Raw genomic sequence first — 70,291 nt, forward strand, 5'->3', positions numbered from 1 at the left:
TTGTTAGTGTCCTTTTGTTGTTTCTTCACCAAATGACTGATATCTGTAATAAATTTTCGTATGTTTCGTATGTTTCTTAAGTGTCGTATGTTAATGATCCTGATGAAGCTTTCCTACAGAGTTAACATTATGAATACAAGCTAATCATGTGAAGATTTTGTAGCAAATATGGGTGGATGGATGAAAGCCCTTTTTATTATTATTATTGTTATATCTGGACCAATAATAAAACTGAATTGACGCTACATAAACAAGCCAATAGCAATAAACATGAGATGTTTAAAAGATACTGGTTTTCTAAATCACAATCCATCACTTGGAAGAAAGGCCAATGCTCTCAATAAACGTTACAAAGTATTCTGCATAACACGACAGCGGCTGAAGCCTATCTGATCAGCTGACTAACTGAGCTACTGGTGAAAAAAAATAGGGTCAAAAAAACCCCAGGTGAAAATGAACATGCCAGTACTTTGTGATAAGTCAATAAGCTTACACATAAAACAACAACAAAGGTGAGAATGAGATTCATCGGTTGTACTTTGATTGCGAGTGCTGTCAGTATCAAGCCTTATACTGCATGATAAGGAAATTTGGATTAGCTTCCAGGCAAAGATACATTAATGTCAGTGGGCTTATTCCTTGAATCTGACGGCAACGAAGACCAACTATCGCCGCGGAAGGATGAGTAGATGTTTAGTTTTGGTTCGGCACTAGAAACGGGAATGACAGCCATTGGTGTTGTAGTTGACATAGACTCGTGCTTCTGTTTCTTAGGCTTTTGCTCATGCTGGTTCCCTGCCAGAAAACTGCCCACTACAACCTGGTTCAAAACAACAGAAAGTAAGAAATTTAGAAGCTTTGTCTTCACCAGGGTTTGAGGTAATCATTTGATTGAAGGGAAGCTGTGAAAACCCAGTAAGAGAGAGAAACAACAGAGGGAGATAGGGAGAAGAAAAACAGGGAAGAGGATGGCACTGACAAAACAGAAGCCAAACCTGCACAGGGCCAGCAGCTACTAGCAGACCAGCAACTCCACCACCTAACACGCGCCCATCTGGACTTGCCAATGAAACACTCATCCCACCAGATCTGCTTCTTGTTCCTCCACTGTCATTGGGCATGAATGAACCAGACAAGGACAGTATCTCAAAACGACCCTGCAAGAAATTTGAGAAGAGATGGGATGTCTGCTGATGAAGGATAAAATAAACAAAGTAAAACTTCACCCCAGAAATAGGCAGATTAAGGAAAGTCTATAAACGCTATAGGATCAACGATATATTCCAGTCAACATGCATTTTCTTCAGGCTGCCACTAACTCCAAATACCTCGTTTAGCCACAGTCATTGGTCAATAGTTACTTTACTCCTAATTCTTCTCATTTTTAATGGCTAAGACTCTCACAGTTGAAGAAAACTGTACTAATAAAGCCTAAGTAGAAGCAGAACAACCCTATCATTGCTTCCTACAACTCGCACTAAAACATTTCACACTGTTTACCAGAAAAGGATTACTTTGTCCTTTGATTTTAAGCCAAATATCTTGAACCAATTATTCTAATATTCTAACTAACAGTTATAGAGCATCATATTTGCCGAAAAATAAAAAAGTTGTCATTTCAATGGTCATTGCAAGAAACACAGGTCAGCTCCAAAGTTATCTTAAATAGAAGTAGCGAATATATATAATTTTTACTTGCACAGATCACAATGCCAAGTATAATATCAACATCTAATAGAGCAGGAAATGGTTTCTTGATCTCTCATTATGCAGTGTTTTTCTCTAGCAAAAAGAAAAAGATCAAGCAATTTATTTTCAAGCTGTATATAGACAAAAATATCAATTGTTGCTTCAACATGTTGCTACTTTTTATTTCTGTTAATTCCACATTTCTAGGTAACAACCAAAAATTCAAATACCAATTTCATGTTCCCTATGTAGATAAGACAGTTCTAATTTAAAAAAATAGGATTGATGAACATTAGAGTTGAAAATCTAGAATTATTATGAAGAGGAGGCCATATTGCAACTTCAAAAGGATATCATATTTTAAATACATTCAATATCTAAAAAGGGAATGCTCAGATGACCATTTAACTCCAAAAATAATATATATGGAAAAGAAAAAGTGCATGCCATAACTACAACAAATTACTTATGCGCACAGTGCACATCACACGCGGGTCAGTACAATGTTCATGCAACAGCTCACAACTGTTGATCGAGTAAATTTTTAGAAACACAAGAAATTCAGTCTTCATGCTTTAAAGTGTTAAGGATTAAACTATGAAAAAATTTTACGTTTTCATAGAGAATTAAACTTTCAAAAGGAATGAACTGTAAAGGCACAAGTATAGAATGAGTATCCATGCTAATACCCATATAATTCAAAAGTTTCATCATAAGCAGTCTATAATTAAACCGAAATGGAACATTACCTCATATGTCAATGTACCCCCAGAAGAATCAGGTTGCCTAAGGGTGACACTTGAGATCAACCCATTTGCAGAGAGAATGCATATAGCTCGAGGCCCTTGTTGAGAAAATGATATAATCTTCATCGTTACGTCCTAAAACACCAAAAAGAAAGCCACCGATGTACTAAATTAACAAGTTTGTTCTTATATTGTCTAAACATCAGAATGAAACTCACAGTATCCTCAAACCATATAATTTCGGCAATGAAATTATGAAGCTTTTGCATTCATGCCAAATATAATAATACCCCATAACCTTGCTAGAATGTAAGTACACTTCAAAATAGCAGTTATGTTTTCAACATACCTCACCAGCATTAACAGTGATGATATGCGGCGTAAAATTAGCACCAACAGAGCATGCAACCCATTCACCTGCAAGGAGATAGTCTTACAAAATCAGCAACTGGATATAGGAGTTTTCTCTCTGCAAGAGATTTTCCACAACATAGAGACAATTGCAAAAACAGCATAAAGCAAACTGGAATATTATTCAACCCAAATGGTAGAAAGAATCACACAACTGACATATAGCCACAAAATATCAAAAGCATACGAGTTATTATTCCAAGAAACCAAGAACGTAAATCAAAACTCAATAACACAAAGCACATAAAAGCAACTTCCTTCTCCTCCATATGGTAATAAGATCAGACAGCAAATGGCAGACAGGTTTCATATCCAGGTCTCTTCACCATCACTTGGCAGACTTGAGCAGGTGCCACAAAGCAGGTAACTTCCAAAAAATTTTCTTCCAATAAAGCATGCCAAGTGGCAAAGCCAAAGGACAATCAACAATAAGATTCCATCATTCCTACATTACCAACCCATAAAAACTCTCACCATCCTTCCAAAACTACCACACACACTTATCAAGAGATCTCTCAACTAGGGGCATCTAGTCACAGCTCTCAGGTCCCACATCTACCCAACACTATCACACGCTTAAAACTCAACACCCCCCCCCCCCTCAACCCTTTTCTCCCTATAAACTAAAACACTTTAAAACAACCATCACCATGAACACAAAAGAATCCGACTTTTAACATGGAAACAACCACCAAATCACTTGAAACTCAAAAGGGGTATTCACCAAAATGGTTAATTGTTTCTCACCTAAATTCTCCAACTCGTACTTAGCCTTGGAAACCGACGTCGGCGACTTCACTTTCCCTCTCTTCCCGACGGAGAAGTCGATCACCGGAGGCGGCGCAGCCGTCGATATAGGCTTTGGAGAGAGCGCCATAGTGAGTGAACCATCCGGTCCATATTTTCTAGGCCTTCCCCTCTTCTTCTTCACCGGCATCCCCGCCACCAAAACCGGCGGAGGTACTGGTTGCGCCACCGTTTGCGGAGGAGGCTGCTGCGGCTGACCAGATCCCGGAGTCGGGTTCGGGTTCTGGGTCGAGTTTTCGGACCTTGGAGCTATGTGGTAGTCCGACGGAGCATCGGATCCTACCACCGTAACCCCACCAGTGGCAGTGGCAGTAGTAGTACCAGCAACAGCGGCAGTAGTAGTACCGGTAACAGCTTCTCTTGACTCCATAGTTAACACTTAAACCTTTATAAAGAAAAAAAAAAAATTTTTTGAGGTTTTATCAAAAACTCATTTGGGTTTTAAGCTCAAACAACTAAAAAACAAGTTTAAAATTTTTAAGGAAAAAAACAAAGTAGAAAGAACAGAGCTTTTAAGTTCAAACCAGGAAAAGATTAAGTTTTTGGTACAAGTTTTGGAGTTGATTTCGTAACTAAAAGATTTTTTTTTTTCAGTTAAATTGAAACAGAGATTATGGAAGGTGTCTAATTTTTTAAAAAAAATTTTGTAAATTATTTTTGGAAGATAGAATGAGATTTGAGAAGAAAAAAAATAAAAAGATTTTGATTTTAAGCTGTCTGTGAAAAAAAATTTTATTTTGAAAAAAGAAAAATGATGAGAATAAAGAGGGGTTTTGTTTTTGTTGTTGAACAGGCTAATTTAGGTTCCTAACTTTTCTTTAATCTTGTCTAAATTTAAGATTAATATAATAAAATACTGGAAAAGAAAATTATTCAAAAATGGGGGCTTTAATGAAATATTATTATTTTGTATTAATTAATTATTTTATTATATAAAGATATTGATATTTGTGTTTGATTGGAATCTGATAAATTAAAAATTAAAAGAAATTATAAAAAAGTGGGTCGATGATTTTTTCTTTTCTCTTTTTTTTTTTCTTTTTAAAGCGATAATGAAAGTGGGGTATATTTTATTTAAAATATACTAAAAAAATAGTTAATTATTTTCTTTTTATTTTGAGTGAATGCCAAGTAAAATTAGGTTGCCAAGGCTTGAAGAAATTGTCTAGAAAATGAAAAAAAAAAATTGGAGGGGTGGGCTAAGGCAAAGCTATAATGTGTTGCCTTACGTAAAAGAAGGGAAAAAAAATATACAAACACATTAAAAATTTTGAAATTAAAAAAAAAAAAAAACATATTTCCAATTTCAAATTATTTTCTTTCCATTACATTTTTTATGTATATAAAAAAAAAAAGAAGCAAAAGTCATTGTAATATAAACTTTTGCCACTTAGCGAATGATAAAATCATTGGAAAAATAAAACTGAGTGACTACCAGCAAAAAAAAAATAACGATAAGAAATAGAGCGTTCCATTAATTGAGTAAAAAGCGATCGTTTTTTTTTTTTTTTTGGATACATATGAATGAATTTTGATAAAATTGAGATTAATTATTATAATAATAAAATTAAAATTAATAAAAAAATTATATTTTAATAAATAATAATAATAAAAATAATAATAAATTATCAAAGATATTAGATTAATGTCTAATGTTTATTAGATTAAAATTATTTATTTATATTAAATTAAAATTTGATAATATTTATTTTATTATTTATGTAATTATTTATTTAATTACAAAATATTTTTATTTATTAGTTTATTATAATAATAAATTTTCATTATTTTGAATTAATAAAATTTTTTAAATAAAAAAAAAAACTAAGTATCAAAGATGTTTTTGTCCTTCCATTATACCTTCAAAAGTAATAAAAAAAAAAAAAAAAGTAAGGATATACTTGGAATAAATGAGCAACGATGAGATTGAAAATCCCCACTAGACCTAAAACTTTTCTTACTTCCTTCAATAAATATATATATATATATTTATAATAAATTTATAATAAATTTTTTTTTACAATTTCTCAAACAAATTTAAACTCAAAAAAAAAAAAAAAAACTTTCTAATAACTTGAGCTAACATCCAAAAATAAAAACATGAGACCCAAAAATTGCAGTGCTAAACTCCTCTGTTTCATTCATATTTCATAAAATAAGTATATTTAATTATTAATTGTCTCACCAAACCAACATCACCCTAGCCCCATGTGAAATCTGTAAAGTGACTCTCGAAGGCATGATAATATCAATATATTAGCTGATATCATGTTCCCGCTTGCCTGATGTAAATAATTTTACTCATGGGCTGTAATATTATATAATAATAACAATATTGTTATCATATTAAATTACATATATAATTTAATTTTGTATTTTTGTTTGGTCAATTTGAAAGGAAAGAGACAAAGAAATTGAAGAATTATCAACAATCACGTGAACTAAACATAAAATATTAAAATTTTAATTTTAATCATTTTAAATATAAAAAATAGAGAATTTGTGATAAAAATTTTAAAATAAATCTAAAACATATTCATTTTTTTTTAAATTAAAATTATCAATTTTAAATATGATATAATAACAGATAAAAAAATAAAAATAATATAATTTAAAATTTTAATAAAAATTATAAAAAATTTTAACAAAATTAAAAAATATGTATTTCATGCTTATTTTTATATAAAATATAATATAAAATATAATATTTTAATATTTTATATGATACGAATACATAAATTATTAATTATATTTAGAATAAATTTAACTCGTAAAAAATATATCGAGACAAATATACATATTTATATATATATATATAATATTTGATATTTTTCAGCAATATGGGTCTCTTATTTTTTTCCCCTCATATTTAAGGGAATTTTTTTTAATTTTAATATTTTGTGGTAGGTTTAACAAATAAATATTAAAAATTTATTATAAAACCTATCAAGGATATAAACTTTATAAATAAAATAATATTTTTACCGAATAAAAAAATCATTAACACGTTATGCCCAACAAATATGTGAGGTGTAACGGCTAGGCCAAATATCTCTTTTCAAAAAGAAAACCATTAAAAAAAAAAAGGCAGAACTTTCTTGTGAAACATTCAAATCAAATCCAACAGCTCTAATAAAAGAAGATGAGAGAGAAAATAATAATAATAATAAAAATTTTCCCAATAAAATATTTTTAAAAAAGTTTATGGAAAATGGAAGCAATCATAATTCAATAAAAAATTTATTTTAATATTGTGATTATGGATGGACCACAAGCATTGACCAAAAAAAAATTGCAATTAATTTCAGTTTTAAATATTAACAAATTTGAAAGGTAAGTTACCAAAAACAAGAAAATAATATTAAAGAAATTAGATTAAGATAAGAACAAACTTACTATTAATATTTAATTAATTTCAAAAATTTTATAAATATTGGCGATGAGCTCGATGAACATTAACATCCACACCTTTTATTTTTTAATTTATTAATAATGACAATTATTATTATTATTTGAATACAATTGTGGAATTCACAAACATCTTAAATTTGTTTAATTTTTATGGTCGGTAATCAAACCTAACTCTTTTTTTTTTTTTTTAATTTCAATATCATTGAAAGGGGAAAATGAGAATAATTAATTGAGAATTTTTCATTAAAAAAATTAACACTTGTTGAGGTTAAAGATAAGTGGTGTTCATATTGCATGTCTATGTCAGGGAGTGGAAAATTGGAATCTCATGGGCAAGGCTGAAAATTAATATTAGAATATTTTATTATTATATTTTTTATTTTATTTTATTTGTTAATATTTGCTAGCTTTGCTTAATATTTTTCTAATCAAGAAATGTTAATTGCCGGCGTTCCCATAAAGTTTAGTTGAGAACATGGCTACTTGATAGCCCCTTTTTTTTTTTCTTTTCATATGATTCTTCAATTTAACTTAATTGAATATCATTTGATAATGACTTTTTTTTTCTTATCTTCAAAACATTTTTAAAATTTTGTTATTGTTGAATCAAAAGAGCAAAATTGACCATACATCTAGAGTTTTTTTATAAAATTATTTTTTTTAATTTAAAAACCTTCAATGTTTGAAATTTACTTTGCATTCAAATTAATTTAAAATCAAATTAAATTAAATTTATAAGAGAGTAAATTCTTTTAAATTTATTTTTTTATTTATAAAATTTAAAATTAAAATTTCACTTAAAAAGAATCAAATTCTTTATCATATTTTTTAAGGAATCATTTTTTTGAACATTTTAGAGTAAATTATAGCAAGTTGTAATCATACCATAAGTTTGTAAAACTTTAAAATAAAAGAAATTTATGCCAATATATTTAAATATTTAAAAAATTGAGTTGGAATTTTTCATTAACAAAAAAAAAAAGAAACTCATACAAAGTGCTAATATGAACACAACAATCTTGCGTACAGAACGGAACATGGATGTTTTACTTAAGCCAGGTTCCAAATGAAACGGCAGTTAAGTTGGAATGGAAGAGCAGTCAAGATAAGTGGAAAATGAGTCAAAGTGACAGATGAACAGATGGGTCCTTGTACCCTGTTAGATTCTTAATTGGGTTTGGAGTTTATGTTGTCCGACCCCAGTTTATAAGTAAGTAATAGAAAATTTTTTTTTCTTTCAATAGAGGTTTGGTGTAAATAGTTAAGATTTTAAGTTTTGATATAAAACATCAAATTTAAAATTTTTACGATTTTTTTTATTAGAATATGATTTATAAATTCAAAAAATTAAAAAAAATTTGTAAATTATTTTATTGATAAATATTTAAAAAAAAAGGAATAAAAAAAAAAAAAAACTAGAATCTATTTTAGCCATGCAGAACTAAAAACACAAAATCTAGGTGCGTTGGTATTTCTGGTAAGCGTCAAAATCAATAAAGGGTCAAACATAGGAGGTGAGCGTTCTAAATTCCAAGGGTTCCTTCCTTCCCTTCTACGTTTCAGTTTCTTGATCCGGGAAATGTTTACACTAGCCCCAAGTTCCCATTTTAAACGGCCAATTCTAAAACCCGACACGTTTCATCTATTGGAGGAATTAAATCTGAACAACACATGATAAAAATGTCTTAAGATGTTACAAATTAAATAGACAAGAATGTTTAGTTTACTAGAAAAGATCCCCTTGGAATTTCGGTGATGAAGCAAATAATTTTGGTTATGGCAGCCGCGATGGATTGATGGTCGATAAGTCGTGGCTCGATATCACTTACTATTATCTAACAAAATCCGAAGCATTTATACCGGCAGGCCCTGTGTAAAAGTGGCCTAACCAGCTTAGTTATGGGCTATGGCTTTCTAAATCTGACATGTTCTTGCCCCTTTTCCAACCTCGGAGAGATACCCAGATTTCAGAACTGGGATATGCTTGTGGATCATGACAGGTGTTTTCATTTCTCAACATAGACAACAGTGCTGCATTAATCTCGTATATTCAGATTGAAATTTCAGGCCTAATCTCAGACCAACCAACAGAATTTCAAATGGGTTGATTTGTTGCCAGTTATAGCCCAATTGCCCCAGAAGCAACCTTGCCAAGAACCCCATAAAATAGGTTCAGGCCGAAGAAAAGATCCTTGAGCTTTGGTACTTTGTTGTACAGTGTAATTAGGGGCTCCATTTCTTCCTCTTTTCAACAATTAGAATTCCATCTCCTAAGAGTTTTCCTGTATAAAATAAAACGCATTCTTTCAATAGAAATTAAACGAACAAATAGTACCATTTTTAGCAATATGATTAGAATTCATAAGAACTAAGAAATGATAATGAGCGGAAAGAGGATTGGTTTTGGCCCAAAGACATGGATCATGTTGCATGTACATTTGGAATGACAAGTAGTTCTAAATTTGATAAGACCAGACACGAAGAATGTAACATTGGGGGAACCAACTTGTCCGATCATTTTCACGAGTCCTGTTTTTATATAAAAGACATTGCAAGACAATCCATTTGACAAGTAGCAAATTTAATAGCATAATCCAAAGCTTTGGTCCGAATCTTCTTTCTCCAAAATCTACGTATCTGATTAATCATCTGCGGGAAATATTCGATTAATTAAATCTTGCTGTATTGGAATTTGTTTCAGTTGGAAAATTCAACTATGCCCGAACTAATATTTCAACTGGAAAAGGCCAAATGCAAGCATCCTGCAGATGTTGATTACAATCAGAATAGAGATAGCAAGTTTGCTGTTAACAGCCACGATTCCCTCCTTGGACCTTGTGTCCCCAGTTCCATTCTTTGGTCAAAATCCGGTAGAAAAATGTTAAAAATTAACATAGAATTTATGGTTGTCATTGTGGTTATATTGAGACATCCAATAAAATGGGAACTATGTGAATACACTTGTCTTGTCTATGTGATGCGTGTAATCACAGTTAGGGAATTAACAAGAAAAAAAACATTGATCCTTCAGAGTCTAACATTGTCATTAACCCTAAATGTCTTGTCCTCGTGGCTCATTATCTTGTTCATATTTGTAAGCTTTAAGGGGTCAACTAATGCTAATCAACTTTATTTTCAAAGGTAACCACCTGCCAAGACTGTGAGCAGTTATCATACGCAGTAACTTTCAAGCACTTTAACAGATAATTAACAATGTGATTTGACTTCCAGAATTTCTCAGCAAATTATAATTTAGCTGATATTGTTGTTGACCTTAATTTGTTATTTTTTCTTTTCCTGACAAAGAAATCTTAGTTTGTAAAATTTTAAAAAATCTTAATCCACTTGGAATTCAAAAACCCTAATTGAATTCGTATCGGAAGAATAATTAGGATAAGCAGGCTTATATCTCATCTCTAGTTAGCATATTTTCACAATATTAAACTTGCTTTGTCATATAAATTTATGGTGTTGAATTCGGATTATTTCATTTAATTTATCTAATTAACTTTAAGAGTGACATCTAGTAATTCGGACAACATATTTCTTTATTTCCAAGTTATGATCTCTTTTATTAAAAATAAATAAATTTATTGTGTTAATTAAGTGTTGCTCGTAATCAAATACCAGTAAAATTCCCCAAATGAAGAGAAGTCTTCCTTTTGCAATATTTAATGTAGAAAAACCCGCCCCTGCCTATAAACTATCTAGCATCCATACTTTAAGAACTGCCATTGAAACTAATATTGAACTAGCTTCTGTTCCATATTTATTTTAGAAACAACTATTCCATTTATCTTTATCAGTATTACCCAATGATATGTGCAGACGAGCTCTCTGCCATTGAAGTAGTTAGAATTATTTTAGGCTGTAGTGTCTCTTTTACTGGATATTATTGCTGAAATGGTGTGGAACTGTCCCAATTGGTTACGTTAGGAGGGTTAGAAACATAGACCAATGGAGTTGTAAGTGTTGAGATTCTTACCTGGTGGCAATAAATCACTCCGGGACATAAAGCATGAAGAGCATTTACACGAACAGGCAAGGGGAAATAAATGCCACCCTGCCACCATAAATGTGATATTAACAAAACAAGCTATATAGTAAATATCCAAGGACTCAAGGCACCCAATTTGATGATGAAATAAACTATAAATGTAGGCTGGTTAATATTGTTATGAGGGCATCCTAGCTAACTGTGTACTTGATTCTGCATGACATCAAAAGAAATATTATTGCAAAACAAAGTTTCAACCACTTACTAATAAATATTATCCAATGGTGGCTGGCTAAATGCTGTTTGAGATGTGGCATTACATTATAGAATTTTGAGGTAGTTAACAAAGGCCAAGAATCTCCTTTATTGAAAATACTTTCTTCCATACATTGTGGGATAAACAAGAACTCTTCAAAGCCATATACGTGAACACGATCTAAAGAAAAGCCATAGGCAAATTAAAGCACAAAATTATGGAGAATATTGTTACAAAAGAAAATGGCTAATCTTATCCAGTCAAGTCTCTCTAAAATATTCTTGGATAAAGGATACTGCAGCAATTTGAAGTGAATGATTGAAAAAGAGGAAAAACAACATAAACTACATTAAAGAAATTAGTTTATTTTATCAATTGATCTGTTGTTAAAATACTGATTTTTTAATTTCAGTGATTAGGGTTTAAATCCGGATAAACTCAAAATTAAAAAAAAAAAATTTATTAGGTGATTTTTTGGAACGTTAATATAGTATACTATATTCTTTTGGATTTCTTCCTGTCTTTTTTCTAGGTAGTAAAAGGATACAAATATGCAGTTATTCTAACTAGACACCAACCGAAGGAGATATGAGCGGGTTTAGCTGGATCCTTGTCGTTGTAATAAATGATGAAAAGAACAGTACAAACAGTATAAAGATGACATAAAAGACTTTGGTTAGCACACTTAATTTCTAGTACTATTTATAGTTGCCATAGTTAATATTGTGAAAACTTAGTTGGGGATCTTGGCACACTGTATGATTAATGTGAAATTTTCAATTATTTTTTCTTTTAACGTTAGGACATTAGCTAGAGAAACCAGATTCTATTGTGTACGTGTGGTTTTTACAGTTTTGAGATGCGGAAGTTTTTAATGCTATATACTTGATGATGAACAGTACTTTTTTAGAATTTCCATAATTGAAAGAAACCATACGGAGGAATTCACAATAATTCTTGAGCAAAATTCTCCGTGGGAAAAAAAATGATTGATGTAAGGGATTGGATTGGACAAATTAAAGCAACAAAAAGAATGGGTTATGTGCAAATTTCATAAAATATTGAAAGGGAGACCAACAGAACAGAAGAACAAGTCTATGAAAGGCAGGGCCATATTGGGGAGACAGCTGCAGGCCATCACATGTGACTCCAACAGTGTCAATGTCTCTTTCCCTTTCTTTCTTCCCTGAGCCAAAAGGGCCAGCTAAGCTACACCACCTTAACCGGCACATTTGCCGGCATGTGAGCCAAACGGGGCTCTAACTTCTAAACCCCAAAGCTCACGCGTTTAACTGTTAACCCCGAAAATCTATGTAAATTCCCATTGTGGACCACAAGGGATTCTGATTTCTGTACGAAAGACATATCTTGTAGTTGGGGTGAAGAAAATAAAGAAATTTGTCTCTTCTAATTTCTTCCTTTGACAACAAAAAAGGAGGAGAGGGACAATTCACACGCCATACATTAATGGGTCGATGACAAAAGATTTGATTTGGTTTTGAAATTGTGAAACTGACAAATTCTTCACAGCTGTTTCAGGCGATGGTTTCCCTTTCTAGTTTCTACCACTTGCGTGTGTTGAATGAATATGGTAACAATGCATATTCTTTTTGTGGTTAATCATGGGATATATTTTGCACAGCCAAAGAAGAAAATCTATTTACTTATCACATTCATGTTTAAAATTAAACCGAGATAATGAGATAGGGTGGCCTCTTTCGATTTGCTGACAAAACCAAAGCTGACCAATTAACAAGCTAAATGGCATCTTCAAATCATGTAGTGAGGGGAGAGGACGAGGGCAATATTTTGGAATTTTAGATTAAAAAAAGAGGAGTTGAATCCAAAGCTACAACCAAGAAACCTTCCACTGCCCCCTTGTTTTTTGGCCATGGACAGATGAAAACATGGAAAAGACAAGCAGCCAACTTTCCCCTTGTGTTGTTGCCTTTTTGGACCGCTGGCTACTGCTTTCTTTTCCATGTCAATTTGATTCAAATTAACGAATTTCTTCAATTAAATTGGTGCATAGGTTAGCTAGTACTATTACAGTAGGCCATAAGTTCCAATTTTTGGATGAATTATCAAAGTTCAATTATCCAACTGATTAATTTGGATTTTTCAGAAGTTATTAGACAAATATATCATCTAAATTTCAAAAGTGTGGTATGGGACCACTAATCTACTCAACCATTGGCATTTGGCTACCCTGTCTGTCCAGTTATCAGGGCAGCAGCGGGTGCAAGCCGTTATGATATTCATAATTAACCATCCACCAAAATTTCTTCCATGACTGCAGAGGATCTTCACTGTTGAAGACTTTGTAATAACTCTACCACATTTAAAAAGTTAGGCTAATAGATTATTCTAATCACCTAACCTTCCCTACCCTTTTTATGGCTGCCCAACACCTCTGTACCAGCTTAAATCTAGTTAAATTTATGTTCGATTTGGAATTTTAGGCCACTTGACTTGGTTTAAAGTAGTTAGTTGGATACAGACCTAAAGAAAAAGGTAGTTGCTTGGGTGGATAGGCAATCCTCCCTCATAGTCTATATTAAAAATTTTAGGGAAAAATTCGAACTTAATACAAACTTAAAACTTGTGAATATCAGCAAAATCCAGCTGAGATAAAACATTTTTTTGTCTCATCTTGAAAATCAACCATTGTTACAATTTGTGTTCCCTTTTGATTGGTTCCAGCTTGTTTATATGTGGTGATTACAGAAGAAGCATCTTGATGGATTAATCAAGAAAACACTAGATTCATGGACCAAAGCAGAAAATAGTAGACAAAAGAATACAAAAAAAAAATCAAGTCAACCATTATAATTAATACTTAAATGTCGTTATTTACAAATGTTGTGTATAATAAACCATATTTTTCTTCTACCTAATCTTCTTTTTCTCTCTGCCAGCAACAAATCTATGGCACAATTCACAAACCCCACCAACATCTCTTTAACTTTTCTTCTGTTTTTCCTCTTCCCATTCAAATTCTTCCCGCAAAATAAGCATTGGGGGAGAGTCAATAAAAAAATTCGGTGGAGCTACCACCCAATCTTCTCTATGTGATCTGTCTATTCAACCAACCAAATCCAACTATGACAACAACTATAACCAAATTCCACCTTTTTCATATGTACAAAAACGCCAAAGCCCAAACCTGAAGCAAACAATATGCATGTTTCTCCTACCAAATGGCTGCCCCCGAGTGTCCACTTCAAGAATAGGATTTAATCAACCCCAAATTGTACAGATTCCTTCTCACTAGGCTCCCAAGTGATAACAACACCGCACCACCAACCCCAACTGCTTCCTCTTCTCTTTCTGCCTTTTGATGATAAATAAATGGCAATTCCTTCACCTTTAAGTTCCCTAAACCAATCTTTTGTCTTACTGCTTCAATGATTTTGGGATCCGCTGGGTTCCCAATTGCATCTGTTACATAAAAAACATTTACAGCCATGTCCATTGTGGTTGATATTTCAGCTCTTGTCACGTTAAGACCATTTTCTCTAAATGTTCGGGTCACATCTGCTAATAGACCCTGCCTATCTGATGTGCATAACTCCAGCCTGACACCCTGAAATCACACAACTAGTGCATCAGAATTTGGAATATTTGACAAACGATAAAAATATAAAGATTCAACTGTCAATTAGAGAAATGAATTGGAATTGAAATATACCTCAGATGCTCTCCTTTCAATTGCAGCTTGTAAGCATTGGATTACACGATGTCTTTCAGGTTCCGAGCTAATTGGGGTTCCATCTGTGTGCCTAATATAGAATTCCTGTAACAAGAATAAACAAATTTAAGTCAACAAGCTGAAGTCATGTAATCAAAATCTTAAAGAAGATTGGTAATGAAGCAATTTAGTACCAGATATGCTTCATCCCCAGCTGTGTTGATGGTGGCATGAAACACAACATATTGCATATCTGTTAATGTGCAAACAACATCAAACAGAAGCTTGGTTCGATCCTTGCACTGAACATTCACAACCGAATAACTCCTTTCCACCCAATTTTGCACGGTGACCACAGGGGAATCCTCCCTATGTTGCAAAGTAGGCTTTCTTTCATAGTCACGATCTGCAAACATCATTTGATGTAACCTTCTCTCAGTGTGGGTTACAGCCATAGAAACTGAAGTTTTTGCACTGCGAATATCATTGTCTCCTTTCAAAACATTCCTTAAACGTGCTTCTATTGTGTCAATTTGCTGCAAATCCTCAATTGGGGACCCCGAGTTGCAGTCTTTTACATAAATTAAAGACGCAATTCGACCATTATGTGTCCATACTTTAGCATCTACCACATCGCATTGCAGGTCAGCTAAAACTGCAAATACTTCTGATAAAAGACCAACTCTATCTGTTCCCGTCAATTCCAACGCTGTTAAGCCATCAAATCCGTGGCTTCTATCGGGATAAGTGGTCTCAAGGGACTGTAACCAGACAAAAATAAAACAAAACATAAATAAAAAATTCAGCTAATATAAAGGACATTGATTAAAGAAAGTAAAACCAAGTGTAATAACTACCTGTTCAATGTAACTAATAACGCTCTCATCAGTTAATTTGTTTCCGTTTAGATCAGTCACATGGAAAACTGCAAAACCCAAAAGGAAAATGTCAGTAACAGAAATTCCAAGTACCACCCAGAAATAGTAACATGCCAAAAGAACAAACTTTATCTCAAAAATCATGTTTTTTTAAAGTAAATTTAGCTTACCATCCATGAACCACTGGCCATCAGATGAAATGTAAGCCTTCTTAATTGAAAGATTCAGATCTGTTAAAACCTGAACAGCATCTAACAAAATTCCGTGTCTTCTAGCACTATCAACCTAAGAAATAAAAGCAAGAGGAACGAATGAGTCAAAGGCTTTGAACAATCAGGGGAAAACAAGAGACACATAAGTCAAAATTTTGGGAGGTTCCGTGGAAGCTAACCTTAACAAGAGTCGCTGTAGGGCAAACGGCATTGTCGATCACGACCCTGTAAAAACGATAAAAAGCAAGGAATGGTCAAGCCAGGGAAATTCATTTTTTAGTTTTTTTTTTTTTTCAAATTTCAAATATTACAAGGACGAAAATTTTTTTGAAAGAGATCTTTGAAAAGTCTAAGGAAGACTTCGAGACCTTCTGGAAAATATGAAGGATAAAAAAGGGGCATTGCCAGAATTATTATAAAATTGAAAATGAAAATTATATAAGTGGTAATAATTATAATTATAAATAAAATTTTGTGACAATTCATTGAGGTTTAGAAATGATTTTGTTAACTAGTTTCCATAAGTATGGAGAGATTTTTCCAAATTAATAGGGAAGAGAAACATGAAAACCAGAACAAAGCAGAGATCTTGAAGCCAGGAATGAGAAGAAAATTGAAAGCAAAAGGAAACATTTTAAAAAGGAATTGTTGACTCTTAAAACATATGATCAAAACACAAGGAGAAAATCAAAAGCTCATAAAAGAGTTGGAACTCAAAATCCCATGAAGCTCAAGGCATAAGGCAGAATCAACAGGAAAACCCACAACCTTATTTTGTTGCAAACCCACTGACTTACAACAAAAAATTCAGTTAATTTTTGTTTGATTTGAAGAGGAAGAAAGGAAGAGTAGTACAAACCTGGGAGTACTCATCCTTATGACAAGCTTCTCATATTCATCAAGACAAGCCTGCCACTCCATTTTTCTCTTCTCTTTCTTCTTCTTCTTTGAAGAACACAAAAAGGATAGAAAACTTCAGCAATCACTGAAGAAACAAGTTCAAAAACAACCCCTTTTATATCTAGAAGGACATAGGGAACCAACAAGGGTCTTGGCTGAATCAAACAAGGCCAAATGCCAGATACTCTAGAAACTCTTCCACTTTGTATTCCTTCGACTAAATCGCTTCTAACAACCCCCCCGCTCGCTATTCGCATCGGCTTTTTATGTTTCACTTTTTTTGGTCCGGTTTTCTGGTACTTCTCCGTGTAATGTAATATTTTATCTTTACTTTGGCCTATAATTCCACTCAATATCCCGTTTTACCCTCTGACGTTTCCTTATTTGCGGACCATGAATGGCCACGTCCGTCTTTCTCGTTTTCCCTCCTTTTAGTACGGTCGAGATCTATAAGAGGGTAGATTAGTCCATTAAAGAAAAATAAAGGCCAATTTCACGTGGTTGCATTTAATTGGTTAGACGGCAAAAAAACTGCGCGCATGAGTTTAGTGGTGGAGAGGCACGCTTTCAGAATTATTGTGTCATGCTCCTTAAACAGAGGCATTTTTATTTTTTATTAATTATTAATTAATCAATAAAAAATTGATTCTGTTGAATTGCTGAATTGAAATGTGTTCAGCGTACAAGTGATGTCCAACACCATGCTGTCATAACCAAAGACCCCCAACCCACGCACGGCCCCACTGTCTGTTGCAGAAAACACGTTCACCGGTTTAGCTAGACCGTGCCTTGCACTGCTTCCGACGTGGCCGTCTCTACAATAAGAGTTTACTATTCCCAAAATAACCCCAAAAAGACGAAAAGAGCTACACTTTATTTTCAAATCTAAAAACTCCTGTTGAAGGTTGGACGCCGCACGATATTGGGACCACGTTTGCCTCACGACGCTGCCACGTGGAAAGGAATCGTGCTTTGCATGAACCGAAAACCGGCAGGTGTTCATTCCAAAAGGAGGCGTCTGTTAAAAGGGACAGTTGTTGGCGGTTAAAACTTGAAATTAAAAATCTACTCCCAAAGCAAAGGGGGACCAGCTTCGGATTCGGGTATGGCGGGAAACCGGTGATATTCCCTCCAAACTTCCGGTGCTGTTCCCGCCAAACTGAGGATGGCGGTAGGGGCCACGTCAACTCGGAGATATCCACATCGATAAAAGCAAAAAAAAAATTTTTATTAGTGGGGGAAAAAAAGGCAAAAGTGGAGCCACGTTGCCTGACGTGTAAAGTACTTAGGATTTGGGAAGGCAAATGGTCGAGAGATAAATGGAATACAGTTGGCGGCTTTTGCAACAACGAAGGGTCAAGTACGAGGCGAGACTGAAGTGACACGGCGATGACAGCTCGGCACATCGGTAAATGGGACCCTTTATAACGACCTTTTTTTAAGATAATATTGATTTTTTATGGAAATCCTGGCTTCTCTTTTGAGTGGTCGGGGACAGCCTTGCCTTTTTGACCGTTATCGACCTTTTTTAGCGCCATATTCGAAACCTGATTCACACTTGGAGGCGGGAGTTAAGTGAGACATGGGTTCGGATTCGATAGAGCGACGCCGCAGATCTCTCCGTCAAATTATGTAAACTTGATGGCTAATATTATAAATTTTTATTAATATAGTCTGAAAAAAATACTTTCTTAAAGTCGTTGGAGAATATTCTTCTGTTTTTTAAAAAGATTCCTTCTGGTGACGGTGGTTTTTTTTTCATTGATAAGTCAGCGACAATTTTAGACAATAACTGAATGCTTATCTCACCGTCTGATCTCAATCAGATGGCTAACATTTCCACTTAAGTCCAAGCAGGGGCAGTGATGCTGGAGGCTGTGGAGCTGAGAACGAAAACGTAAACAGAAAGCAAAAGAAAGTTTCATAGGATCTGGCGTGCCTTGTAAGTCAGGTTTTTTAAATTGACCCATTTAAGAAAAACAATTTAGAAATGGAAACATCTATGGAATTTAGTCGATTGCCTTGATGATTCAGCTGACCCTTTTTTTTTTTTCCTTTTCTTTTTATATTTGATTAACACCAAGCAAGCTCTTTTGGTTACTTGGTGTTGAAGCACTTTGGTTTTTTTTGTCACATTGATATTATATATAACTTGATGATTAAAGTTTTTTTATTTATTTAATCTCTAAGTCTTTAACTTAATTATTAAAAATGTTTGAGGAAACATTAAAAATTTAGTTTTGAACCAAGCTCCCCATCTCTCTTCTTTGTATTAGGGTTTTGCTTTCCGATAAACAAAAAAATAATAATAATTTGATGACTAAGGGTTTTTGCTTTTTTAATATTTTTATTTTTTTTTTACAAAAAAGATTAAATGGAAGAAGTTATTACATCAAAGTGCTATAACATATATTTACATTTGATTTACATATTATTTGTAAAATAAATTATTAACGGTAAAAAAAATATAGATCTTATAAATGGAGTACTTGATTTTTATCAATTAAACTAATCCTATTAATCAATATTTTTGTTTTCTTCTTATTGTTTCAAATGAGATTAACTACATATAATGTAGTTTATGTTACCAATACATTAACTTACAATTATATTAGATAAATGGAAAATAATATAGATTCACTTGTATTAGTATAAATTTTATATTTTTATTTTTAAATAAAAAATAAATTCATAATTCATTTAAATCAAAATAATATTTTTTAATTTAATAATTTTAATCCAAATATCTAAAAAAAACTACAAAAATTACATTAATATAAATAGATTCATCCTCAAAGGAAAATGTGAATTGCAATATCTTTTACTTTGGTTATTCGAAAAACATAAAATGAAGAAGAATGTATCACAATTTTCATTTTATTGAGATATAATGTTGTGGTAGGTGATTTGTCAATTACTCAAAATGGAAGACAAAAGGGGGTTAGAATCATTTTTTTTTCATGTTTATTAATGTTGGTTTCTACTTTATTTTCCAATTAAATGCAATTATTTACTACCTTTCTCAACAAGCCATCTAACTATTTATTTATAAACCCTAACCAAGTTGAAACCATTAACATTTAACACCACTTTTTCCACATTTTTCCCCCCCTTGCTGAGGCTTATGAATAAGTTAGCTTCTGATCATCAAGATCCAATACAGCTTTCCAACAAAGAAATAAATAAATGCAAATAAATAGCCAAGTCTCAAGTTAGGGAATGATTAACTTGTTTTTATTTATTTATTTATTTTATTGAAAGTAAAGAACAATTCATTCATTGATAGATATTGGCTTTATTTTAGTGACAAAAAACGTTTTAAGTGTGATAAAAAAGTTTTTAATTGTTCATCCAAATGAAGTATACGTCGAATCAAATCAACTTAAAAAATCTTAAAAAAATTATTGTTGAGAAATGAAAACTGATTTGTCAAAACCTTAGTGAGAGGCTATGCCAATGCCATAAAAAAAATGTTGCAAATTCAAGTCAATTTAGAATGGAGACTGTTGCCCTATGCAAAGGCAAAGATTTTGTGAGGAAATTTGGATGTGGGCCTTTAGGCTCTCTTTGGCAAGGCGTCGAATCCAATTGGCCACTCATTATGTGCCCTATGGAGCAATTTTAAAAAATGAAAAATGAAAATAAAGCTTGATTAATTCGATTGGCCTATCAAATAAATACGGAATCTTGATTTTTATTTTCTTTTTTAATGATTAGGCATGAAGTTTTCAACATGTCACACCATTTTTAACCAAGTAATTATAAAAGGGCGATATGAAAGTGACAAGTTTCTTCATTGTTTATTGTAAAAAAATTTATAGTAACTTTTATTCCCTCCATAAATTTTGAATTTCTTGATTTGATGTTATCTTTTGTTTATGTAATAATAATGAATTGAATCATTCATCAAGTTGAAGGCATATTAAAAATTAAAAATTAAAAAAATCGTTTTAATTATTAAAACGAGCAAAATATGTAGTAGGGGTTGGCCATTCTGTTGATTTTTATATTGTTTTATCGATGGTTTGTAGTTATATTTAGTAATTAATTTATAAACCATATTACTTATAATAAATATATATTTAAAATTAATCAATCAAATTTTAAAATTACGTAAAGTCTATTAAAATATTATGTAAAATTTATTTTTATAAGTGATGAATTTTCACATAATTATTTATTAAAATTAAATAATTGAAATACTCAATGTGCTTAGTACTTTATATTTTTTAGTGTGTAAAATAAAATACACCCAATATTTATTGCAAAAAAATGACAATAAAATATTACTTACTATAAATGAGAAAATAACCTATCCATGGATTGGGATGTTGCTGGTTAGGCTCGTGGGTTTGGCCCAATAAGAATCAAGTTTTAGAAAAAAATTTCAAGTTATTAGATTCAATCTAAAATATTATTTTATTAATACTTAATTTTAATTTAAAATATTTATATAAAACTTTTAGATATTTTAATAAGATTTTTATTAATAATGAATTTAAACAAAAACAATTTAAAAAATTTCAACTGAACTTAACCTAAAAAAAAAAAAATTCCCACCCAACTCATAAACACCTTTTATAGATTTTAATTAACAATTTTTTTTCCAGTGAAAGTGAAGTAATAAGTCATTAACTATAGCTTTTTTTAATTTTTTTTTCAGTTTATAGTCTTGATTGATAGGATGAATCATTACATGTTTTTCATGCAGTGGCATGAGAATGACCTAAGAAATTCTTCATTCCTTTGATCATTATATGCTTTGAGGCATTTGATAGTTATATATTTTCTAAAATTTTAATTAATTCTTAAACTTTTATTTTTATATTTATTTGATTAAAAAAATTACACACATAAATTGTTTGAACCAATAACTTTCAAAAGATCAACTGTTATATGGTAACAATTATCTAAAAATTAACCATCTTTTATATGTGACATGCTCATGTTACATATCCAAATCTGAATAGGGGCCAATTCACTAGATCTGGTAGGTGCTGCACATGCACCAGATTTTTTCCTGTCCAACTACTCAGCCCCGAAATCTTCTTAGTTCAGAGCAAAAGAAATCCCCTAGTTCCAATTTGACTAACCAGACTTGACATTCTGCGCTACTTTTTAGCCTGTTTATCCCCCTTTAAACAGGTAATTATAGGCCTGAAATTCTGAAAATCCAAGTGGGAAACCACTTGATTGCTCACGTTTTTCTTCGATATTGGTGCGGTACAGGCAGGCCTGAGGCAGAGCAGGAGCACACAATCCCACAGGGAATTGACCAATGCCCTTCAAAGTTCTTTTTCTGTGTAAGATCATGTGTTGGGCAGATTGACAGAATCATGATTTTGCCCTGATTAAGGTTAGTGGTTCCCCTGAGATTTTTGATTAGGTGCGCTCCCCACCTGCTGCCTAATTACAAAACATCACACACTGTTTTACCAATGAATACATGTCTTGTTGCCCAAACAAGTTAAAAGAAGATACACCCTAACTTTTTTAGACAACGGTGCGGCTCAACGTAATTGGTGGCATAGGAGCACGTTAATTTGGTTGAGTATAGGGAAGAAACTGAACTTTAGATTCCCCCAATTGGCAGTAAGTATTACATGTGATTTGAAGCATGACAATGATCATGTATTAAAGCGTTTTGGAGAGGGAGTTTTGGTTTTGTTTCAGCATTTTTTGCGTCTGACGCTGGTTGTAAATAAGTCGTTGTCATGGATATGAATTGACATTGAAGATTTATATTAGATTTTGAGATTCATATATTTGTGTTTTACAAAATATTAAAATTTAAATATTTTATATTTTATATGAAAATTATATATTACAATTTAAATCATTATAAAAATATGAAATATATATTTTTATTTTATTAAATCTATATATAATTATTGATAAAATTTAAATCGTGTTATTATTATGTCTTATTTTTATAATGTATTCGTATCATATTGTAGATATTCAATTTAGTCTAAGATCTAAATAAAAAAAGTTTAATTTAATTTCAGGGCCAATGACTCAAATCAATTAGGCTCAGATTTGATCCAAACTTAATTGTCAAAATTATGTTTTTACTTTGTTTATCTATATATTTTTAATTTATCATTTTTATTTTATTACTTATTTTATCTTACTTATATATTGTTTATCTTTAATTGTATTTATTTAATTTCTTTACATTTATCTAATTTTTTAAATTTATTTGGTTATTTAAAAAAAAAAAGATAATAAAAAAAAAGAATGAATGGCTGTAAATTAAAAAGCAATGATTGGTGATAATATAGTTTTACCATGATTCAATTTGAAATTAAACTTTTCAAAGATAATTTTGTCTTATGATAATCATAATTTTTTGAGTTGTAATCAATATGAAATTCTTCTTATTGTGTCATATAAATAGATCTTTAAATCACATAACAAAAGACACGACAATCAAAGAGCAATTAGAAAGAAAAATAAACAAAAAAAAATGATAGCAAGAGTTTGACGATAATTGGGCATGCAACTTTGACGTAATTACTAAGATTTTGACAATTAATCATAAAATCTGGCTATTGAGTTAAAATCTTATCGACGATTGATGAACTTCCCGACAATGTTAAAAGATTCTGATCATCAAAATCTTGAAAAAAAGAAAGAAGACATAAGAGGTTTTGAAGAAAAAAGAAATATTTGGAACTTTATATATTGGCAAGAAATGAAATCGTTTTTTTTTTTAATTTTTCTGTGTTGCTTGTGGTTTGGATCAACCCACATCACTCGACTTGAATTGCAACCTATTTTAGTAGCTCACGCCTGAGCTGAGTCGAGTTACTTCCTAAACTTTTTCAGTTAGTTTTGTACATGCAATTGAGCTTTACTCCAGCTGCCAAGCCGACTCGTGGTGTTTTGGTATTATTTTTTTTCTTTTTTTTTATTTTATTTATTTATGAGTTTTATTTATTTAATTATTATTATTTATTTATTTGTGATGTATTTCATTTGATTTTTTTAGGAAAATTGTTAGATAAGTTGATTTTAAATAATAATAAATATAAAATAAAAATTTTAATAAGATTTTAAGAATAAATAATAATTATTCAATGATGAAATTTTTAAAATTACAAATGATTAATTTTTAGAAAATTTATAAGTGAGAAATTATTTTTTTAAATTTGACCTAAATGGAGGAAAATTTTAGATAAAATTTCAATAATAATAATAATAATTATTATTATTTATTTTCAAATTTAAATAAAAAAATCTAAATAAATTTAATAAAAATCTTGGAAATAAATTATTCCAATGATGAAATTCCTATAACTTTTTAAAAAGGTAAAATTTTTAAGAAATTTCTAAGTGAGAAATTTTTTTAAATTTAACCCAAATATTGGAATAATTTAGATAAAATTTCAATAAAAGTAATTGTATTATTTTCTAAATTAAAAATTAAAAATATGACTTTAAACAATTTTGGTATGAAAATATATGATGATTATCCAAAGATGAAATTTTAAGAAAAATCACAAATGGTTGAATTTTCATAAGATTTTTAGGTAAAAAGTTTTTTCTAAATTCAACCAAAATAGTAGAAGGATTTAGATAAGACTTCAAAAAATAATTGTCATATTATTTTTTTTTAAATGATAAATGATGAATAAATGGAGAATAAATTTTAGGAAAGATATTTTTAAATTTGGTCCAAACAGTGAAAATTTTAAAAATGAAACTTGTAAGATATTTCTAAATTAGGCTAAAATGGTAGAAAATTTAAAAATAAAACTTGTAAAATAAAAAATAAATTTCAAGAATGAAATTCTTAATAATTGTAAATGAATGATTATTTAAAAAATTTTTAGATGATAAAATTTTTCTAATTTTGATCCAAACAGTAGAATAATTATATATATTTTTAATAAAATAAAATTTTAACAAAAAATAAACGAATAAATGATTAAGTTTTTTCAATGACGAAGTCTTTTTTAAAAAATAAATTAGATTCTTAAATATTCTTTATGTGAGAAAGTATTTTTAAAAATTTTACTAAATTGATGGAAAAACCTTAAAAGTTAATTTTAATATTTAATAAAAATCATTAAAACCAAGATGATTATTAAGATAATTTAAATTTAAATTGGTATCGTATTTTAGGATGGGCATTATATGAATGCTATAACCTTATTTACATGTAATTGAATTTTCAAACCAAATTCTGATAAAAAGGTTAGAATTTATTTTTTAGGAATCTTTAATCAAGTTTAGGATCTTTTTAAAATGATAGATTCATTATGTAACAAATCATATCTTAATAAAAGATTAATGATGACTCATTTATATCTAGTTATGGGTTTACAGATCTATACATTATGACACATATCACCATAAGTCATATTTGATGTCTAAGATTATTAAAGGATAGGATAATAATCATCCTATAACATGTTTGATTTATATATAATGAGAGGGATATGAATTGTAAGAAAGATTAATATCTTTTTGGCATAGGATTATTTAATTATTTTCAAGTGGAGAGGATTATTTTTAATTCATAGAATTAAACTTATACGTCTAATTGTACTTTTAAAAATTATATCAATAATTTAAATTATATAAATTCGAAGAATGATAATTTTGATAAATAAATAAATTATTCTATCATAATCCTTATATACATAAAACATAAAATATGATGATATTATTTAATCTAATCTTATTATATTATTATATTATATTATTTTATCATAAATTTATGTATTAAATATAACCTATGTGTTTTAAATTACCAATTTAAGAAGTAGCAACAACATGCCCTGTTGCCCATTTAAGAAGATTGTTAGCTTTGTTCAGTTAAGCCCACAAAAATGGTTGTGGGCACTGTTTAAGGATCCAGGCTAATGTTTAGGCTCTCCTCAAATCCATTCTGGGTGTCGTTCATCTGATACGCTCCTTTTCTTTCTCGGGGCCAAAGAATCGAGAGAGCCTTTCTCGTTTTTCTTTTTTTTTCCCTTATCTATTATGGCATTATGGATTATTCACCCAATAAATAACTTAATAAACATAGAAAATATTTGCCAAAGAACATACATTAACATTTTTAATATTTAAAATTATCAAAAATTAAATTTAATTATCAAAATTAAAAATTTAATACTTTATCAATTGATTATACCGTTATTAACATTTCACTTCTTGAAAAACATTGTAAATGTCGTTTCCAATATAATATAAACAAAGGGTATATCTATTTGCTTATTAATATACTTTTATTCTAACCAATAATCTCATACAAATAAATATTGAAATATAGTTTTATATAATAAAGTACTTAATTAATAGAAAGTGATTTTTTTGCACGATTTGGTGAGGAGTTAGGTGGAAAGTAAAAAGGCCCCATGCTGTATCGGATAAAAAGGCTCACATTCTAAACTCATTTTCTAGTTTCTAGCTAAGAAAAAAAAATGATAGAATGATTAGTATCTTATTTTTCAACCAAACGTAATCTCAATTCCTTTGAATTTCTTTCCATATTCTTTTTTAATAAATTCCATTCTTTTTCGGGTTTTTATTTAGATATTTACTGAATGGAAATACAGATGGTCAAGGAAGGCAATAATATCATTTGCTACGGCTGAATTGGAAGCCAGGAAACTCAAGTATCCAACTACTGGAAGTGAGGCTTTGCTCATGGGCATTTTGATTGAAGGTAATCACATTTTCAACAACCCATTTCCATTTTAAGCTTGTTTACTTTCTTTTTCTTGTTTTAGTAATTTATCTGCATAAGCTCATCCTAAAAAGGTAATCTTCTAGCAGTCCCAACAGGGAAGGGATAATGAGAAACATGCAATTTACAACAAACTATGTTGAAAAGAATGTGTGATCATTGATAATGTTAGTCATTATTGAAAATGAGAATCAGCATTATTGAGAAGTTAGCTACCGTGGGTTAATAGGATACGAAAGTTTGTTATAAGCATGATTCGTTTCATCAAGCAAACATGCACTGTGTTACTTTCAGTGCTGCCTTGGTAGGTAGGTAGCAATAGTATTCTTGCATGATAAGCAAGCCCTTCTGGGCCAAAATTTTCCGGCATCGTTGTCTTCCGGTTGGTCAATTAAATAAGAAATCTTTTATTCTCTTTACAGCTTGAAGCTGCCACATTAATTTAGTTACAAGAATGGTATTTCCCGGTAATGCACTGCAACAGCACTATTTCTCCTTTTTGTGGGGATAATATCAATAGTTTTCTTGTTGTTCACTTTCCTAGTTTCAAAATTTCATTAATTTCCTTTTCTTAATGGTGAATAACATGTTAAAAGTAAAAGTATAATCTTTCTAGAAAAGGGAACACATTTGTTCAACTTTGGCATTAAATATACAAGGCTGGGCCAATACAGATACTATAGTGTAATTGTCTGGGTTTAGTCTTATTGTTAATCGTGCCTGTATTTTTCTTACTTTTAGCAGAATGGGACCTTTGCTGGCAAAAACATAATGTTTCTGGTTTTATGTTTTTATGGAAATTGAATAGAAATTAAAAAGACAGAAAAAGCAGGTGTTGAAATTCATATTGTTGTCTATTTTATTATTGGTTATGCTGGAAAATCTCTGTACTTCACCAATATTTTTGTATCTCTAATTGAAGTATTACAGAAAACTAGGGCATATTTGTGAAATCATTGTGAATGTAAAGGATATGCAATTATTAATTTTGAATTTTGACTGCTGTATTCATGGTTGCATGTGTACACGTACAAAGTGTAGGCATTTCTTTTAAGTTACAGTTTGTAGCTGATTTTGTGATTTCTTTAAGCTGCTCAAAGGTGTGTCGCATGTCCTGTAAACAAAGTCGGATTTATATGAACGATTCAGTTGAACAGTTATACATTGTGAAAAAAGGAATATATGATTTTTTTTCATTCCGTATTATAACTGCATAGAGTGCATAGGATTGAGTCAAGAAAAATTGGTATGCTGGATGCCTCGTAGAGTTTTAATAATCCCCTGTAGATTCTGCGTTATGTTGAAATTTACCTTAAATTTTAAAATTTTATATAGAAAATTATAAGAGTTTTGAGTTTGTTTTGTATCATATATCAAGAGTTTAGTAAAATTATAAGAGGTTTCACCCTTATAAATAAAATGTTTTAGTTTTGGTTTGATAATCTTAGATAATAGACATTGAGAGAATAGCTAGTTTGGGTTTGGTAATCTTAGATAGTAGATACTGAGAGAATAATTAGGTGAACAAGCTATTAAAAAGGTGTAATTGAGTTTTGATTTAAGTTTTGAACAATAAGTTTTTGAAGATTTTTTTCATTTCAAAAAGTCTTACAATTATAAAGATTTATTTGTTAGTGGATTAAATTTATAATAGATCATTTTGAGTTGGATCAAAATAAATATATTTTTATTTTTATTTTTGATTTCAATTTGTTATTTTGTGTATGAGTACTGCAAGTGTGTGTTTTTTTCCCAACATATTATTGTTCTTGTTTGATTGCATTGTCTGTTTGATAAAATTCTTCTTCATGGAGTCTGTGATGACTTTGGTGCATGGTATATAAAACTTTTGAGGGCATGCTGAAATTCAATCTGCAAACTGCAGGTGATGATAGGGAAATTACAACAACGCATCCGCTGCTTGGCATTTGGTCTGAAGTGGAATATCCTCGTCACAAGATAATGGTGGCTCTTGGTTTCAACGACGACAAGGCCAAGGAGCTCACTTCTTTGAGTTCTGGACCTGAATCTGTAGATGGGTAATACTTGCCCCTGGTACTCATTGTGAGATGTAAATTCTTTTTTTTTTGGCGAGTGATATGAACCAAGAATGGTTTAGCATAAACTGACAGTAACAGAGGATGAAATCAGAGGAAGAAGATAGAATTAGAGAAGAAGATTCATTTAGTATTGCTAAATAGGATGTTCTACAATACCTCCCCTTTCATCATTTGCATCACTCAAACAGAAAGCACAGCTGTGGTCCAAGAGTATCGGATGCTTGAGCTCACTCTCTGTCTCTCATCCTTTCTAATGGTAATAATGGAACTTTAAAAGCTAAATACAAGCTCAGCTAATAGGGTCAACAGCACTGTCCACAATTATTTAGTTTAGCCCATTAACAACATAAAGCCCGTAACTGCGAGTGATCAATCTGTTCATTCTTTGAATGATATTGCAGGTTATGCCCATCCATGCATTCGTGAAATTCCCACAGAACCTGGCATTCGCTTCCCTGTTTAGCTTTTTGCTGGAGCTGTATTCTGAATGGATCATTTATGAACAAGACCATTGTTCTTCAGCATCCAAAGGGAGGTTTTGAACTCTGCAATACTTGTTTAGGGCACTCTTCTAGATCATATGAAGTTCTTGATACGTACAAGTTAGCCTCATTCTAAATAGGCTTTTTAATGTATTTTTAGTTCTAATTTTAAATTTCTCATATTTCGATTAAAATTTTAGTTAATTATCAAACGAATTAATCAAAAATTAAAAATTTTTAAATATTATTTTTGATAATCAATTAAAAATTAATTTGATAACCAATTAATTAATTGGATTAAATCGATTTTATCCATTAATTCTATTAAAATCAAACACCCTTAATAAGCAAGACTAAAATCTCATAGCACCACCATTCGAGGCAGGAGGTAAGATAATATGGTGTAAGCTTGAGCAGACTAAGCCAGCCTTGAACACCTTGATCCCACCATCCTCTTTCCTTCCGGTTTCCTCCCTCTCTATTTTCCATCCGCAGTACATATAAGACTGGAAGGATTGCAGCTATGAGATCACTTATCCAGATAGCCATTGAAACTCCCTCAAGACCTTAGCTTTTGCAAGAAAGATGTTGATGGGGATGTGATTCATGTGAAAAGCAAGTGCCAGAGCTGAACTAAACATTATGGGAATGGTTATGCTTTGAGAGGACATAGCAATGAAGTGACAACTAAATCAGGGAGAAGGTGGAAAAGATATATACATCTTTGCAACGGCTGAAATGTCTTGTTTTTGGCCAAAATGGATTAGAAAATTGTCAGCATTAAGCCACAGGAAAGAAATCGGCAGTGTGGCTAACAGTAACAAGAACACGGCCACCAGAATGGTCCTGTGAAGGAGCCTAAATTTTTTAGCTCCAAAGGCTCGACCACAAACAGGTTCCATGGCACCACAAAGTCCGTTCAGGACAGAGAAGCCAGTGACATTAGCAAAGGTGGATCCGAGTATGCTAAAGGCTAACTGAACCTCTCCTAGGCGGCCTAGAAAAGCTGTTGTTACCGCTATCTTTGCAGACCATGTTAAGTTCACCGCCACCAAAGGAACTGCTATTCCTCTCTGTGTTTTCAGCTCAGAAAGCATTATTTGCATGAGGTTGGCAGATCATTTCTGGGTGGGATTTGAAAGTGAAGGTGACATAGATGTTATTTCAGTTGGGTTCTCTTCCAACCATGATGTTGCAGGCATTATTTCTTGAGCAAATTAGATTGGTGGGGTTGTTCCTAAATCCAAATATATATATTTCTTAGGAGAAAGATGGGAAATCAAATCAGGGTTGTTTAGACAAGAATGATGGATTAATGCTAGTGCATGAGTTTCTTGTGGGTACTTAGTTTCTAAAGTGTAAATATGGCGGTTTTTCTTCATAAACAATATCCAAAGTGAAATATTTTATTAATGCGAATGATAAATTTTATTATTTTATTTTTAATTTATTGAATTTTAAATAAAAACAATATTTAAATAATTACAAAATATTCTATTAATATAAATTATTTTTATTAATTTCGTTAATTTATGTTGACAAATTCTCAATATTAAAATTATAGTGCAAAATTTAAATAAAAATAAATAAAAATAATTTAATTTAATTTAATATGAACTTACAATATAGGGATAAATTATAACTTTAATTTTTTTTTAAAAAATTATTTATATTGTTTTCCCATATATATTTAATCAATACGTAGCAAAATGTTAACCACCACATTCATTTTGTTTTGTTTTATTAATATTATTTTCTTGTCTTTGGCCAGCACGTTCACTTTCTTTACGTTCGGAATCCTGCAAAGACAATTCATTATTTCAAACTGAGAACCAAGGCAAAGAAATAAATAAGATGAGAAAATTAAAGTCTCAAATAATCAAATACAGATGATGCACATCGATTTTAGCCATGGGTCCACGTGAAACAATGGAGTGAAAACCAAAATGACCTTTGTAGTTCAAAGGCAAAGGCAAATAGATGAAAAATTGAATCCCTCTAATCTAAGACAAAAATGAAACAATACACATATACATACATGCATACATACATACATACATACATACATATATATATATATATATAAATAATTTGGTGTGTAAAAATTTTACTTGTAACAGGATGTGAAAAAGAATTTATTATGCGCAATCTTTCCTTATATTTTTATAAAATATTATTTTTATGACTTGAATTCTTAATCATTAAGTCACATGATATCAATCTTATAAATTGCGCCTAAGCTTCCTTCGAGATATAGGTACATGTGAAGAATGAAAAAGCAATTATTTCTGTTCTTAGGACAGTGAAAATGAGAGAGTAAAACACTGTTTGAGAAACAGTGTCAGGATTATCACATACAAGAGAACAAAAGTATGTTCTGATCTGGTTTTATTTGACCATTGTAATTTCTGGTCGGAGAGCCACCTCATCTTCCAACTTCTTTTGTTTACTTCATCTAATTAAGTATTATTATGTCATTCACGAGTTCTATTTGCAATTATATGGTATCTATATAATAATTAGGCTTTGAAGATTATAATTTCTATATGTGCATGCCACATAGCCACGGCCCAATTCCAACCACATAATTCCAAAAAATTAGTCAAATTCACCATTACTTTCGAAGAGATATATCATGAATCTAAGTCTCCAACAATATTACCTCAGCTTCCTCCTTGACTAATGTTCTAACAGGCTACCGAAAACCACAAAAGAAAAGGAAGCTCCACTGACTTTTCAAACACATTATTTAGTTATGGAATATTTAAGGGATGTGAAGATCAGGATATCAAACCAAGATATCAGGACAACTGTTGCATACAATCAATTTATCATCAAAGTTATGGAGAACCTTATTGGAACATGCTTTTTCCACCATCAATAAATCCGCATTCTGAGTACCAATCGATTTCAACTTTCTTTTCCTTCTGACAATTATAAGTATTTCCACAATGGTGTTCTTACTATAACTACCATTGCCTCTTCGATCAACTCCTCATAGCATATCTGCTAGTACCCTATTAAGCCATTGCCATCCTCTATTCCTTATATCTCTTCTATTAGTTTTAACAAATGTTTAACCCTTTTGAATCTTGCGTAAGGCTTTTGAGCAAGCAGGCCAGAAAAGTTTTCCTAAAGCTCAAAGTCTTGAGCCTAGAAAAGGGAGGCAAGCAAAGAAAGCCCAAGGTTTTACTTGCTGGTTTTGATTGCAGTTCATCTTCAGTTTCTTCCATGGAAGTTTCTAGTCAGATGAAGCAAGTGTTCAAGCTCATTGACACTGACGGAGACGGGAAAATATCATCACTTGAGCTCAGTGAAATGTTATTGTCTTTGGGGCAGAAAAAGTCGGCAGCAAAGAAAGAAGCTGATGGGATGGTGAGGGAGTTGGATCGAAATGGTGATGGATACATCGACCTTGAGGAATTCATGGATGCTCTTGGAGTGAATACGGTCCAATTCAGTGACAAGGAAGATGAGTTAATGGATGCATTTAACATATTTGATTCTGACAAAAATGGATTCATATCAGCTCAGGAGCTGCAGAACATACTGGCAGGTCTTGGCTATGAAAAGTGTAGTCTCAGTGAATGCTTCCTCATGATCAAAGGAGTTGACAAAGATGGAGATGGACTTATAAATTTTGAAGAGTTCAAATTCATGATGACAGTTTTCCCTGCTTGAAAATCATAAAATGCTTAATTGAGAGAACAAGATACCAAAATTTTCACCTTGCAATGTATTAACTAGATATTTTCTCAAACACAAGCCTTAAAAAAATTTAAGAAATAAAATGCTTCTATCACTAGTTATAATTAATAAATGAATTGAGTATGATAATTTTGGTTTGAATATATTGTAAGTGCTTGTCTCATTTTCCTATTTCATCATAACCAATAGTGTAATGGCTAGATATATTAATTCTTTATATATTTAGGTCCTAACCAATCATGATCTTATTATAATATTTGGTTCCTTTTTTTTTAGTGGGATCAGAGTTGTACCTCTTCACTTTGTCCAGTCCATAAATGCTGGGCGCATGGTGACAATGTGATTTGAATAACTTTCCAATTGAGTCAAGGAAAGAAAGTAAAGAAATGAGAGACTTTAGAAATAAAAGACAGACATAGCACACAAAATAAAAGTTACTATTTTCTTCCATTCAAGTTCCATGGTTCTCATTTTCAAGTCCCCACTAAAATCTTCATCATTGACACCAACCGCTGTGAGTTTCATGCCAAATGATTGTCCATTTCATTCAACTGGTTGGAACGTTGAAATTGTCCAATACATTTTCTAATTAGAACGCACCAAGTTCCAAGGTAACTTACAGTAGTTAGAGGAATCGAATGGGGTTAATGTTAGTTTAAAAAATTTTAAAAAAATTTCCAAAATATTACCATATCTCAACTATCTGCTTTTTAATCATATTAATTATAGATTATATGTAAATATAACATAATACATTAGTGTACATAATTGTTCCATAATCTATTTTTTTTTCTCGAGTTGATAAGAGACAATGTAAATGGGCCAGCCTTGGTCTGGTCTGGTCTGGAAATTTGAATGGGTTAATTGGGTTTGTGCCTTTCGGCTCAATGTTGGGCCATTAAATTACAAATCAGTTTTTTCCAGGGCCAGCCCATGAATTTTGCTGCATAAAAACTCCATGGCAGGTTGAAACTTACTACAAATCATATCCCAGAATTTACACCAGAAAAAATTTTTTATTTCCGCTTCAAGCACAAACAACAACAAATCTACCATAGATGATCTTATATTATCCACATATAGATATTCATTAAATTAAATATCTCATTTTTCTGTAGATTGATTTCTAGTTAAAATATTACTACCGTGTTTTAAGGGGTGATGAAGAAACAAGGATGGGATTTCTTTTAACATGAATAAAAGAATTTCACAATCTTACTATTAGCATTAGTGCAGAGATTAATTGGTACAATAAGTATGAATTCCACTTAAGTTTTGAAGGATTCCAAGATGGGTGGCCAGCAATAAGTCAAGTACATACATGAAAAATTCAACACCAAGGAAATTAATATGAAAGAACTGACTTTTGAAACAATTTAAATTTATTTTAATTTGCATTTTAATTAAGAAGCTGATTAATTTATTTTATGATCAACAAGATTTCACATTCGATTGTCATGGATCGACTACGTAGAACGCCTTCATTTGTCGTTTACTAGTGTCTAACATAAAACTATTTACTCGAATTACTCAATTAAACCCATACATGTGAAAAGACTAAATTGTGTTGGTCTCCCTCCGAAGAAGAAAAGATGCCATAGCTTTTAATTAGGAGTGTCGGTGGTTTAGTTTGAGTTGATATAATATTAAATTTAAATTCGAGTTAAAATTTGAGATTTGAAATTTGATTCAATCTCAATCAAATTTTATTTTTTTAATTTAAGATTGATTCGAAATAAAAATCGAACTATTTAAATTTGATTAATATATAAAAATGAATTTGATTATTTATATTCGAGTTCGAATTCGAGATATTTTATTAATTAAAATATATTAAAATATAAAAATTTAATCAAATTTGTGAATTACTTGAGTCGAATATAAAAATAATTGAATTCGGCTCAATTAAAAAATCAAATTACTTAAATTCGAAGTTGACTTGATAATTGAATTCAAATTTTATTGAAATCAAATCTAAATAATTTACAAGTATTAATGTATTATTTACATCTTTACTTTCAATTGATAAAAGATGGGGATGCAACAGCTTTGTGTGAAAAGCAAAAACAAATATACCAGATTTGAGGCAATGGGGTGCCTTTCACATGCTGTTTAATTTAACTTATCTTTTCTTTAACTTTCTCAGATAATTCTTTGAATATATTAAATAATTTTACAAATAAGATGGTGATTATTGGTGGATTTGTTTAATGGGATAAATAGACTAGATTAAGATAAGGCATTAAAAAAATATAGTTAATTCGTCATGACTAGCATTCAAAGTTGTGATAGTTTCTATGTTTTTATCTTCTTCCATCATCAATTTCCACAACTTCGCTCCTCCCTCAAGGTTAGAACAGTTCTTTGCATGCCTATCTTGAAGACCCCAACTTCCCATTTCAATGAGATTCATGCCTAATTTCAGTGATCAAAGGAATTTTTTTTTTATTTCAAGGTTTTTTTAGGGTAGCCTTAGTTAAGACAAGCATGACATTTATTTATATTTATATTTTATTTAAAAAAACAAAATTTGAATTAGGTTTTTATTTATATAATATGAGATTTACTCACACTAATATAATTTTTATATTTTTTTTTATTTTTAAATAAAAATTAAATGCATATATTATTTGAATAAAATAATATATATTATTATGAGACCTTGAACGGAACGTCCCATCCCCTACTCAAAAAAATAAGTCTTCATATTATAAGAAATTCACCAAGCATCTTAATTTCTTTTATATATATATATATATATATATATATATATATATATAACGACAAAATGAAGTATCCAAACATGGCGACAAAATGAATTAAAAACTAATGGCAACCCGATAGGTGCTACGTTGACTATAAACAGTCAGAATCATGATCAAGGGTTCTTATAGTGTGATTTGTGACGAAGCATTGGTTCTTACCCTGACATGACCAGGTAGGTTAGCCACCTGTGCGGTTAAGGATGGGAAAAACCCACTTAGGAATATGCCCAGGGCCGATAGGTTCCTTGTAAAACTAGTTTTGAGGTACCCATAGAGGCCACCCGACAAAAATCAGACCAGACTCTGTGTATAGAAATGGTATTAGAGCTTGTTGCTTGTCAAGATAGTGAGAAGAAAATCATGTTTTTAAAGTTTTGATTATTGAAGTTGGAAAAGGAAAACCCAAAAGAGAGTCTTATTTTCATGGATTTATCAACTCTTAGCAACTCTAGTTCTCAACCTTTTTTCTCTAGATCTTTTTTTAGTTTGTCATTTCCTCCATCTCCTGTACTTAAAAAATCTTCTTCTTCTAAGTTTAAGTTCTTATATGAAGTAGATTACATTCCAAAAGAAAAGAAAACCCAACAAACAGTTCTATCCCTTGTAAATCCTTATACAACTTTCTCAAATTCCTCCCCTTCTCTTACTAAATCTTTAAAAACTCTTTTAAAACATAAATATCCAGCCCCTAAAGCGTATGTTCAAGCTACAAACTTTGATCAATGTATTCTTCCTGTAGGACCTCAAGAGCACCTTGTTACTCTTCAGATCTCAGAAGAATTTTCTCACCGGTGGTTAGAACAAGGATACACTCACATTCACTTTGGTGCTATCAGAATCATGTTAACCTTCCATGGCAGAAATGAAATTCCTGTTTGTACCAGAATGGCCTTATTGGACATTAGATTTAAAGATTACAAGCATATAGTCCTTGGAATCGTTGAGACGACACTCAATGTAGGAACTGTCTTCTTCACAGTCTTCCCAAATTATAATATGTCTTTTCATGATCCAACCCTGTTAGATACTTTAAAAGTTCAAGTCCAGATCGTAAGCACAGAAATGAAAGGCCTCCAGGCAACCCTTCACTATCAGATGGCATATAGAGTTCAAGATCATGCCATTAACTTGCCTCTTTCACACTCCAGTGATGCAGTTTTTATTAAAATAGAAACAGCAAATAGAATTCCTAAACATATTCATATTCCAAAGTAGATTTCTAATGAAGAACTTGCCACCTTTCTCCCAAAGACGTGGACGACAAGTTATAAAAAGATTTAGAAACAAGATGAACCAATTGAACATTTTGATCCAACCTACAAGACAAATCAGGATGGTACTGTCACAATTGAATTTGATCACAGTAAAAGAAAGGATGTTCCTTCTCCAACAATCTTTCCAACATAATTTATGATGCAAAGACGTCATGCTAATCTGCTTGATGTTTCAGTCACACACTTTCAGTCCGATAAAAATCTCGTGTATGCATATAGATCTCCAAAAGGACATTGTTATTGGGACATAAATTGTCAATGCAAAGAATGCCAGATAAACGCATATCAAAGCTTCCTGGATGATGATGATGATAATATTTCAAAGAAGCAAAAGAAAAAAAAGTCTTCCCAGTAAAAGCTCAAAGAAAGATATGAAAATGGAGACCCTGAAGTTGATCTCCTTAGTGAACCCTCAAGAAAGTTTGACTATTATGTCATTTATCCTAAGAAAGAAAAATCACACTCTCAAACCTATTCAAATCAACCCACACAAAAACTAGATTCTACCTAAAATTCCACCCAACCTTTACCCAAACCTTTACCACAAATCTCTATGATGCAACCAACCTACTCAAGCTTAGATTTCTCTCCTTTTTAAGAATTTCATAAAGACCAATACAAACACATTCCAAAAGTCCCCACTCCTACTGACAGAGATGAATATGGGAACCAAAAAAGTGTTTCTCGTGCTGAAGTAATTTTAAACTGGCAGATTGAAAATTCTCTCCAGCAGAATTCATACCTGCACAGAATTAAACATAAGTTGTACCAAGTCAGTTAACATTTTGATCAGAGCCTTGTCAATCTTCAAAATATTATTCTTAAAATTCAGTCAAGGATAATCACACTTGATCAAGAACTCAGATATATGGCTGAAACTAACACTGGATTCACTTATACTTTCACTGAAAGAGAGAAAGAAATGAAGAGCTTAAAGATTCAACTTACAGACCTTCAAAATCAGTTTCGTCAGAAACAACAACAACAACAAACAGCCTCCAGTTACAACATCTTCACACCATATCACACTGGTATGCATGATATTCCTTACCACTGGTATACATCATACTCTTTACCAAGCCTATACTTCTCTTCCATTTCAACTATACAATCCTTCAACCTTATCTCCAAAACTTTTTTTCACACCTTTTCAATATAAACCTCCCCTAACATCTATCCCAACATCCTCACTACCAACACAATACTTCACTCATATCTCAGACCAACCAGAACAACCTCTTTTTGGTACAACTAAAAAATGGATTCACAGATTTCGAGAAAAATAACCAGTTGATCTAAAACCCAAAAGAGTAGCAGAACAACCACTTTTTCAACCTTCAAAACCAAAACCAAGCTTAAGTTCCACACCTCAAAACCCTACACCACAACTAAACCAAAAACCTGTACAACTTATGATTTCTTCTACACAAACCCTTCAGAAATACTTCACCAGATGGCATAAGACAACCTTCTTCAGTTTTCTCTTGAAGATATTTTTTCATCTACCTTTGAGACTGAATCTCACATGAACACTGTCAAATCAGATAAATCAGTTGAAATAGATGATATTGATGACTAAGATGAAATGATGCTCCATCAGATTTTCATGACAGAACCAACAGTTGAAGTTCCAGATGATACTCTAGAAGTCCATAACCCTGATGCAATGGATGTTGAACAACACCCTCATCCACAATAATCACATGTTCCTCCTTCAACATCAAAGTTCTCAATTTTTACCATTGATGATGTTCTTCCTTCAAAATGGCCTTCAAGATTTTAAGAGTTCTTAGTATGGGGACTCGTTGAATTAAACTCCCATCTTAATGTTACGATGAATACAGTTTTGATCAGATTTATTTTCAGACTAGTTGAAACTCTGAAAAATTTTTGGGACAACATTGGTGAATACAGACAACTCCAGTTTCTTCAATGCCCAACAATCACAGAAGTTGTCTCTCAATTTGCAGTAATCTTTTATGGATAAAAAACTCACAGATTAAAAAAGATCAGAGAGCAACTATTCAGACTAAAATGCTGTTCTTTTCATCCAAAAGACCTTGATAGACACTATCAATAATTCTTCCAATATTTTTACATACTTGACGGATTCGATGATGTCAACTTAAAGCAAACATTTCTTAGTTCTATTCCAGAAGAACTTGCCCAGCAAACAAGGACCCAGTTGAACTTCAGATCCCTTGATGTTAAATCTATGACCCTTAGAGATATCTACAAGATGATGTTGAAAGCACTTGATAAGATTTACAAAGAGCACAAATACATCAAAACCTTGGTGCACAACTCCAAAAAGCTAGAAAAGTCATATTTTTACTCATTTTCAAGACTTCAAATCAAATGTTCTTTCAAAGATCCCACATGTTTTTACAGTAACAAGAAAAAAAAAGTATTTCAGAAGATTCAGACCTTTCAGACCTTCAATAATCTCCAAACCCAGGCATAAGAAGTTCTTCAGATATGCTGATAAACCCAAAAGATTTCAAAGATTCAAATTTACAAGAAAAAAGAAAGATCCAAAGATCAAAAGCTCAAAATGTTTTCTCTGTGGAAAACCAAGATATTTTTCAAAGAATTGCCCAAAGTCAAATAAAAAGTCAGTTAAGATGATCCAAGACATTGCTAATATCTCAGGTATCAATCTCTCAGATGATGATCTTGAATCAATTTTTTCCCTTGATGATGAGCAGAATGAAATATCCCTGTTTATGATTAAGCAGTTTGATGATGATGAGTATGCAGATTCAAACTACTTAGAATACTCAGATGATTTTACAGATGATCAATGTTATGAGTATATGTTAGTTTAAAAACTCTAAAAAATCCAAACCCTTCAACCTTTAAAATTACATTTAGCCTCAGTTCAGATCTTCCCTCAAAAACATTCCCCTCCTATAATAGTCATAACTTTTTTTGATACTGGTGCAGCCCAAACTATAGCAAACCCTCTTGTCTTACCCAAACACTTTTGGACCAAACAAAAAACTTTTTTCAAAATCGTTGATGAAAATATATTTTTTACAGACTTTGTCAGCAACCTTGTTACCCTTCAAATCTTTTCGAGATGTCAAATAACTCAAAAGATTTTAGGATCTCCACTTCTCTAGAAAGACCTTGTTATTAGTTTTGATATCATTATCAGTATACTAGGTTTAAAGCTTACTGGAAAAGGTATCAAGTTTGAAAGTTATTTTAGACCTTGGAAAAACCTTCCCAATCTCTTCACCCTAACCATTCAACCAAATATTTTTCAAGAATTCAGATACAAGTTCATTCACTTTTCGTGTGCAAAAAATCATTCAGATTTCCTTCAAAAATGTGATCACCCATTTTGAAAAAACCCTGAATTTTTTATTTCCCTTCCCTTCAAAAAAGATAAAAATATCAATCCTACAAAAAGCTAGTCATTCAGGCATGAACCCATATCATTTCAAGCAAGCAATCCAAGAATGCTCCCTTCTCCAGGCTCAAGAATTAATTGAACCAACCTCCTCTCCATGGGTATGTGAAGCATTTTATGTCAACAAACGTTCAGAACAAGTTCGTAAAAAATTAAGATTGGTAATCAATTACAAGCCTCTTAACATTTTCTTTGCAGATGATAAGTTTTTTCTTTCAAACAGAAAAACTTTGTTCACAAATTTGACAAATATAAAAGTTTTTTTAAAATTTGATCTCAAAGCAAGATTTTGGTAACAAGGTATACATCCACAAGACAGATACAAAATTGCGTTTTACATTCCTCAACACCATTTTTAGTGAACAGTAATACCTTTTGGATTAAAAGTTGCTCCTTCACTGTTTTAAAAAGCCATGACCAAGATATTTATTCCAATTCTCGATAATTCCTTGATTTACATTGATGACATCTTACTGTTCTCTCCCGATGACACCTTTCATGCACAATTATTGAATAAGTTTCAGCACATTATTCAACAGTATGGGATAATACTTTCAAAGAAAAAGATGATCATTGGTGCTACAGAAATTGATTTCTTAGACATGTATCTTAAAGATGGTCAGTACATTGCTCAATCTCATATTGCTCAGTCACTTACAGATTTTTTTGATGAAAATCTTTCAAAGAAGCAAATCCAGTAATTTCTCGGTATAGTCAATTACATGAGTGAATTTTTCTCAGATATTGCCCAGCTTACACATTCACTTAGACAGATGCTCAAGAAAGAACCTCCTACGTGGTTTCAGATCCAGATAAATACAGTACAAGCCTTGAAGATAAAAGCAAAGTCACTTCTCACTTTAAAGATTTCTTTTAATGAAAAAAGAATATTACAGACTGATGCTAGTGAACAGTTTTGGTCAGCAATCCTTTTAGAAGAAAAAGATGGAACCAGACAAATCTGTAGTTACAAGAATAAAAAATTTAAAGATTCGAAACTTCATTATCACTCTACACTAAAAGAGATTTTAGCTGTAAAGTATGAAATCCAAAGATTTGAATTTCACCTCATTGGATTTCACTTTCTCATGGAATTGGATATGTCAGCTTTTGATCAGATGCTAATTTCAAAAAGAAAAAAATGTCAAATACACAGTTACTCAAGCTATCACAGTGATTTTCACAGTACTCTTTCACCACCGCACATATAAAACGTAAAAATAACTTCATTTCAGACATGCTCACAAGATCTCCTTCAAAACCTCCTTCAAACACCTTGCAGGTTATTCCAGTCATTTTTATGATGAATCCAACACCTTCTTCTTCACAAGCCTCTTCCTCAAAAAATTTTTTTTTTCTTTCTTCTCAAAAACCTTACTTTGATGATGAATTTGATTTACCTGATGAATTCTTCAACCTTTTTGTAAAAAATCTTCCTCCAGAGTTACCCAGACTTCTTGCCACTCAAACCCTTAACCAAAAAGCCTCACACCTCTTGCTTAAATACCAGTCCAAAACACTCAAAAAGTTTAGAGACACCTCCATTCAATCTCTTGGTATACATCTTGACTGTCCCTTCATCCATCCATTTAAATTCCCTGAACCTCTTTGTTTCTAAAAAGAAACAGTTTATTTTATGCGGTACCTTTGTCACCTTTATTATATTGTTATAGAATTCCCACTTTCGAACCTAAAAACCCTTCTTCACTTTTTTTAGCAGTCAACCATCAACCATACCAAACATCAGTTGGACCTCAATCAACAACATCTCAAGTTTTTTTTACCTGATTCAGACCTATTCTCATTTGGATCCAATGGATTGAAACCTATGAGAGATATACAAAAGTTCTTTCTGATCCTCATATTGATTTAATCTTTCACAGATTTTGTAGCTATTTGACAAAAGACCCCCAGTATTTCTCTTATGCAACAATTTACAACTCCCAAGGATATTCACTGTTTGATTCCCAGTTTGATCATCCAGTTGAATACACTGAATTTTAGAGACAAATTTGTGAAATGAATCATAAATTTTTCAAGCAAAATTGGCCAGAGCTCCAAGATGAAGTTTCATGGGGAAACTATCCTTCAGAGTATAATTATCAGCTCAAAATTGATAAAAAGATTTATGAAACCCGTCTTGATGGTGCTTGGACAGAACCTCTTTCTGATTCTACCATATTTGAATTTGACCATGCAGGACCAGTAGAATGGAATCCTTATTAGAAACCTCTTGAAGTTCTACCACAAATGGAATGGCAAGATTCTCAAGACCCACTTGATGATTTTGATCCAGATCAATGGTTAGAAAACATCTGCTATGATTTTACACCAAGTGCCAACAACTCACACCTCAACCTTTCTCCAGAACACACTTATCGTTTTCTCAAATGATGACACTCATGGTGCTACAAGAAGATTCTATGTTCCAATCCAATATTGTATAATTACGCGTGATATTTCTAGTTTTCTCCAGAAGACTCCAAAGAGTTGATTATGATGCTTTCACATCAAGATAACTTTATGTCAAGTCTTCATCAACTTTATGTCTTAGTCAAGTCATAATGAGTCACTGTACTTTAGTATGAGTCATAGTGATGAGTCACCATACCATAAGTGATAAGTCACCATATCATAATAATAAGTCATTGTACCATAGTAATGAGTCATTGTATCATAATTATGACTCACCGTCCTTTAGCTTTATCTTAAGCCACTTGTAAAGTTGCTTTGTCCTAGCCTTGTCCTATTAGGCTACTATTCCTTTACTTTTTTCTTGTATAAATAGGATGATACTTCTCCAATAAGAAATCATCTAGGAATCATACAAAAAATCAAGTAATCCTCATAGGAAAATCATCTAGGAATCATCCACAACTTATCAAAAACATCCCTTGTAAGTAACCTTTCTTTATAAAATATGTTTGGTTAAAAACCTCTCTTTTCTTTTGGTCATTCCATCTTTCTTTTTTCATAGTTAAATTTTTTAGCTTCATGCTTCTCTTCAAGCTATTCAAAGTTTGCAGTGATACAAGTTGAGTATGCTCTGCATTTGTCATATTATTATGGATCTTCTGCATCAAAAAATCTTGTTAAACTGTTAAACAGATCATTGATCCTTTTCTCTCAGCTAAAGAAAAGTTATACTGCCCCAATATCATACTAATAATAAGTTACTATAGTGAAAGATATATCTCCATAAAAGTCAGGCCCCCAGTTTGATGTTAAAGCCAAGAAGACGCCAGAGTCTTGAACATCGGCTAGAATACCTTGGTTATATGTCTGATCTATGGAACGCTTATGGTTGGTATTATCTTGTCAAGTTGGATCGATCTACACGCTGTTGTCATAGTACCAGATAGTATTGTCAGGACTCTACCACCCGGAGAGCTCGGAACTGAAGCCGTGTCAGTTGTCAGAGCCTTGACGTACTACCTGCCGCTGTGTATAGAAATATTATTATAATTCCAATGAAGACCGCCAGTTTTAATCAAAGAAAATATTAAGGAAATTAACCATTGACAACATAGAAGAGACATTTGTTGTGTACTTGACATTTCATTTTCAATTTCTTTTAACAGGTGTTTCACGTAGTTAATCGTAGTTAATCGATTTTAAATTGGTGTAATATTAAATTTAAATTTAATATAAAATATAAAATTTAATTTGAATTTGATTTAATTTATTTTTTTTAGTTTGATTTTAACTTGAGATAAAAATTAAATAATTTGAACTCATTTGATTAATATATAAAAATAAATTTGATTTTTATATTTAATAAAAATATAATTATTTGTACTTGAGTTCGAGTTTAAGTTCAAGATATTTTATTAATTAAAATAATTAAAATAAATTAAAATATAAAAACTTAATTAAACTCACGAACTATTTAAGTCGGATACAATAATATTCGAATTTGATTCAATCAATAAATTGAGCTACTTTAGCTCGAACTTAACTTGATAATAATTGAATTTGAATCAAATTTAAATAATTTATGAGTATTAATATATTGTTTATACTTTTATTATCCCACCTAAATACATGATTTTGAAACTCTACTTAATCTCTGTCTATCACAAAAAGAAGAATTTTTTTTTTCTTAAGTTAGAGGTTGCTATGCCAAATAATTTTTCATTAATTTAGGTTCCGTTTGGTGTTTTTTTATTTAGTTTTTATTTTCTAATAGAACATGAAAAACAAAAAACAAAAAATAAACTGAAAAGAATGATTTTATTTATCTGTGATTGAAGATAGGGTTTTTCAGATCAAGTCATTTCATATTTAATTTATGTCTTCTATATATCATCCATCACAAAATAATAATGATAATAAAATTTACAAATTGGCTTAATTCTCTCACATCATAAAACATCCTGAAATTGGTATAAAGGATAAGAAAAGGGTAGTAGCTTTGAAAATAATTATATGATAGTTGTTGCACATGGATTCAACAATTTCAACTCATATATATACCTCAGCAATGGCTGCTAATTATCCTTTCCACCTAACATATATATATATATATATAATTGAGTTAATATCCGGTCTTTCTCTTAATATATACTATAATTATACATGCTTCATCATTGTCCATAAGATGGTTTGATCATGGCCTCATTATATTCTTTCCTTCTCTTTCTCTCTCTATATATAGCTAATTATCAAATTAATTGAAGTAAAAATTGATTATTAATTATTTAATTTGTCTCTAATTAAACTACTAGTTGATGGCATATATCTATGTTTTTAAGGAAGTCAATTTTAGTATAAAGCCTGGAAATGGGAATGTTCATGGTAGTTGGGAGAGATCTGATTTAATTATGCTTTGCTCCACATGAAATGAAAATTTTCTATCATCAACTTTTTGATTTGAGATATCATGGAATTAGGAATATATATATATATATATATATATATATATATGTGTGTGTGTGTGTGTGTGTGTGTGTGTGTATGTATGTATGTATTAACAGCAACCACAAGCTTTGGGTTTAGAGATTATATTCACAACGAGCATACTCGACATAGCAAGTAAAGAAATTAAATTAAGGAGAGAGAGAGTGAGAGAGGAAAGAAAATTATACCCTTGTTTGGAGTCATCTCAAAAGAAAAAAAAAAAAAAAACTATCATAGCATGGTCGTGATAATAATGAAATAATTACTGCTTTTGTGAGTCCTATGTTTACAAAGTAATAAAAAATAAAAATTCTTCTTGGATACTTACCTTAAAGTTCTTTTTTTTTCCTTAAAATTGAGAATAAATTTTTTTTTATTAATTAGAATTCAAACCTCAAATATATATCTTAAACATCCTCATTCCGGTAATTAAGTTTTAACACAAAAACTTCAAAATATACAATTCTATATTTATATATTTTTTAAAAATTTATGTTTAATAGACTATTAATTTATAGAATTTATATACTACATTAGATGATGATGATTCATTAATGAAGTGAATTAGATAATAATACCTTATTACTGAATAAATTATTTTAATTTGTATATATTTATTTTAAGTGTTGCTATTTGCTATTAATAAATTATTATAATCTGATTCACTGATAATATATAAAATTTATATATTGATAATACATTAAATATAAACTCTTATTTTTAATGCAATTAGAAAGTATCCTCTATGCTTTATCTTATATGATCCTTTCCTAGATAATTTTAAGAGTACAATTTTTCAAATCAATCTACTATATTTAAGATTTTACTCTCGAAACTTGTCTTACAAAACTTGAATCCGAACTAACAAGATAAAAGACTATATTTATAGTTTTATTGAATTACTGGATTGAATTAATATTAGAGCAGTACATAAAACTATATGTATAGACTAGGTCTTTACTCTTAGACATTGAAATATAGCAAGAAAGATATAATACAACTTTGTTTACAAATCTTATATAGGTTTGGCTGTGAAGGCCGTCCACGCCGAATAATCCCGTTTCTGACAAATGATCAGGATAAGACCACATTAAAAAAAAAAAAAAAAAGATATCTTGGAGAGAGGAAGAGAGAGAGAGAGTCTAAGTAGGACAGGAAATTAAAGTGGAGCCCTCCATGAGGAAAGAGAGAAAGCCCCGACAAAGAGCATCTCCTGGTACAGGAGTTTGCGTAGACTGAGAACTAAGAAGAAAGATGATGGAAATTAAGAGTTGCTGCTTGTCTTCTTGATTCATCTGTTGGCTAGCCTAGCAAAAACATTTGCATTTTACCAAACTCTCCAGGCTGCTCGTGGAAGGCAATGCCTTTGTCTGATCTGCTTCTCTGTCAGCACCTCCCACGCGTCTTTTTCTCACTCACTCACGCTACCAACACCCTGGATTATGCGGTCAAAGCTATAAACTTTACATCCCCAAGAATATGCTTATCTTAATCGTATGTAATAATTAATAATGTGGAACTTACAAAAGTAAGCTCAACAGTCAATACGCCGTATTGCACGGAACGTGAAATTTGACTAAGAATGGAGTTTGTAGCAGATGTGGACCCTTGTAACGTTAATATTGAGAGACAGATCAGAGATAAAAGATAGAATTTGCAAAACCTAGTGTCATTTGTACGTTTCATGGAAAAAATTGAAGCAAAAGTTTCTCTCTTCTGTTATTACATGACAGTCCGATTTAACTGTTCCACCAACCCTAAAGTTTCGAAGGTTTGTTCTAATAAAATCAATTGGGTAATTTGTTGGAGAATTTTGAATTTTTAATTTTAATGATCAAAGATTGAAAATCTCAATTATAAAAAAGAGTTTTGAACGTTTGTTCTAAGAAAAACAAGAGAAAAAAAATTCCAACCTAGCTTATTAGCTCATGTTGTTGAATTGTGACGAAATTTGATTAAAGTTTTTTTTTTTTTTTGTTTTTTTAACTTATATTCAACAGTTAAAATTAAGATTCAAAATTTAAAAAATATTAATTTTCTTTCTTAAAGCGAGAGTAAAAAGATTGATTTATGAAAAATGAAACGATTATATTTTACCATCATTAAGGCTTATATAATCCAAAATTATATGTGTGCAAAAGAATATAACATATTTGATTCAAATAATTTGATTAAATAAGGAGATAAACCATAAGAAGTTAGAAATTACAGTAGACAAATTAATTTACATACCCTTGATAATTCTTTTTTTTTAACAAACCAAACTTATTTGTGATATATATATTTTAGCATTAATGGATTATTTTTTAATCTATAAATGTTTTTGTGTTGTTCATGAGTTGTTCTACATGATCTTCAAACGTTTGAGATAAAATTAAATAAACTCCAGCTATAGAGGGATGGCCCTAAGCATCATCTGTCTGAGTTCACAGAACGAGGAATTCACCTTTTGTATACAATTTAATTAAACATTGCTTATAATTTGCGCACACATTAATATGTATATATATTTCACTAAAACATGCGATATTCAGGTTCAGCCTACTACAATTCTACATCTAAATAGAATTTATATCTGACAAACTCATGTTTTATACCAAAGCATAAGCCAAAAACTTGGATAAGCTTGAAGCTTTGAAACTTGGAGGAAAAGGAGAAGAGGATTTAGATCAATTCATGAGTTGAAAAAGAGGTCGAATTTGTTTATAGATAAGGACTTGGATGGCTAATTGGCATGTCGTCTTTTCAATTCAAACAAATTTATTTACGTTGAATTAGCGAATTTATCATAGAAATTAAGAGAGACCATGTTGAAGGAGACAAATTAAGAGAGAAAGAAGAGAAGTGGGACCTCATCCACCGCCCATAAGCACGCAGACTATGCCAAAGCCAAAGCCAAACCTAATCCTCCTCTCTATTTTTCTCTCAATATCTAACCCTAAACCCCCTATCCCCATCCTCTTTCAGTTTTTAACACCTTAGCTATATCAGAGAAAACCCACCAAATCCCATCCTCTTTCTCTTTTCCCTTTGTCCCCAGCTCCATCCTATTTCAGTTTTTTACACCTTAGCTATATCAGAGAAAACCCACCAAATCCCATCCTCTTTCTCTCTTCCCTTTGTCCCCTGCTCTTCTGTATAGATGGTGAATTCAGCTGATCAAAGTTCTTATTGTGAAATCAAAAATCAAGTCAGTTTATGGGGTTCTGGTTTAGGGATGGTGATGTGCTTACTAGTTCATTAAACAAGTTAAAAGAAAGAAAGCCAGAAAGCAAGGAAAAGAAAGAGTCGTCCCAGCAGTCTTGTTATTATATGTATGATCTTTTAACCTCTTTTGCTTCCACTATCTTCCTTTAATTCTTTTACAAGCTTTACTCCTTTGTGCGTGCTTTCAATATTTCTTTGGTGTTTAATCACTGCTTTGGGCTGGGGTTCCTGTTTGTATGTGAGGAAGTGAGAGCTTCGAGATCGTAAAACAAGGGAAGAAACAAAGAAAAGATAAGAGATTTCAATCTCTTATAGGAAAAGCAATGGATCCAGTTACATCACATGGTCTTTTTCTTCCTCCTCCATTTCATATAAGAGATTTCAATCTTCATCCGCAGCAGCAGCAACATCAAGAACATCAATTCCATCACCAAAATTCAGAAGATGAACAAAGTGGCAGCAGCAGTGGCCTACAGAAACGGGATCACGACGAAAGCAACAACATCAACTGCAGCAGCCCCAATAATGAAGGCAAAGAACTTGGCATTCCGGGCTGTGGTGAAGGAGAGATCAGTAGAAGACCACGAGGCAGGCCTGCTGGATCCAAGAACAAACCTAAGCCACCAATCATCATCACCCGAGACAGTGCCAACGCTTTACTCACTCATGTCATGGAAATAGGAGATGGATGTGACATTGTTGAAAGCGTCGCAACATTTGCTAGAAGACGCCAGAGAGGCGTTTGCATAATGAGTGGAACTGGGAACGTTACCAATGTAACCCTTAGGCAACCAGCCTCGGCTGGTGCAATTGTGACTTTACATGGCCGATTTGAGATATTATCATTTGCAGGATCATTTTTCCCTCCACCAGCACCGCCTGCAGCTACGGGGTTAACCATATATTTGGCTGGTGGGCAAGGCCAGGTGGTAGGTGGCAGTGTTGTTGGGACACTTACTTGTTCAGGCCCGGTTGTGATTATGGCAGCTTCTTTTAGTAACGCCGCATATGAGCGGCTTCCATTGGAAGAAGAAGAGCCACAGCTTCCAATGCAAGGGGGTGCAATTGGGTCACCGGGTACAGCTGGAGGGCAACAGCAGCAGCAGCAACAAGAAGTATTGGCTGAGTCAAATGCGCCTCTTTTTCATGGACTACCACCTAATCTTCTCAGTTCTATTCAATTACCAAATGAGGCATTTTGGGCCACTGGTCGCCCTCCATTCTAGCTAACAGTTTCCAGTACTGAATGATACCTTTGTTTGGTTAATTCAGTTTCAGCTTCAGCTTCAGCTATAGCAAAGAGGACAAAAACTTAATTTGTAGCTAGCATTTTAAGTTTTGTTTTGTTTTACTGTTAATTAGTTTTTATTTTTCCTTATTTTTTAATTGAATTTAATGAGTAGGTCATATGCCAGCATGTTGATTGACAATGACTGTAAATTCATGGACTCTCGGTGCATTTGATTTTATGAGAATAAGTGTCTCCAGTATGTTTCAATGGAAGAAGAAGATGAACAACAAGAAGATAGGGACGGCTGCTAAAATAACTTAGGACTTGCAGAACTTCTTTTCACTATATTTTTCTTGTTGCAGCTCCAGCAAACTCTCTCATAATAGTAGCCATTGAAACAAACTGCTATTAGCCATTTCATGTTGTTGTGTGCTTTACCACGCGATGCAACTCTTTAATTCAATATATATTCTTCCTAATTATTTGTGTGGAGCTTCAATCTTAGGGTCAAATCTTGGAAAGACAGAAGAGAAGGACGGTTAAAATGTGCAAGTCAAAACAAACGAGATTAAAAAGACAACAATAAGGAGAAATAAGAATAGTCTAGTATCTTAACGGTGTCTAGACTTTCATATTTATAAATAAGCAATGAGGACCATTAGAAGATAATAAGTATAGGGTTGAGTTAATATGACACCAAACATGTTAGATTGACCTAACATTTTAGATTGACATATTGGCATAGATGATAGAATTATCTCTGATTGATTGCTAAAAGCTTATAACATAAAAAAATTCACTAGACTTTTTTGATCACCAAATGTTCTTAACACTAATATATACAAATTATTTGAATTAAATTATTTCATTATTTTTTGTTGTTTATGTAAAGAAGCAGACAAGGTCAAAGGAGATCAGGGGTTGAATTAAACCTGGATATAGAGACGATTTCATTTCAGGGGGTGGCAAAATATTTATGAGAAGTAGGCAAAGAGGTATGGGCATTATAGTTTCCAAACATTTGTTTCTTGACAGGGTCTTTAGTTAGGGTTTTTCTTTTAAAGATACGAGAGACATGAAAATATACGGGTATTGATTTTATTGGTAGTTTATAATGTGATGTATCTTATATTAACTAAAATATTATTTATATGTAGTTTAAAAAAAATTACTTATGTTATTTAAGTAATTAAGCTAAGTGTTGGAGAAAGCCAAATCATTTAGGTTTGTTAGGAGGTTTTTTAGTGAGTCAAATAATTTTAAAAGTCAAAGATGAGCATTTAGACACTTGAGTTTATTTAACAAATAGATTTAATTTTTAATTTTTTTTTATTATTATTTTTTTATTTCAAAATATTACTGATTTTGAATAAACATATTTAAACAGAAAAAAATATGATGATATGAATATACATATCTGAACAAAAAAAATATGACTATTTAAATAAAATTTATTTAAACAAAAAAATATAACTATATAAAATATCATAACTTTTTGAATTAACTTGATTGATGATCATTTATTTATTATAAATAAATTTTTTTGTCTGATCAATTTCATTATTTTTTATTTAAAAAATTTTAATATTTTAATATATCTTATATATATAATTATCTTTAAAATAATATTCTTCGTATCTTAAAATCATATATATTTTTTTTATTATTTTTGTTTTCTTAAATTTTTTAGCAGGTTTACACGTGCACTGCTCTGAACAAGCTCCTTTTCGAGGCAATACTACAAAACACTAGCACAAAAAGGCAACGACCAAGACAACGTGGGCTTTAAATTTAGCCTCTATCTGTCTGTCTCTCCCTATCCGTCTATTTTGGATTCAGAGAACTGGGTATTTTGCGGCTGTTCAAGATTCAAGCCAAAATCCACTTCAGATTCTTTGCATTACCACTGGTCTCCATCTTAAAACTCACAGCTGGCTGTTCGCCCCTTTTTTTTTTTTTTTTGTTGTTCCAAACAGCTGAGCTTATTTGACTTATTCATTCATTCTTCTTTCACTGAATTCTTGAACATCTTCAGCTTTTCCTTTCTGTCACCCCACTCCTCTTCCACTTTCTTGTGCTGATCTATCCTTTTAAGTTATTGACTCATGATTCGACAGTTAAAAGGTGGGTTCTTTACCTAGGTTAATTTTAATTAATCTAGAAGATCAATGTCAAGCTCATAACTAAAATCTTCTTAATTAATTAAAATTAGTATGAGATATAATATACGGACAATTACTATTGGTACCAAATAGAAAATACAAATAAATCAATCATGAGTTATTTTGCTTGCCTTATATTTTCAATTTTTTTCAGAATTTTCCATTCGCAATGTATACTTTGAAAGAAAAAAAAATGCTGTTGTTTTTTTTAAACAATTAAAAAAAACAGAAAAAAAAGAAACTCTTTACACAGCAACTACAGCCTGGAATTTGCCAGCACCAAACTGCATTAACACATAGTGGGGTTTTTACTTACTTTCAGGGCTTCAGATTTTCCAAAGCAAATCAATCGTTACAGAATAAATGATATGAACTTACTTATATATACAATAACTGGATGTTAGTTACTCTAATACCCATTTCATATACAAATCATTTGTTTACTACAATTAGCAGACTACACAGGCAGGTCTCAGATGAGATTACAAGACAACAATTTGATTAATAAATCAGAGGTTCCTTGTGTAATCAACAACATATCTTGACTACGAAGCCAAGCGCACTCTGTTTCATGGCAAAACTTCAACAGGAGCACAGCTGGAAGCACACCTTGTTTCAAATGTGGGGAGTATCAATCCTCTAGTTTGAATTAGTTTAAGCTGACACGGTTTCTGCACTTTCAAGTTCACTTTAATAAAGTTTTCCAGAGTGTGTTTAATATTCTATTCGTAGCCGCCTCAATTCAGCTAAGAAGGTGGGGCTAGAAGTAAGTGTCCGATGTGCAAGAGTTCTTATGTCTTCCCGAGAACAGTCTTGCGAGATGCGGACCAGTTCCCACAAGGCACCTCCGCTTATCATGTCTTTGGCATTCACTTCTGCAATGTAGTGGATTGGAGTCTCATTAGAAAGATTGTCAAAGAGAGAAACCTCTCCAAAATTTCCAAAGAGAAAACAAACTTACCATGTTGTGCTAAGTGGCAGAGTGCAAGCTCAACATGGCGCCTAATTGGCGAGGCATCATTGTTAGCATTCTGTACAATCCATGGAAGTGCTCCATCCTCAATCAGAAGAGACCTTCCAGCTTTACTTCCTGTACCATTTGAGAACCAAAATACCCAAGAAGACAAAGAAATCATACATATGTTTCTGAACACCCATTGTAAACTTTGTTAGCAAGGCATCAACAAGTTAAAAGATGCCGTGTGGCAAGCTATGAGGTCAAAAGACTTCAAGAAGTCATCCTCCAAGAAATGTACCTTGAGTTGATGCTCTTGACTCGCATTTAGCAAAGTTTGCTATTCCACGAGCAACTTGTGCAAGAACATCCGGATGTCCACATTTGACCATTCCTAGCAAAGCCTTGATACCACCTTCACCTCTTAGCTTATTCTGCAGCTTATCTGGAGATGTAATGGAGAAGTACTCAATGGAAGAGATAAACAAACTGATCAACTTAATGAACCTTTAAGAAAGTTATTGATAGGACTACGCCAGTCTAAGTTCTTTCACATACATTTGACTCAAAAAAAAAAAAAAAAAAGCACATGCATAGTAAAGAGCTCCTTGGGAACAACCTCAGATGGAACACGCAGAAAAGGCTTAATATTTTCAAGTTTTAACTATTAGAAGTTTTAAGTCTCTGTTTGCATAAGCATATTACTTGTTGAAGTTTGCATAAGCACATTACTTATTGAAGTTAAGGAAATTTATACTTATTGAGAAAACATGCACAAAATTCTCATGAACTTTACTGTGCAAGCAAATAAGATCATTGCTGCAGATAAAAATCAAGACGTCAACAATTTACCATTGCCACAGAGATTGGCGATGGCCCCAGCAACCATTCTAAGTGTTTGAGGATCCTCAGCATTAGCTGCTGTTGTTGATAACAAGCTAATGCCCCCTTGAGACATTATGAGTTCCTGGTTGGTTTCTGACAAAATAAAAGGAAATATTTAAAAGGAAGAGCAATTGAAAGCAAAAAGACTTAATAGAAAGTAGTGTCACTTTGCGTGCTAGTATAAAAATGATGAAGAAGGGGAGCTAAATTTTACCATTCATCGCAAGATTGGCAATTGCACCAGCAGCAACTCTATGTATTGTCTCATCCTCAGAGCTTCCAAGCAGCATCAGCAAGGACGTTAGACCTCCAGCTTCTACAATCTTCAGCTGATTTGTTTCTGCATAATGGAGGTGAAGTTTACACTGTCATTGACAGCTCTAGTAAGAAACAGCACTATCAAAGTAATTATTATATGGATAGAAGAGATGGAGGAAATAGCAAATACATCCATGTGAAAAACCTCAATAATCTAGAATTAACAGTTTCAGTCCTAAAATTGCTTCCTACAAGATTCGCAAGTATTAATTTGAAACCAAAGATGAGAAAAAACAGAAGACGTGCAACTACTTAAAAATAGCAGTGCTCCATTTTAATCATGTCAAATTTAGAGAAAAGTATGTCAATGCTACCAAAAAAGGTAGATGAGGAACAGACAGGCAGAAAAGATACCCTCAGCAGCTAAATTTGCGACCACTTTCACAGCATGAATCCGCACATCAGCATCTTCTGCTTCAAGCAATGACAAGATCTTTTGCAATCCCACTATAAGAGAAAAGAAAAAGATTAAATATAAATAGATTATTGTTTATTAATTTTGTTAATATCAGCTAAGGAATTACCACTACCTTGCTCAAAGAGTTTTGCTATTGAGGCCTTCTCTCCATTTCCTGAATCCTTTACCTGTGGTCTAATTTGAGAAATGAGAGAATCTAGAGCCCCAGGGACTTTTGCAGGCACGCCTCTGTCAAGCCTTCTTCTAGTCTATAACAAAAATGCATGTCTGGTTAAAATTTGAGATGTACAATTAAAGCAATTGTCACTCAGGTGGCAAACATATGCGTATCCTTAAACTACAAGCCTCACCTACTAATAGATCATTTTCAGTTCTTTAAATAAGGTCGTTAGAAGGCCATTTCATTTCATAAGCTCCAGAGAAATATTTAATTTGCATTATAATTACAATGACATAGACAAAGTTTGAAAATTTTAGGATTTACCATCTACTTTATGTATAAAATTTCCTCATGCATGAGAGGAATACTTAATCAGCAAATGAAGGATGAGAAATGATCAAGCTAAAGGGAAGAAGTTTTGGAAGTACTGCGTTACAGGATCAGTAACAATAAATGAATTGACTATGCACAACTATCGAATTTGTAGATTCAGTTGATAACATACCTCATCAGCTTCAACACTTAAATGCAATAACTGACTTTGCAGCATTGATATTTCCCCTTCAAGTTTCTCCTTTTGACATGCCTCATCTTCCAACATCTTTCGCAGTTTCAAGATCTCAGAATTTGCTGATGCCTATACATAGAAGTATGGCAGTATGGGACAGCAGTCTATATGACAAAGAAGTAGCAGAAAAGCAGAGCTAAGGATGAAGTAAAATACAGAGAGATACCAAAAATATACCTCTGACATTTTCAATTGAGCTAGTTGACTTCTAAGGTTACTGACTTCCTCTTCAGCAGCTTTCCTTAGTGAAGTTTCTTTGCTAAGTAACTTTTTTACCTCACCAATTTCCTCAGTGGATATCATCTGCTCCTGTGTCAGACAAAAAATGGCAGACATGATAGGCAAGTTTCAAATTAGCTATAAGTGGCAAAAACTAGAGAAAAGAGTAACAAAGGGAATAAAGCAAAAGACAGAAAATATGGCTGCTTAATTAAATTTTCCATAGGATCAGGAACTTATATGATGTAATACGAGAGATAGTTCTACAAAAGATTATAGTTCTACAAAAGATTATATTTCCACCTTTCTTTCACCACCCAGCTTTTGCTGGTTCGTCATCCATTTCTCCTCAAGCTTCTTTATTGATTCCATATAGTCCTTCTGATACTTCAATCTTTCTTTCTGCAAGAAGAAGAAGATATGAATTTCAGTATGCATTCAAGTACAATGTAGATTAACTTAAGGCACTGGATTAAAAAATAATGTATCACCAAAAAGCAGCAGTTAATTGTTCACTTAGTTCCACCCCACGCAAACCCTCTTGCACTTCCCTTCTCACATCCCATCCTCCACACACACACACACACACACACACACACATATATATGACAAAGAAGAAAAGCTAACTTTTCCAAATTATTTTACAAGATCCAGTGTTACATATTTGATACATTCATGTTATTACAAACCATGCAGAAATTTCAACGACAAAATATCCCCGCTGTTCCAGCTAAATTTAGAATATGTATTTAAGGAAAAAAGCAACTCTGTCTCTCTCTCTCTCCCCCCCCCCCCCCCCCACACACACACACACACACTTCATGCACACGTGCATAAGCACACCAACAAATGCAAAAAAGAGGAAAAAAATCAACATTACCCTCAAGGCCTCAACTACTATACTGGTAAAAACCTTACCTCCATTGCATCTGCATAAATTCTTTCAGCCTCAGAAATTTGGTTTTGCGCATCTGTGGTAATTCTTTCAATCTCATCTTCAAATGCTTTCTGCTTCCTCTCATGCTCCATAATCAGTTTGTCTAATTGTATGTCTAGCCTTCTAGCCAAACTTTTGTAATCGAATTCTTCCTTGAGCTTCAACATATTCTCCACTTTCATAGCCTATAAAGGGCAAAAAAAGTGCAAATTTGAGCAATCAAATGGAATTATAAATGTTACTTACACTCTAGGTCAAGATTTGATTCCATCATATGTTACTAGAAAAATAATAGAACAGAATACCTGACAATCTAGCAACTAGTCCAGAAATGCTTCTTAAAAGCATAAAATAATATGAATTGATTAAAATAAAGAAAAGGAAGTTGTTTTGTAACCCACCCTCTGTCCAAACATTATAGTACTAGCTGTTTCTCCGCGATGACGTGGGGATGGACCTATAGTTATAACCAACGATGTTCTTGCAGTGCCTGTTAAAGAATCAAAATGTCAGGCAAAACAAATTGCAGTGTGGAAGATGCTGATGTTTCAATGTTCAGATGGGACTTAAAATGTCATAATCTTAAAACAAGATTATATAATTACCAGATATACCTCTATGTCAAACATTCTTGTTTACAAGTATATTAGCGAGATATGTAGATTAAGAACTTAGTAAAATAACAAATAACACATAAGAAAAAAAGCTATTACATCTTTACCTCCAAATGAATCTCGAAGTAACCTAGTAAGCTTTGAATCACGAACTGGAACATGAGCACTATTCTCTGCCAGTGCATTAATGCACTTCCCTAATGCACTCAGAGAAAGATTGATAGACTTGGCTTCCTCAAGCGTGTGGCCTTCACTCCCTGCAACGTAACAGCAAAGAAACAAAGTTCAACTAGCAGGAAAAACAACAGGAAGATGATTTTCACAAGTGAAAAGGTGGACAGTCGGACCATCATTAATTAAACAGTTAAAACTGAGAGGAGAAAGCTTTGCGCTTCCAATTTCATTACCTGACTTATCAATTCGCTCTGAACCAGCAAGATCTACAACAACTAACTTGCCTTTTCGAATAAGTGGAGGCCTAAGAGATTTACCCATGTTAGTACTGTTACCATTTTCACTTGAATGAGCAGGTTCTCTTCCTTTGACAGACCTCTTCACATGTACCTAAAGCAGAAAGAGATAAATTAATTGCATGATAAGATAAATGTGAATCAATCAGGAAGCCAGTGAATCAATTAGTACAAGGATAACTTAATTCAATTGATTCACCATCAAAATAGCATGACTACGAGAAGATTCAGTGTTCAGTTTTGTATTTGCAGCATAGCGGTGAGCTTCTCCTAACCGTAGTAATTCCAAGAAACTCTGCTGATCTCTTATTTCTACTAGGGTAGCCCCAGGTAGTGAAACATCTCCAGTTTTAGGGTCTTCCACGATGGAAATGTTGTCATTAGTAGGATCAAGAAGATCCTGTAAGCTCTCCATGTAAAGCTGCACAAATTTTCAATGAACAAAACTATTAGGCATATTAACATGTTTATAGCTTTGGAGAAAATGATAAAAAGTTTCTAGAAGAAAATAAGGTTAGAGCAGTTAGTTAGTGTTAATTGTTGTAGAACAATTCATAAAAACTATGACAACATCAGAAATCAAACACCAAGATCTGTGGTAAAGTGCAACAACCTGCAAATAGGACACTGAAACAGAATCACTTTCCGATGAAACATCTGCTAAAATATCCTCCATAGCACGGACCATTATTCCACGATCAGCCGTATCTTCCTCCCCAAGTCGTCCAAGAGTATATGTTTTTCCAGTACCAGTCTGACCATAAGCCATGACTGTCCCATTGTAACCATCCAAAACACTCTATAAACAGAAATTATGCAAAAATCTTTTTACCAAAATCAGCCATGCATCTAAAACAAGTTTACAAAAAAAAAAAAAAAAAGGTAACAGATCCTTTATAAGCTATGACCAAATACACCAGTTGTTTAAAGCAGAGCAAAAACAATTGATAACTTGGGAAGAGACAAGCAATGAAACACAATGATAGCCTGTTCTTTCAGCCCATAGCGGGAAAAAAGATACAGTCATTAACATCTGAAAATATTTTTTATCCAGCACGATAGAAACCATATACTTTGCTAGATGAAATATTTAAATGTACTGCATTTGCAGTTGCAAAGCAAAATAACTCAATGCAAGTGAATTTGTAACAAATGGTGGTAGAAGTAGATATGCCATGCAGACAAACCTCCACAACTGGCTTTGCAACAACTTCATACACACGCTTTTGTGATGCAAACTCTGTGAGCACCTCATCAAACTCATAGGTGTCTGTGTCCCAATTGTTTTTCCGAAGCTTTAACCTTTTAAGCTGAAATAAATGAAGCATCAGTACCTTTGTAAGGAGGAAAACATGTGAGAAACTTGATGGGAGCTAAATTCAAGTAATTTGAAAGCTAGTTAGGTCAGCTACAACATGCACAAACAAAGGACCACCAGCCTTGTCATTTTTAAGGTGGTTAGAAACTAAATGCTTCTTAACTAATTCAAATGAAGTGATAATTACTCAAACTTTACTCCTTTTCTCATTTTTAATTTCAATAAACTCACTTTCAGACTGATGCATCACTCAAGATGTCATATCTAGGCAAATATAATCTAAAAGATAACAGAAAGCAGAGAAGCACATCTAAGAAAAAAATTGTTATCAGGAATTGCAACCCCCGCACATCTAACCAGTCAAATTGCATCAAAATACCTCTGGTTGAAGTTCTACACAATCAGCAAAATCAGCATCTGCCACAGACTCTTCTGCATTACGTGGACGCAATCTCACAGCTACTCGAACTCTTCCAGAAACTGAACAGAAACATAGAAAAGTTTAATTAACAAAAAAAAAAAAAAAGGCATACTGATCATATATGTCAAGACTAGATGAGTTACAATCTATAGATGAATCCCTTTTTCTTAGCAAAGACTGAACTTCCTAAGAATCTAACATTTGACAGCCCTAAATAAGGGCACTGAAAGATATACATATAAAAGATAAACAAATTTTAATGCTATATAAACTTTCAACATTTTTAACACATTAATAATCAGATTTTCAAAGTGAATATTGAGTAAAGCCACACTAAATACTGTTTGAGGGGTCTGCTTATTAGTGGCCCTAACCAGTACTCAGTTGTACCCCCAAGGTATCTAGTTCAGCGGTCTGATGTGGAGCATTCTCCTTAAAGGCATATCTTTGCAATGTTGGAGTACCATATAAACTAACTGTAGTCTACCATTCCACGAAAAACAAAATTTAGGAGGTTTTCTTTTGTTACCAAAATGAGTCCATCAATATATAATCCGATGCCGCATTTAAATGCCCGAAATACTGTTTATTTCCAATTCATATCTAATTTGAGACGCAGAACCAACACAGTTCGATCCTGGAATACTTTAAAACTTATCCAGCCATGAATAAATGTGATTACTATTTAACAAGAATTTTTTTTTTGAAATGCTATTTAACAAGATTTTAGATCGCATAAATTATCAAATTGCTTTAACTGGAAAAAACTTAAGAAATTCTCTTCTATCCCTGCTCGAAGCTAAGATAATCACACATTTACCCCCCCAAAAACACACACAAAACGACTCATAAAACGCAAAATCACACAATGCATGCTATAATCATCGACAATTGCAAAAAGCTACCCATCAGCCGTAAGTGGAAATTCAGACTATCCGACACTCCAAAAACAGAAAAAAATCAACAAGAAACAACCTTTACGACAAAAAGAAAACAAATAAGATAACCAAGAAAATGTATCATCGAAGATCTCAAACAAAACCCCAAAACTAACCTCCAATATCATCCTTGGCGGTTCCACCTCCAAGTGACCCAGGGCTACTCTTCCTTAGCCCAGAAGAAGCACCACCCGAAGACAAAGGCTTGTTTTTAAGAGCAGGCTTTGAAGGGTTGGAGTTCACAAAGAGTGCCCTATCAGTTGCTGTTGTTGTTCCTTTGAGAGAGTTCCTATGGCTCCCATTCCTATAATTTCCACCACCACTAGCCATTTCTTCAAAAACTCAATTCCAAAAACCTCAAAAAGATTTCAATCTTTTAACATGCCCACTTCTCCACCTGAACTCTTTTTTCTTTGCTTGTCCTATGTTTGGTTGCTAAGAAAATGTTGTGAAAGGTAGAAAAAAGTTTTCTTTTTCCAAGCGTTGAAACTGCAAGTTACCAGAGAGAGTGTAAGCAATGAATGAGAGGTTTTTTTTTCCTTTATTTGGAGAGGTTTTTCGGGTTTGAGAGTAGACCAGAGAACGTGACTTACTAGATAAAAACGGTGGTGGGAGGAGGTTGGTTGGATTTACTAAATTAACCTTTTGAAACATAAGTACATTCGTTACTTTACTTCTACGTGCGCATCGTGTCTTGGAACCGTACGGGATCCTTAAATTACTGTTATGCCCCTCAGATGATCAGATCCAAAGTGTCCACCAACTGTTTATTTCAGTCTCTTATTATTAAGATGGAGTATCTGATTTTAATTTTAAAATACCTAAATATTTGCCGTCTTAAAATTTTTATTTTTTTTATAAAAAATTCACGGTTTAAAATATCATAAATATTAAATATTAAATTTATTAAATATTATTTTTGAAAAATAATTATATTAATTAATGAAACTAAATCTTAAATTCAAATCGTTTTTATAATTCAACAAGTATAATAATACCTCTTTATCAAGTGTTAATTGCAAATAATAAATAAAAAATATTGAAAGATAATGAAAAGAATTTAGATTAAATAATCATATTTATAATAATATAATTTTTAATCTCATGTTGATATCAGCACCTATGGTCAAATTTTGAAATTTCAAAGTAGGATTTGCATGTTATTAGATTTCAAATTGTGCTAACAAAATTTTGTAAGTATAGTAATCATGGGGCATTGATTTTTAAATTGCTAGATAGATACTAACAAAATCTAGTAAAGATTTATATAGACAATAAAGTAAAGGTTTAGAAAGCATTATTATTAGTACTCTATACAAACATTTTTATTTGCATTAAGGTTTAGATTTTAATTTCTCGCTAATGTTATTGATTAATCCACTTTGAATCAAAAGGTTATGGTTAGAGGCGAAGCCAAATAATAATTAAAGAAAGATCAAACAGTGAATTAAATAGAGAAAATGAAGATGTATATTAGTTTAATTAAATAAGTAAAGCATGAAAAAGAAAAAAATGATGAAAATTTTATTATAATGATTTATGTTTTGCAATGAGGTTTAAAGCCTATTTATACAGAAGTAAAATATTATAAAATAAAAAATATAATAAATAGAAATAATGATTAAATTGATTCCTATAATCACCTAATTAAAATCTAATATTCTTTAAATCAATAACAAAGTAATCTAAAATATTATTAGAATATTACTAGAATAATATCATTAATCACAATATTACTAGAATACTATTAAAATATCATTGACACCATCCCGCAAACTCAAGATGATAATGTAGAGGTCAACTTGAGTTTGAAAACTTGGATAAAAAATTGACTAAGTGGATGTGATTTGATGAAAATATTTACTTTTTGATCAGCATTGGTAACAGGAACAAATCGAAGAGTTTGTGCAAGCAGATGGTTACGAATGAAGTGACAATTGATTTCAATATGTTTAGTATGCTTATGAAAAATATCGTTGTGAACTATTTGCATGGCACTTTGATTATCACAAAATATAAGAGTACTAAAGTGATGAGATATACTTATATCTTAAAGTAGCTATTGTAACCATAGAAGTTCTTATATGGTATCTGCAAAAGCTTGATACTCAACTTCAGTGCTAGAGCGAGACATCGCAATTTATTTTTTACATCGCCAAGAAATAAGAGAAGAATCAAGAAAGAAACAATACCCTGTGGTAGAATGACGATCAATAGGATCTATTACCTAATCAACATCACAATAACAACGCAAGTCCAAATAGAAACTAGAAAAAAAATGTAAACCATAAACATAGTGCCCTTAACATATTATAGGATCCGATGGACAGCAACAAAATGAGTAGATCAAGAAGTAGATAGAAATTGACTAACCAAATGAACATCATAAGAAATATATGGGTGAGTAATTGTCAAATATACAAGACTACCCAACAGAGTTTAATACAAAAAAAGGTCTGAAAGTGGTGTACCATTAGAAAGAGAAAACTTCAAATTATGTTTAAGTGGTAATGATGTAATCTTACTATCAGTTGTCGTAACGATTTTAGGACCGTCAGACGTAAAAAGTTTTAAAATTGAGAGAAATAAAAGGGGAGTCGCCACCAATCTTTTTTAGGATGTGATTGGTCACCCAAAAGTTTATCTTTTTAATAAAACTATAAAAACGGGTTTAAAGTTTATCAAAAAGATAAATTTTGATCTACAAAAAAAAATAGATTGGGTTCGGAGTCGGTTACATATGGAGAAGGATTAGTACCCCCACAACGCCCATAAATTGGTATCATTTAATTATGTGCTATTTTCGGCGTTGGATAAAAATAATTTTGACTTGAAATTTAATACTAATTCTCTTCATTTGAAAAAATAAAATTTTGCCAAAGCTCTTTATTTAGGGATATCGAGAAAATCTTGAAGCTAAAGAATTATTTTAAAATTCTCCAACATCTAGATAGAATTTAAAATAACTCTTTTCGCTTAAGATTTAATACGATAATCCTTAAAATAAAATAACAATCTTTATAGAAGATAATTGTTAGTGATTCTCTAACATCTAGGCAGAGTAACAAGAATTATTTCTTTCGGAATGTTATTTTCATTTTATTTTATAATATCACATTTTTTAATGTATTATTTTTTTTTATTATAAAATATTTTATCATTAAATAGTAAATAAAAATTAAAGAGAGAGTAATGCAGAAAATTATCGATGATAACATGCTAACATATGTGTGCTAATGAATGTCATGTAAAATGAAATGCAATTTAAAAATTAGATTTTTAAGTATAATGAGATCACCCCGACTTTTCAACATCTAAGCAGAGCTTAGTTGCGACTGTTTATATTTAAGATCTCAATTTATTATTATACTTTTTATTTATTAATCTTATTATTAATACGAATTAAGAACTTATATGAAAAACTTAATGAAATAAAGTTTTCTAAATACCTCATCATCTAGGCAGCATTCGGGAACAAATCATTCCAAATAAGATTCTCACACGTGTCCTTAGAATTTTTAGAATGTTTTGAATAAGGGCTTGAGTAAAGGTTTTAAATATTAGGGTTTCAAGATTTTGAAGATTCTGATTTTAAGGGTTTCAGATTTAAAATTTGAGGTTTGTGGTTTTAATTTAAGGGTTTGGGTTTTAGGGGTTTGGATTTAAGAGTTTAAAGGTTTGAGATTTCGGATTTTATGGGGTTTTGGATTTTAGGGGTTTCGCATTTTAGGATTTTGGATTTTAGAAGTTTGGATTTAAGGGATTTTGGATCTTAGGGGTTTCAAATTTTAGGATTTTGGATCTTAGGGGATTTTGGATTTTAAGGGTTTTAGAAACCCAGGATTTTGAAAATTAAGAATTAGTGTTTAAAGTTTTGTTTCTAAGAAAATACGAACATCTCTAAAAATCATCAACATCTAGGCAGATTTTCGAAGCAAGTTTGATTTTTATGATTTTTGAAAACTAATTAAAATTTTTTTTATATATTTTTTATTTTTTTTTATGAAAATTTATTAATAATAATTCTCCAACATCTAAGCGAAATTATTTCTTTAGGAAAATATTTTTTATTCCCTCAAACATCTAGGCAGGAAAAATAATAATAATTATTCTATTATTATTATTATTATCTTAAGCATTTTTAATATATATTTTTAATTATTATCTTACTTACTTTTATTTTTATTATTATTAAAATAATTAAAAATTTATCCTAACAAATTTAAGAACTTATCATGCATAAATATATAAAAATACCTAAAATAACAATAATAATATATCTATAAATTTAAAAAAAATTAAAAAAAATTAAAAAAAATTTTTTTACCTGAACTAGATCGATCAACAATCCGGTCAACATTGGTCTAGATCGGTCTGACCGGTTCAACTGTCCAATCAAGGTTCGGGAGATCCAGCAGTTCGGATCGGTTCAACTGCTTCACTGACGGTTCGTCTGAACCGAATGAAAGGTGACTGAGGTGGGTTGTCGGGTTGATTTACGCAGATCTCGAGTCGGGTTCGGTCTATGCACGGATCCTCTTATGCTTGAAACGACGTCGTTTTGGCCCTATGCTCAAAACGACGTCGTTTTGGCCCTATGCTCAAAACGACGTCGTTTTGCTTTTATGTTTTCTTTATAAAAGTCAGCCTTTTTTTTCAGTTTATTTTTTTGTTTTTGAGGAAAAAAAAGGAGAGAGAGCTCTGGAAAAGGTCCGACGCTCTCGTCGTTCGATCGTCAGAGCACCACACTGACCGTCGCTTGGTCCACCATCGGCGGTGGTCGCCGGTGGTCGAAAACTTCAAAACTGATCAAAAGGTTCCATTCAACCTTCTGAGCTCAGATCTAGTGTTCCTTTCACTGGAAAAAACTTTCATTCTCATAGATCGAGTTTTGAAGTTTTTGATTTTTTTTTTTTTGAAAACTAACCGATACCCTTCTTTCTTGGTGCAGGTGACTCGATGCTGGGTTTCTCCCTGTGGGGAAGGACTGTGTTTTGGATATTTGAGGGGTTGTTTGATTTTTTTTCGTCTGAGAGGTTGTTGGTAGGGGTGCATGTTTTTTGGGTGTTCTGGTGAGGGGATCTTCGAGAGTTTCAGCCAGCTCTAAAATGAGGGAGAATCGAGTGTTTTATACGGTTGAAAATGGTGGTAGCATGTGCTGATGGAGTGAAGTGATAAAGGGGTGGTATGATGGCTGGGGTAATGGTAGGGCGTGGGTGGCCAGCGATGCCGTGCATGGCACCTGCTGGCACCAGCCCTTTCCATTTTGTTTCTTCTGTTTGGATTTTTTGTTTGTCTCTCTTTCTTTCTTTTTTTTTTTCTTTTTTTTATTATTTTTTAATTATAAAAAATATAGACCCGGATAAAATTTGGTGTCTACATCAGTTAAATCAACTCGAGCAATAAGATTAGAAGCATACTTTATTTTAAGACAAATGTAGGCCAATAGAATTATTAGTGACTTTAAAGACGAAAAAATAACTCAAAAGACCAAGATATTTTCTTTCAAACTTATAATGAAGAAAAATCTTTAGATCTTGAATACCATTTGCATCATTACCTGTAATGATAATGTCATCCATATAAAGTAAGAGAATAGTAGTACCATTTTTAGTAGTTCGAGTAAAAAGAGTAGAATCATGATTACTAAATGTAAAATCAAGTTATGCAATAATGGTTTAAAACTTCGATAACCAAGCTTTAAGGGTTTACTTAAGAAGACCATATAGAGCATGTTGAAGACGATAGACCATGTTGAAAGGTATAGAACTAGAAGGTAGCTTCATTTAGACTTTTTCGATGAGATCACCATTTAAGAAGGCATTTTTAACATTCATTTGAAAGGTTGATCACTTTCTAATTGTAGCAATAGCTAATAGTAAACGAACAGATGTGAAACATGCAACTGGGATAAAAGTCTCTTCATAGTCAATGCCATAGTTTTGTGTAAATTTTCGAGTAACAAGACAAGCTTTGTAATGTTCTACTAACCCATCAGATTAAGTCTTGATCTTATAGATTCACTTATAATCAATCATTGACATATCAAAACCTCGTTCAACAATATCTCAAGTATGAGTTTTCTCAAGAGCTTGAAACTTTTTTGCCATTACTTGTTGCCACATAGGATTAGAGATAACTTCACAAAATTTGTGAAGTTCATGTAATGTGGCTAAAGTATAATAATAGTAAAAATCACAAAGTTGAATCTTGGGCTCTCTTATCCGAGTGGAATGATGAAGTGGAGCGATATGCATGATGAAAGGATAACTATATCAATAGGAGCCTTAGTTAGATCAAACATAGTAGGAATGAAAAAAAGATAAGTTACTATTTGAGTCAGAAGTACCTATAATAATCTTCTCACTTAAAAAAAAATAAAAAAATTAATCTATAAAAATACATGAAAAAGAACATAATAAATGTAATGAGGACACACTAGTAAACCTTCATGTTCCCAAAAAATTACATATCTTGAGATGCGAAAATGTTTAGACACTATATCATAACACCTACATCGCTTGTGTTCTATACCATAACCCAAAAAATAATATAATCTAGCTCTAGGTTCAAGTTTAGTCCTTTCATAACTAGGAAGTAGAATAAAACAAGAAATCCAAAAACTTTAAAAGAATGGTAATTAGGTATCTTATTGTATAGACATTCATAGAAAAACCGTATGCCTAATACTGGTGTGGAAACACGTTAATAGTGTAAACAATAATAAGAATAACTTTACTCCAAAAATGTTCAGAAATAGAAAAGGAAATGAGAATGGCACAAACTGTGTCAAGAAAATGACAATGTTTTTTTTTTTTTTTTTAGCTTTACTATTTTATTGTAAAGTATATGGGCAAGACCTATGAGGAAGAATCACATCATCCTCTAACAAATTATAAAACTTAATTTCTATATATTCAACAACATTGTCAAACCTAAAGATTTTTATTTTTCTAGAAAAATGAGTTTGTATCATGTTATTGAATTCATGAAAAATTGATAAAAGTTATGTTCTTTGTTTGAATAAATATATCCAAGTATAACGAAAGAAATCATAAATAAATATAACAAAATAACATGAACCTTTTAAGGTTGGTATGGAAGCTGGACCTCAAATATCAAAATAAACTAAATCAAAAGGAGTAGATGAGATAGAATCACTTTTATTAAAAGGTAAAGCACTTTACTTTCCAGGTTGACAAGATAAATAATAAAAAATATTATAAGAAACATTACTTAATACACTAATGGATGTGACTTTATTCAAGAAATAGATACATGTCATGGCCTAAAATACTACAATATGAAGAAATTGAAGAGTTGGTTGTTTAAGATATAGCAGTAATAATCAAATGTTGTGAAATTTTAAAAGTTTCAAGCTCAAATAGTATTCCAACCTTACGCCCTATTCCAAGTTTTTGATCTATTTGAGGATATTGCATAATACAGTTATATCATTGTGAAAATACAAATCAAGACCAAGGTCAAAAAGTTGACCAACAAAAAGCAAATTTAAAGTAAGATTAGAAACAAAGTAATTGTCAAACATACATAGTTTTGAGGTTTCAATATTACCAATGTGGCTAGCTTTTAAGATAGATCCATTTGTTATTTTGATGATTACACCATTAGGTACAGTTATATAATTTTTATAGGCAATATCAAATAATCAAATATTACCTGATGTAGCAGCAAACATGGCAAGAACATGAGATCGAGATAATACTTGATTAACCAAAGTTTGAAGATTAGTGATGGAGATTGTAATGGTCTCAAAAGAAGACTTAGAAGTATTTTGTTCAGTAGTTGTTACCGCAATAGTCTTATCAGTGAGAGGATAATGAATTAGACTACCATTACGATGATATTTAACTTTATATTTCTAAACAGGATGATTAGTCCTCTTACATCATGAACAAAATTTCTAAAAAGTAAAGTTAGTATTTTTCTGAAGAGTAGTAGCAACAATAGTATCAGCACTATGAGTTTGACTCATATCCAATCGAGTTTCCTCAGATATCAATTCCATAAGGGCATTATCCATAGTTGGTAAAGAATGTTGGTGCAAAAGTGAAGACCTAATATTTTCAAATTCATTTAAAAGTGTCATTAGAAATTGAATAAGACGAATTTGATTTCGATAAGTAATAAAATTACCAGCATCATTTTCATCCTTGAATTTCGGCTCAAAATTTTCAAGCATATCCAATGAATGTTGCATTTTAGAATGAAAATCATCAATTGACTGATTTGATTCTTGACGAATGTGAAATAAGGTGGTCAAAATATGATATTGATGAGTAAAGATAGTAGAATTGTACCGTGTGGCAAGAAAATCTCAAGCATCTTTAGCAAGTTCAAATCACCCAAAATGTATATTGATAAAAGGAACAGTGGTGTTAGTGAACCATGTTAGAATTCGATGATTCTTACTTTCTCATTCCTCTAGTTGATCTGTAAATTTATTATCGGATTCTTTTTTTTTTCTTTCTGGTGCTTTATATTCTCTGGTAACAAGTTATAATTTCATTCCCTTTAGATAACTACGCATAGCTATAACCCGCTTATTATAGTTATTTCCATAAAGTATAATTGAAATTGGTTGTACATTTTCTCATTGAATACCTGCCATTAAGTTCTTAAAAAAATTGAAATGAAAATCTAGGAAGTTATGAGTTTTGATATAAAAGATGAATCTTGAAAATGAAAAAAAAACCTCAACAAAAAATTGTAACGCGGAAGCAAAAATGAAGTTAGAAATAAAAATAAACCAAAGATGAGAATAATCAAATATTGGTTAAGGTGATTCACTTTCGAAATGAACCATGAAATCGCTCTAATACCATATAAAAGAAAAAAATGATAAAAATTTTATTATAATGACTTGTATTTTACAATTAGGCTTAAAGCTTATTTATATAGAGGTAAAATGTTATAAAATAAAAATATAATAAATAAAAATAATGGCTAAATCAATCCTTATAATCACCTAATCAATATCTAATATTTTTTAAATCAATATCAAATCAATTTAAAATATTATTAGAATATTACTAAAATAATATTAGCAATCTAAAATAATATCAAAATATTATTAGAATATTATTGACAAAACAAATCAAGAGCATTTTAACTCAATTTAAATTCATTTTTTTGGTAAGTCAAGTTCCAAGTTCCTAACAAGCCACAAAGCCATGCGGATTGGTTGAAAGGATATGAATAAAGTCATATATGTATTGTGATTTGCTCGGAACCATGAAACTTCATGCAACCACAGTGGTTGCATTTATCGATTGTCATACACAGCATTAATTAATGCATTACCAAGGGCAACAGGGAGATGACACCAGAAAACTGGATGAAATAAAGTAGGCCAGATAAAGAAGAAACCCTAAAGGAGAGTTTGAAAGGAAATAAGGCTGGTTTAGCAAATTACGAGAAAAAAGAGACAGAAAGGAAGCTTTTGTGTAAAAGAAAAGCAAAAGTTGGGGGTTGAGTGTGGGGGATGGACCCTTGAAATCTAACTAGCTACTGCATTTCTAACATGGAACATTCAAATTTCGAAGAGCCAAAAAGAGCAGAAGAAAACCTCATTTCAAATTTGAAGTATTCTCGGTTTTTCAATACAAAACACCCATTTTCATCTGAACAGCCAATTGCAATGTAATCCCTTCCCACCTTATAAACATGGGGCTCAAAAGTTGGTTCAATTTAGAGTTCATTCTTCATCATATTTTTTTATGGACTCAATGAAAAGCAATGGATCCCACTAAAGAGTCCTTCCTAGATTCCATTTGACTTTAAAATAGTGAAAAAAAAAAAAAAGCAAGATAAGAAAGTATAGTTTGCTTAGGGCTTGGGTGAACCCTGACCCACCTGATGGTACAAAAGTAGGCTGCTTTGAATTATTTTTCTTTTATGATTCAGTTCAATGGCCGGGTATTCTTCTTTCCTCAATTTTCAACATGTCAAAAAGATTAATTTTATTCCTTCTATAAATCTTCAAATTCATGATTAGCAATCTCTAAATATGATGCTTTTATTTTCAGATTGTGGGTCAGGGAGCCCTATATTGTACATTCAATTTTGCATAGACTTGAACTCGTGGTTGATGAAGATGTGAAGCCAAAATCACCTCTCAAGAGGTGGTGATGTGCAGTTGC

At 31.8% G+C, this 70,291-nt stretch overlaps 4 protein-coding genes and 3 pseudogenes across 6 annotated transcripts in view; 3 read left to right on the forward strand and 4 right to left on the reverse strand.

Annotated features, from left to right (window-relative positions):
- LOC111277430 (ATP-dependent Clp protease proteolytic subunit-related protein 2, chloroplastic) overlaps window positions 1-199 on the forward strand; it is a 2,861-nt gene extending 2,662 nt beyond the window's left edge. Inside the window, exon 9 of the mRNA XM_022863883.2 lies at window positions 1-199. This exon is cut by the window's left edge and continues 110 nt beyond it. The gene's annotated coding sequence lies outside the window, so the exon portion shown is untranslated.
- Window positions 200-236: 37 nt separating this feature from the next.
- Window positions 237-4,470, reverse strand: LOC111277420 (AT-hook motif nuclear-localized protein 1-like). The gene is made up of 5 exons (XM_022863875.2): window positions 3,594-4,470; window positions 2,785-2,852; window positions 2,439-2,570; window positions 996-1,157; window positions 237-820 (listed from the first exon to the last, which is right to left on the reverse strand). Exons 1-5 carry the CDS (start codon window positions 4,021-4,023, stop codon window positions 596-598), a joined length of 1,017 nt encoding a protein of 338 aa, XP_022719610.2. The 5' UTR covers window positions 4,024-4,470; the 3' UTR covers window positions 237-595.
- A 9,648-nt stretch (window positions 4,471-14,118) lies between these two features.
- Window positions 14,119-17,292, reverse strand: LOC111277439 (ACT domain-containing protein ACR8-like). The gene is made up of 7 exons (XM_022863888.2): window positions 16,958-17,292; window positions 16,278-16,323; window positions 16,057-16,171; window positions 15,866-15,933; window positions 15,203-15,769; window positions 15,009-15,113; window positions 14,119-14,903 (listed from the first exon to the last, which is right to left on the reverse strand). Exons 1-7 carry the CDS (start codon window positions 17,017-17,019, stop codon window positions 14,541-14,543), a joined length of 1,326 nt encoding a protein of 441 aa, XP_022719623.1. The 5' UTR covers window positions 17,020-17,292; the 3' UTR covers window positions 14,119-14,540.
- Window positions 17,293-29,573: 12,281 nt separating this feature from the next.
- On the reverse strand, window positions 29,574-30,555 carry LOC111318594 (protein DETOXIFICATION 56 pseudogene; annotated as a pseudogene).
- Window positions 30,556-32,126: 1,571 nt separating this feature from the next.
- On the forward strand, window positions 32,127-33,179 carry LOC111286811 (uncharacterized; annotated as a pseudogene).
- Window positions 33,180-47,885: 14,706 nt separating this feature from the next.
- On the forward strand, window positions 47,886-50,214 carry LOC111286827 (AT-hook motif nuclear-localized protein 24 pseudogene; annotated as a pseudogene). The gene has a single exon (XR_016329060.1). The product of XR_016329060.1 is annotated as an AT-hook motif nuclear-localized protein 24 pseudogene (transcript).
- Window positions 50,215-52,259: 2,045 nt separating this feature from the next.
- Window positions 52,260-60,738, reverse strand: LOC111277449 (kinesin-like protein KIN-UA). 2 transcript variants are annotated; one of them, XM_089746106.1, is made up of 19 exons: window positions 60,245-60,738; window positions 59,149-59,249; window positions 58,639-58,761; window positions 58,065-58,205; window positions 57,651-57,872; window positions 57,389-57,545; window positions 57,089-57,238; window positions 56,769-56,857; window positions 56,349-56,552; window positions 55,734-55,832; window positions 55,389-55,520; window positions 55,149-55,280; window positions 54,596-54,731; window positions 54,420-54,512; window positions 53,962-54,087; window positions 53,715-53,840; window positions 53,164-53,307; window positions 52,869-52,997; window positions 52,260-52,782 (listed from the first exon to the last, which is right to left on the reverse strand). In XM_089746106.1, the coding sequence occupies exons 1-19, from the start codon at window positions 60,456-60,458 to the stop codon at window positions 52,622-52,624; spliced, it is 2,679 nt and encodes an 892-aa protein (XP_089602232.1). In that variant the 5' UTR covers window positions 60,459-60,738; the 3' UTR covers window positions 52,260-52,621. The 2 variants fall into 2 exon arrangements, with proteins under 2 accessions (XP_089602232.1, XP_022719631.2); XM_022863896.2 differs by having other exon boundaries at window positions 58,065-58,250.
- Window positions 60,739-70,291: the final 9,553 nt, after the last annotated feature.

The sequence above is a fragment of the Durio zibethinus genome, chromosome 17 (genome assembly GCF_047325235.1).
Source record: "Durio zibethinus cultivar Kanyao isolate XHJ-2024 chromosome 17, ASM4732523v1, whole genome shotgun sequence".
NCBI lineage: Eukaryota > Viridiplantae > Streptophyta > Magnoliopsida > Malvales > Malvaceae > Durio > Durio zibethinus.

Bases quoted from the DNA above. Each gene is read 5' to 3' on its own strand.
- LOC111277420 (XM_022863875.2), bottom strand. From the start codon at position 4,023: ATGGAGTCAAGAGAAGCTGTTACCGGTACTACTACTGCCGCTGTTGCT. The intron at 2,571-2,784 runs GTATGTTGAAAA...TTGGTGTTTTAG, and splicing joins TCACTGTTAATGCTGGTGAG to GACGTAACGATGAAGATTAT. The intron at 821-995 runs GTTTGGCTTCTG...GTTTTGAACCAG, and splicing joins TAGCTGCTGGCCCTGTGCAG to GTTGTAGTGGGCAGTTTTCT.
- LOC111277439 (XM_022863888.2), bottom strand. From the start codon at position 17,019: ATGGAGTGGCAGGCTTGTCTTGATGAATATGAGAAGCTTGTCATAAGG. The intron at 15,770-15,865 runs GTAGTTATTACA...GTCTGGTTACAG, and splicing joins TTATTAGTTACATTGAACAG to TCCCTTGAGACCACTTATCC. The intron at 14,904-15,008 runs GTATATTTCAAT...GTGTGATTTCAG, and splicing joins TTGAAAGGAGAGCATCTGAG to GGTGTCAGGCTGGAGTTATG.
- LOC111277449 (XM_022863896.2), bottom strand. From the start codon at position 60,458: ATGGCTAGTGGTGGTGGAAATTATAGGAATGGGAGCCATAGGAACTCT. The intron at 56,858-57,088 runs GTAAAGATGTAA...ATTCTTTAACAG, and splicing joins ACTTCGAGATTCATTTGGAG to GCACTGCAAGAACATCGTTG. The intron at 53,841-53,961 runs GTAAAATTTAGC...TTATTTTGTCAG, and splicing joins TGCCAATCTTGCGATGAATG to AAACCAACCAGGAACTCATA.